The following is a 69,030-nucleotide window of genomic DNA, read 5'->3' as shown; positions in this document are numbered from 1 at the left end:
TTTCAAAATAAAAGATGTGCCCTTGAAATGTAAACGAACTTTATGATACTCTTGCTTTTTTCCTTCATTGCTAAGAATCCACAAAAATATCTTGTCATAGATAAGCACCATCTGCAGACTGGCTGCATCAGAATCACCTGGGGAGCTTTAAAAAACACAGAATCCCAGACAGAGAGATCACCAGGACAGGATAGGGAGTCCAGAAATAGACCCGAATACCTGTGGGAATTTGGTGTATGCTAAAGGTGGCATTTCAAATCAGTTGGGGGAACACAGATTTTTCAATATGGTGTTGGTCCAACTGGCTAGCCACTTGGAAAAAATTAAAGCTGTATCTCTACTTCACTCCAATCACCAAAGTAAATTTCATGTGGTTGAAAATATAATTAAGAAAAAATACTCTAAAAGGATGACAAAAGAATATGAGACGCTTTTCTTCTGTAATCTCTAGGTAGGAAGTGTTTGAAAGCAACACTTGCCGAAGGCGGTGGTCCCCCTAACTCTGGTGGGGGGACGAGTGGAGATCCCTGTCCTCCAGGAATTCACGTTCCAGGGAGCTGATCTAGAACAGCGGCTCCGGGGTCCAAAGATTTCGTTGACCATTCACAACACTTTTTAAATTCTTTGCTTCTTAATAATCTTAAAGCAGGGAAAGCACTCCTATATACAATATAAAATCGCAGTCACAAGAGCAAGATCAATGAATTTCACTACTAAAAACAAATGACCAGGGCTGGGGCTCAGCGGTAGAGCGTTTGCCTTGCAAGTGTGAGGCGCTGGGTTCGATCCTCAGCACCACGTAAAACTAAACAAATAGTGTCCATCACGACTAAGAAAAGACAAAATAGAAACAAAAAAGCCCAAATGGTCAGCCTGGCATGGTGGTGCACACCTGTAATCCCAGAGGCTCAGGAGGCTGAGGCAGAGAATCACAGGTTCAAAGCCAGCTTCAGCAACTTAGTGAGGCTGTAAGTAACCTAGTGAGACCCTGTCTCAGAATAAAACATAAAAAGGGCTGGGGATGTGGCTCATGCGTAAGCGCCCTTGGGTTCAATCCCTGGTACAACAATGACACAAAAATGGCCCAAACAAAAACAGGAGCTGGTTCCAGCGGTGCACACCTGCAGTTCCAACAACTTGGGGGACAGAGGGAGGAGGATTAGAAAGTTTTTTGGAGGGGCACTGGGGATTGAACCTGGGGTGTGTCACCGCTGAACTACATCCTCAGCCCTTTTTTATTGTTTGAAATTTTTTTTTAGATTTTGAAATGAGATCTTGTTAAGTTGCTTAGGGTCTCACTAAATTGCTGAGGCTGGCCTTGAACTTGCAATCTACCTCTGCCTCCCAAGTTGCTGAGATCACAGGTGTGCTCTACCACACCCAATGAGGCTTTCTTCTGAGGTGATAAAAATGTTTTAGAACGAAGCAGAGGTGATGGTTTTACAAACAACCTTATGCATGTACTAAATACAACTGAATTGCAAATTCTAAAATTAATTTTATGTCATGTGAATTTCAATTAAGAAATGAATAAGAATACGATTTTTAAAGTTAATTTTTTAAAAAATGCCCCACCGGGAAAAAAAATCTGTAGTAAAAAGGAGAAACAATTTCCCTAATGTACAAAGAGTTCTTACAAATCAGTTAAGACACAGATGAACAGCCTAGTATTGGTGAGGGCATGGACCAGCGGACAACCTCATAGGTAACTGGAAAGAATGTAAATCAGTATAAAATTTTCATATTATAATTCGGAAATAATTTAAATGGATATAGCTTTTGACCCAGCAATTTCACTTACAAATACAGTTACACAAGTACTCACTGTATTATTATTGTAACTCAAGCAAACATGTCGGTTCAAATATATTTATTATAGCACTGTTTCTAATAGCAAACAACCTAAGTGCCCTTCAGGTTGAATATGGTACATCCACAAAGTGCGATTCTATCTGGTCATTAAAGAGAATGAGATGTAGCTACATGTACTTGTAGACAACCATCCAAGACAAGAACAATTAAATTGTGGTAGTGAAGAAATGTCAAGTCATATGATCCAGTGTGTGCAGATCCTTAAAACAGTTCCAGAAGGTACATAAGGAACCAATAACCATGTTTACCTTTAGGAGGATGTGGCATAAAGACTGGAGGACAGGAAGAATTTGATGCCTTTTTCTACTTCTTTGAATTTTTTAAAAAGCATGAACATATAATTTTGTGTGTGTGTGTGTGGTACTGAGGATTGAACCCAGGGGCATTTATCACTGAGTACTGAGCTCCATCCCCAGCCTTTTTTTTTTTTTTAATTTTGAGACAGGGTGTCAATAAGTTGACTAGGCTGGTCTTGAACTTGTGAGCCTCCTTTCTCAATCTCTGGAGTTGCTGGGATTACAGAAGTCCACCACCACACCAGCCTCATCTATTACTTTTTAAGATTAATCTGAAAATTATAAAAATAGTTTAGGCCTAGGAAAAGTATCAATAATAATGAAGCAAACCTGGTCCCAGCACACAGATTAAATCATTTAACATGGCAGACACAATTTACAGACCTCTGTGTACTTTTTTTGTAACCCTACTCCATTCAGTCACACCATTCTGAATTTGGTGTTCTCAGACATGCCTGTTTTTATTCCCATGTATTTTTTAAAAGTATTACTTACACATGTAGTACCAAAAAACATAACGTTTTGCATGTTTTATCCCTTATCCAAGTAGCTTTGATCTCTCACACCTGGGCACGGCAGGCCTTGGACCCAAGCTTTAGAGGGTGTCCTTCTGGCCTCCCACCATCTGTGCCCTTCTCCATGGGGCAAGGAGTCCAGGACTCCAAGGATGGGTAGAGCTGGAGTCTGTGGGACTCCTTGATACCAGGGTACCTAGGACCCCAGAACTCTGGATCCAAGTGGCCTCAAGTCTGCCTTCAGAGCCCATGCAGGACTCTCTGCAGGGTCCACCCTCTTGAGGGTGGAAGACTGTCCAAGGGGCTATTTGTGGAGTAGCCAACAGACCTGAAACTGGTCTACAGCATCCCCACACAGGATGAGGGTGAGAAGGGTCTCCACTTGTTAATCCCCTCCCTCGTTCTGGGATGGAATCCAAGTATTCAAGCATGCTAGCAATTGCTCTACTGTGTTGAGGATAAGCTACACCCTCAGCCCTATATTTTGTATTTTATTTTATCCCATTTTATACTGTGAGACAAGATCTCCCTAAATGCCCAGCCTGGTCTTGAACCTGTGATCCTCCCGCTTCAGCCTCCAGTCTCTTGGATTACAGGCATGTGCAGGTTAGTGGCCTTCATTTGCATTCTTGCCTTCCTCCCGCTCCATGTTAAATTCAGTGCATTTGACAACCTGCTTTTCCACTTAACATTACCTTTTTGTTCAACATTCCACTGTTACTTGCTATATATGTTTACAGCTTTAGCTCCAGCTTATTTATTTTCACTCCCATACGATATTTCATTAAAGTTTTCAAAGTTTCAGATTCCTGGCCCATACCCAAAAGATTCTGATGACCCGAGGGTTCAGATGGGCCAGCACCTGCTCTTTTGGAAGGTCTGTGCAAAACGACTGGCAGCCCAGTTTGGGGAATAGGGGAAATAAGCTCCTGGCTTTGCACAGGCTACCACTGCCTCTCCTTTCTGCCCCTCCATGTGGCCCCGGGGTCTGGATGCCCCCTGCACAGGTCTCCAATGGCCTCCCAATTCAAGACTTGAAGGCCTGGAGGTGGCAGTGGCTGCCCCCTGGTGGACGCCAACAGGAGCTGAGCAGACCCAATCAGCAACCCTTGACCATTAGCACCACTGGGGCTCATTTCCTAAGTCCTACTCCGAGTAGAAACGAATAATTGCCATCTCCTCTAGTTTCAAAAAAACCATCCCCACAACACAGACATTTCTAACAACTCTCATTTATGGAGGCTTGGTTAGGGACAGAGCAGCTGGGAGTCTGTAGGACTCAAATCCAGGTCTGTTCACCAATCACTGTGACCTCCAGCAAGGCAGTGGACCTGAGTGACTCAGAGCCTCCGGGAGAGCAGAGCGTCTCACCTGCCTCAGGACTGCTCTGCAGGTTGGTCAGAGTGTGAAGTGTTTCCGGCAGCTCCCAGCACGCCCAGGGCTGGTGAATTCAGGACGGGAGGGCGTACCTGTGCCAGGTGCTGGGCTACACTCTTTCTGTTGATCCCATCAGTTAACATCACAACTCCATGAGGCGTCCACCCCTACCACACAGGGGAGGAAACTGAGGCACAGACAGACCAAGCTACTCAAGGTGGTGGGTGTAATTTGAACCCAGGAAAATGTACTCCAGGGCCCACTCTAACCACTCTGTCCCCATGAACTGCTGAGACAGGCTCTATCCCGAGTGCGTAGACGGGGAAACTCAGGGGCACAGAAGTGAAGTGACTTGCCTTGGGTCATTTAGCAAATTAGTACTTGAGCTCTGGCCTGGACTTGACCCAGTTCTGTCTCCCGGCATTGTCTCATGTAATACCTTGACAACCCGGCAGGGGGGGATGACACCGTGTGACAAATGAGGACACTGAACTGAGATTGTTGAGTGACTTGCTCAAGGTCACAGAGCAAGTAAGTAGGGAGCTTTTTGTTGGGGGCACAGCCCAAGGACATTCTGTTCTGGGCCCAGCACCTCACTGGCACCCTGCTGCGGCTCCTGGTCATCTCGTCTTTGTGGTCGTGGCTCGACCTCCCAGGCATCCCAGGTTAGCACCACTTGCTTCTGGGCCAGCCTCAGCACCACCACCTAAGCCTAGTCTCAAGCTGTCACGCTGCCTGCGCCTGACCTCCGCACGGGCTGTGGGGGCTCAGCTTCCATCCCCCGCTTCTGGGAGGCAGCAGGTGCCATGGAAAGAAAGCACAGGGCTGGAGCTCAACAGTCCAGAGCTGGACTCCAGCTGTGCCCCTTCATTTCTGTGCAGCCTTGGGTGAGCTTCCGCCTCCTGGCACTCACACTTCACCTCTAGAGCGGGGGCAGTGACTTGTGCCACACAGGCTATGAGGATGAAATGCAAGTGTGTTACACTCTGGGACATGTGGGTGCCCCAGACCCTCCTCTCCTGCTGTGCACATTTTCCCCTGCCCTAGGCCCAGAAGTCCTCGCCTTCCCTTCCAAGATGATCCAAAATGTCTCAGTGCCAGAGCTGGCTGCTGTAGGACATATGTCCTCTGATGTCAGGGACAAAGAAGGTCACAGAGCACTGGGCAAAATAAGGTTATGTGAAACTCAATCATAGTTCAATGGCCCAACAAAGATGGATTGAGCACCTACTGTATGCCCATGACTATGCCTGATAATGTGGCTACAGTGGCGCACGAGAGACAAGATCGCTGTTTGAAACATGCCACAAGAGCTCCTCTGTCCCATGTGCGGCTGCTAAGCTAGGCACCGATGCCACTGAGCAGATTCACCAAGTACGTGCACTGTTTGCCACAGAGTTCCATTTAATCCTCAAGGGTGCCATATGAAGCATTAATATCATCCCTAATGTACAGGTTAGGAAACAAAGGAGTAGACGGGAAGGCCTCGGGATGCAGGTGGGGGAGATGCAGACACGGACTCCAGAGCCCATGAGCCCGGTGGAGCTCTGCACATCCTTTCACCCCTCAGCATTCCCTGTAAGGGCTATCGTTTTCCCATTTCTCAGATGAGGACACTGAGACTGGCAGGGAATGAAGCCTGTCCAAGGTCAGACAGGAGACAAATGTAGGGATATTTGGACCCTCAGTTTGGTCTGACTCTGGAGTACTTTGTCCCATGTCATTGTACCAAGAGAAAACTAACTAACAAGGAGTTTCTGTCCAGCAGAGAAATAAATCAGGCGTGGGTCTGGCTTTGGTAGACTCAATCCATTGAGGAACTGGGCACTGTGGCATATGCCAATGCAGAGGCATGCAAAACTTACCAAAGGAACTGACCATAGGGAGATAGCAACAGTACTGGGAAGGAATCTCAGAGGCTTCCTGGAAGAGGTGATTCTTAAACAGGACAGAAAAATGAAGAGCCTAAAAAGATCACGTGGATACGGTTTTGTCTCACAATGCATATAGGATGTGGTCCTTTCCTACAGCATGGAATCATCTGGGTCGTTAATTTTTCTGTTTATCTCCTTCTGTTTATCTACCCTTCTCCTGCTCTGCTCCACTTGGCAAAGGCTGACCTCTGCAAACCACGTTTCCCAGTCTCCCCTGCCAACTGGCTTCTGGCTGGGGTCAGCCAATGGGAAGCCCTGGTGAGAGACTGGAAGGGAAAGGTCGGGAAGAAAGAAATCAGGGTATCGCTCCCCATCTCTGTCCTGGGAAAGAGGTGGCAGTGTTTGGGCAGCTTCAGTGCCGCCTCTAAGGAGTCAGCTCCTGCCAGATGGGCCCTTAAGAGTCCCAATTCCTGGTCTCTAGTAGTACATCTCCTCCCCAGAGAAATGGGTTTCCTGAAGTTGCCATTCTCAGGTTTGCCTCAACCTCCCCTGTTGCCATTTTTGCCATCAGACAACTCTGATGATTAACTGATCAGATTAACTGATTGCTGGTTCCCCATGTTAAACTCCTTTTTCTTTTCTTTTTGGTGGTACTGGGATTGACCCCAGGGACTTTTATCACTGAGCTAAATCCCAGCCCTTTTTTTTTTTTTTTGAGGCAGTCTTGCTAAATTGCTGAGGCTGGGCCTAAACTTGCAACCTCCTGCCTCAGACTCCCGAGTCTCTGGAATTATAGGTGTGCACCACTAGGCCTGGCTAAATTCCTTTTTTTTTTTTTGCTGGTACCAGGGATTGAACCCAGGGCTGCTTAACCACTGAGTCACATCCCCAGCCCTTTCTTATATTTTATTTAGACACAGGGTCTCACTGAGTTGCTTAGGCCTTGCTAAGCTGATGAGGCTCGCTATGAACTCCCAGTCCTCCTGTCCCAGCCTCCTGCGTCACTGGGGTTACAGGTGTGTGCCCCCATGCCTGGTTTAAATTCCCTCTTTGAACCATCTGGTATGGTTCTCATTTTCCTGATTGTACCCCTCATCTTCTGTTTATCTGTCAGTAAAATGAAGGATCATTCGTTCATTCACACAACAAAACTGGGCTAAATGTTGAGATACCATAGGAAACAGGCAGGGTAAAGGAGACAAAAATCCAGGCCCTGCCTATTCCTCACATCTCTGTATAATCAGATGAGATGCTTTGCATACATGTTACCTGCTACCTGGATATCAAGAATTACCATCACATACACACAGGCAAACGTTATTTGACTTCAGCCTGTTTTCTGAATTCAAGCATGAGATGTTAGGGACTTTCCCCACCACCCAACCCACTTCTAATCCTGAAGATTTAGGACAAATGAAAGAAAACCTTAATTTACACCCCAGGGAGTCAACTTAAGGGATTCATTATCCCAAGTGGTAGTACAGTTTCAAGCTATAAATAGGTTTTTAAAAACAGGTTTAGTTGAAACCCTAGATGGCAGTGACAAGGAGAGAGAAGGTAGAGATGAGCCACAAAGCACCCACCTGCTAGTTGCCTACTCTCAGCTCCGTTGCCCTCTTGGGGCATCTGGGCATGGAAGGAGACTGGGCTGGGTCAGAAACCAGGCCTGAAATTCAAACAGTGCATGCTTGGATGAGTCATGATCCTGCTCTTGAGCCTGTCTCCTCACTGGCAAGGTGGGAACACAAAAGAATGTCTGGTTGTCATGATCACTGCTTAAAGCCCCCCATGTAGCTCTGAACTTGGTAAGTGCTTAGTAAACATTGGCTTGTATGATGATCTGCTACAGGAGATTTGGCCCGGACTCATGCCCTTTCCAATGACCAGGAAACTCTCCGTATGATCTTGAGCAAGTCGATTCCTTTCTCAGGGCTTCAGTTTCCTCATCTGTAAAAATACCTGAGGAAAAGACAAAGTAGCCATCCAAGAGCCAGCTATTATTAGTAGTACACGAGAAACGGTACAGCCATACAAAGGTGCGGAGTCAGAAGCCAAGCTGTCTGGCTTTCCACTCAGTTTCATTTCTCCCTTAGATAGATTATTGTTCTGCGCTTGCTTCTTCATATGCAAAATGGAGATAATAGCCACAACTTCTTATAAGGTGGTTCTAAGGAGTAAACTAATTCATATAAAGCACCTGGAAGTGACTGGCAAAGGGTATTTTAAATGTCAGGATTACTAAGCATACTTCACAAGGCACCTAAACTCCACATGCTTTGAAATCAGACACACCAGGTCTACATGCCAGCTCCATGCCCTTGACCTTGCAGAAGTCACTTTCCTTCTCAGAGCCTCAGCTTTCTCTTCTCTACATGGAAAAATAAGCCGGGCTTTCTTAAGATACCGTGGCTATGACAAAGCACACCTCCTCCTTTTCCCCCTCTCAGCTCCTCTCCTGTTTTCCTCAGTGGTCTACTTTAACACCCTGCCAACCCAGAGCCCCTTCCTTCACAGCTTCTAGAATTCTTTCCAACAGCGTGCCCTGGTGGGAAGAACGCTGGATTGGCAGTCAAAAAAACCAGGATTTGCATGCTTGACTTCGGAATGGAATGATTCTGATAAGTTGTTTCCAAGGAGCCCCAAGATCTTGGGCCAATGAGTTTTCCCTCTCTGGCCTTGGTCTCCTCTTCTGTTCCATGATACCATGATACCCTGCAATCTTGTGATGCGGTGGCTAAGGCCAAGGTCTCCTGCTCTATTCCCTCTACCAAAGGAGGAAGCCTAGGAAAGGACCAGGGAACCTCCTCATACTCAGGTACATAAAAACAACTGCTCCAAGCACCTTTTGTCCCTTTCAATAGGTTTCCTCTACAGAAGTATTCTGAGATTCTTTTCCCAAAAATGTATTTTCCAAATGAGAAAAAAACAAAACAAAACTTGTGCAACACAAACTTAAGAGCAAAACCAGGGTGACTCATTCCCTCTCTAGTGCTCTTCCATTGCAAATGCTAATAAAACCTCAACGGAAGGTGGCATTTGGGGCATCCAGGGAGGGGCATACATTTTCTGAAAGGTTGTAGATAGGCTTTTAAATACACGTACGTTATTTATAATAAGCACAGGACGGCTGTGGGAGGACGTCTTGAACTTCAGCCCTATTAATGCAACAAATACATGTATACGAAGCTCATTAAAGGCCATACATTAACTGCTCTCCAATCCACTGACTCCCGCCATCGGGGCTTGCCTACTAAGTTCCCTTACTTGATAGGAAATGGAACCAGTCTTTCTCGTCTTCAAACCTCAGTTTCCCCACCTGTACAAGGACCACGTGCTCCCCTCCGACAGGACACATCAAATCTAACCGGGCAAGATTCTACAGGCTCGAGGACAGCGTTAGGTAATCGGTAAAAGCCTGGAAAAACGACTGACAGCATTTACTCTTCTCCCGCCAAGACCAAACTTCCCGCCACCGCCCGCTTTCCAGAGCAGCCCCGAAGGGGCGTGACCCCGACAGCAGGAGCCACGCCCCAGGAGAGCCGAGGCGGGCCGGCCTTGGCCGCGCCCCACCCTGCGGCCCGGGGCAGGGACCTGCAGTGACGTCATACGACTTCCTCCGTAGCCATCCGCCACGAGAGAAAGTAGTCCCAAGCGCCCCCTTCAACCCGTCACCCATACTAGGCGACAGGTAAAATTATAGAGTCCCTCCTGACCCAATTATGGTCTGAGGCCTCGGAGCGACCTTGCGGAACCCTGGGAATCTGTTTTTCTCCGGGGCAGCGGTGGAAGTAGTTCCGGCACACAGTAGGAGGATGGGTTCCTCCGCAGCGGGGGAAAGAGGATGGCGACCTCGTCGATGCCGGAGCCGGAGAGGAAGGCGGCAACGAAAGCCTCAGGTGAGCGTCGGGTAATGTCAGGCCGCCCGCCCTGCACCCTGCTGTGGAGTAGGGCCCCACTGCGGAGATACCCGGCGGCGAGGTCCCGGGCCGGCGGGGCTGTCCGAACAGGGCCCCGGGGTCCCAGGCCCTTTAGTCGCTCTCGCACTTGCCTGAGCGGAAAACCCGGCGCCGCCGCAAGATGGCGTCGGGCCTGGAGCGCAGGCAGCGCCGGGGACAGCCCCGAGTCACCAGGCCCCGAGACCGTCGCTGTCAGCCCCCTCCGCAGGGGAACCAGGGGCGGGGGGAGCGAACCACTGACCCAGGGGGCCTGCGGGTTGTACCACCGACCCCGCACTCGGGGGGGGGCCTGGGGGCCAAAGGGCCGAACCACTGCGCCCGGACGGGGCCCGTAAAGCGAGCCATTGTGCGGGGCCTGGGAAAGGGCCAAGATTACCGGCCAGTGACCACCCAGCCAGGGAACGGCCCTAGCCTAGGAAGCGAGACTTCCTAATCCTCTTCCGGGAGCTCCCCTCGCAATACACGTGAAGCCCCGCCCTGTCAGAGACTCAGTCTTTGCATCTGCGAAATGGGCCCAAGAATGCGGATGAGGGGGTCGCGGTCGCCGGGGCCAGGGAGGCGGCCCACTTGTTCCAGTTCTGGTCACCTCTTCTCGCAGAGTGAAAACCCTAGACACTGCGCCCCCCTATCAGGCGGCCCTCTGAACCGATGGAGGAGAACGAGGTGGAGAGCAGTAGCGACGCCGCCCCTCTTCCTGGCCGGCCCGAGGAACCCTCTGAGAGTGGCCTGTGCGTGTGCACTTCAGAAGCCGTGTCTGCAGATAGCAGCGACGCCGCGTCTGCCCCAGGGTCGGGGGAGACCGACGACTCTGGCGTGGGGCAAAGCTCAGACCGCGGCGGCCGCTCTCTGGTATGGTCCGTGCTGGACGGCGTGGGTGGAGGCAGGGACCAGGGCAGCAGCACCTGGCAGCCGAGGAGCAGCAGCCAGCAAGGCTTGCTTGGTGCTTATATTTGTTGTTTCTGAGCCAGGCACCACGCCAAACACCTGGCGTGGATTTTCTTGGCCAAGCTCATACCTTGTAAGAACATGCCACTTTTTTTTTTAAAGAAAGGGAAATCAAGGCACAGGCTGCTGACAGTCAGGACACAGGTCTAGACTTGGGCTTATCCACTGCCCTGCCCAGCGTCCCCACACCTGGAGAGGTAGCGTCCTGGGTCACATCTTGGCCCCTGCCGGGAAACCTTTCTGAGCCTCAGTCTTCCTGTCTGAGACGTGAAGCAGGAGTGCCTGCTTCCATGAGTGTGGGTTGCCACCATTCCCTGGAGAACGCCTTGTAAGCCATGTCTTCCTGGCCCTGCCACTTTGTAGCTCTGAGATTCTGAGCAATCCACCCAACTTCTAGCCCTTGACTTCCTCATCTCAAAAGTGAGAATAACAACCATACTTGCCTTGTAGGGTTTTGTGAGGGTTACCCGAATCCCCGTGTGCAAAGCAGTAAAACTGCTCTCAGCACATGGTAAGCACATGGCGTTTAGTCCTCCTTATCTGCAAGGTGGTGCTCACGTGCAGGCATCTCTTGACAGCTACAAAACAATGGCCCTCTCATTGGGGTTTCATTAGGTCAGCAGAGATGGGCCTGCCGTGTCTAGACCTTGGAGCTACAGTTGGGGACAAGACAGGTGTGGTCCAGGCCCTTATGGAGAGTGCAGCCTGGCATGGGGGTCATCATGGTGCAAGATGCATCCTACAGGCCCTGGGGTTTGAGTGGGGGGTGCCTCTGTAGGACCGAGGAATTCAGTCCACGTTGGGCTTATCCACTGCGTGGCCAGTGGCAAGAGGCAGTGTCCTGGTTCAAGTTTTGACCCTGCCTGGAACTCACTGGGAGACCTCTCTGAAAAAGCCTCAGAAGTGCAAAAGCAACCTGCCATTTGTGTCACAGTGATGGGGAACATGGAGGGCAGGAGCACAGAGGTCCTCACTTGGGCCCCAGAGTCAGGGTGGACTTTCTGAAAGAGACTAACTAAAGGGTGGTGCAGGAGGCTGAGTATGAATTAGCCGGGGGCCAGTGTGGGAAGTTGTAGGCTTGGAGGGAGGATTTATGCAACAACCCAAGGAAACATCTCCAGCTGGGAGATCTCCAGGGGAGGAGTGTGGAGAGCCCCTTCCCTTACGGTCTTCTTTTCAGTAGACTCTTGACTAGAGAGCTTCTCCCACCAGGCCTCAGTGGGGCTAAGGGTGTGGATGGCCCCACTCACCATGTCCTCGAGCTAGAGAGCTCTGGATAGCAAGTGGGAGCTGGCAGGGCCCCTGCCTGCCCCATCCCTGGCTCCTGAGCTGTGCCACTGTTCTCGTCCCCCAGGAGGAAGTATCTGAGGGCAGCTCAAGCACTGACCCTCTGCCTCATGGCTACCTCCCTGATTCATCTTCTGTGTCCCATGGGCCTGTGGCAGGGGTGCCAGGTGGCCCCCCAGCACTGGTGCATTCCAGTGCTCTCCCGGACCCCAACATGCTAGTGTCTGACTGCACAGCTTCCTCCTCGGACCTGGGCTCCGCCATTGACAAGATCATCGAGTCCACCATCGGGCCCGACCTCATCCAGAGTGAGTCAGAGGGTGACAGGGTCGCCTCACAGGGGTTTCCCTGCGAGTCCAGCAGCCAGCTGCGCACAGCCAGCTGCGTGAACAAGACAAGTGTGTAAGAGGGAAAGGATAACCGTTGCCTGGTGGTGAATGACACAGGATTAAATAACTCAGTGCATTAAAGCCCTTAGCCTGGTGCCCCTGTGTGTCAGCGTTCAGTCGAAAACAGAAGTAGTTCTAGCTGTCTTTGTGCTGGGGACACTTTCAACACTTCACATGCAGGAGCTCATTAATCCTCCCAGTAACCCCAAAGGTAGATGCTGTCATTATCCTTACCATCCAGATGATGAAACCGAGGCATGGAGTACGTCACCACCGTCACTAGCATGGGGCAGAGGATGGTCCTGGGCCATAAGCCCAGACGGTGACCCCAGAGCACATGCTATTAGGTAGTATGCTGTGCTTTCTGTCATTAGTGATGTTCACAGAGGCCCTAGCAATTTACAGAGCTTTGGGACAGTCTGGGAAGCCAACTCAGAAAGTGGCGCAGGGGATTCTTGACCCTGAAGAAGTTCAGAGAGGGAGGAGGAGGACTTTCCTAGTAGTCAGAGGCCAGGGAGGTGGGTAGCCCCAGCATCCTGGTGACTTGGCCTGTGGCTCACTCACATCACCTCCCACCTGCCCTGCAGAGGCGCACCTGAGGGTCAATGGACCATGCAGCTGGTTTCCAGTTGCAAGAGGTAGGGGGACCTGTGAGTGGGCCTGTCCTGTGACCCCCTTCCAGGAGGGTGACCCTCCTCCTGTCTGCCTAGGCTGCATCACCGTGACCAGTGCTGAAGATGGTGGGGCTGAGGCCACACGCTACCTGATCCTGCAGGGCCCAGATGATGGTAAGACCAATATCAGCCCCAGGGAGGCCTGCAGGGAGCAGGAAAGGACAGGTCCTGCCTCAGATCTGTGTGAGCCCTGTGTGGTCTCAGCAGACTGTCCAGGGCAATTGCCATTGCTCTGGGCCTCACATTTCCCTATTGGCAAGGTGCCTCTGGGGGGAATTTGGTTCTGGGATCCCTGGGCCTGCCTGGGACAGGGCAGCTGGAGCTCATAGCCAGTCCTGCCCCATGCTGGACTTCCCTCAATCCTCTGATCTGTTCCCCAGGTGCCCCCATGACATCACCAATGTCCAGCTCCACCCTGGCCCACAGCCTGGCTGCCATCGAAGCCCTGTCTGATGGTCCCACGTCCACATCCACATGCCTGGAGCCACCTGAGGAGGTGCAGGGTGGGGCCAGCTCCCTGGCACAGCTGCCTCCGGCCTCTGGCACTGAGGAGCTGGACCTGCAGAGCCTGGAGGCCATGATGGAGGTGGTCGTGGTGCAGCAGTTCAAGTGCAAGATGTGCCAGTACCGCAGCAGTACCAAGGCCACGCTGCTGCGGCACATGCGGGAGCGGCACTTCCGCCCAGGTACGTCTGCAGCAGCCTGGCTTGAATGGCATGGAGGGTGGCGTCCTGGGGACCAGACACGACAGGCTCGTCTACCCTCGCAGCAGCCACAACAGCAGCAGCTGGTAAGAAGGGACGTCTCCGGAAATGCGGCAGCTCCACCAAGACCCAGGAGGAGGAAGGGCCCGAGGAGGAGGAGGAGGATGACATTGTAGATGCTGGTGCCATTGACGACCTGGAGGGTGAGCACCAGGGTTCTGAGGGCGGCCGTCCCACCCCCATCGGCAGCGACTCACTGAGCGCCCCGCTCTCGTGGGGCAGACACCCACTGGGCGCTTCCAGCGTTCGAGAGGAGGCTGGCGTGGGACCGGGACTGTGCAGTTGTGCAGGCTGCACACTTGCATACAGCCAGGGGCCTTTCTCACATTTATTCAATAGCAGTGTAGGCAAAAACGCATCTGTGGGGGCTTTCTTTGTAGTAATGCTGAAAGTAAAAAGAAAAAGCCATATATTTTGTTTGCCTTACGTCTGAAATACTATTTCAACACACATTTATTTTTTAAAAATTAGTTATTTCACTTCACTTATGCTAATTTTTGAAATCATCTTTCAGTTTGGACAAGGCTCTTGAAGTACTCGGTCGCCATCTGTGGCTGGCGGCTGCTGGGTGGGATGGTGCAGTTTGTGAACTCGGGTTGACTACAGCTGTTTTCTGGTGATGATCAGAATGTGTTGAGGAGGGGCTGCTTCCTCGGCTTCACATAAAGATACTGCTTGAGCTCATGGCAGGTGCCAGGAAGGATGCAGAGAAAGGACAGCAGGGGCTTGGAGGAGGGATGCTGACAGTCTCTTGGGGGCCACCTCGAGGAGCTGACCAAGGGGTCAGGGCTGGAAGGGTGGGCCCAGCCACTGTCCTTCTTTCACTGCCCCCACAGAGGACAGCGACTACAATCCAGCTGAGGATGAGCCCCGAGGCCGGCAGCTTCGGCTCCAGCGCCCCACACCCAGTTCCCCAAGACCACGAAGGCGACCTGGCCGGCCCCGGAAGCTGCCTCGTCTGGACACCTCAGACCTGTCTGCTGGTGAGACTTGGTCATGGGCAGGGCCATGTGTGGGGTGGCCTTACTCCCCGCGTGCTTCTGTGGAGCACCTGAGACTGAGTCTGCCACGGTGCGGCAGCCTTGCCCCACTGTCCCACAGGCCTCCAGTAGAGGGGAGGTCCCAGCCAGAAGCCCTAGCACAGCTTGGGAAGCTGACTCCCAGTGGCAAATTGTCACAGCAGGAGAGGAGTCAGGGTGTCTGTGACTGAACCGTTAAGAAGTTTCCAACATCACTGAAATGAGAACACCAGTCGGCGGCCCCAGCTGTGGGTGTGTGCGCGCTGCTGCCTCTCGCATGCTGCGTGGCCAGGAGAGCGTCGCTTGCCCCTTATCTGTGAAACTTCTGATGTTTAAAGTGGTAGACTCAGTGCTGCGTGAGGAGGCGACACATTCAGATCACCTGCGCTGCCGAGGGTGCGAGTGACAGCAGCCCCTCCCTCCCTGCCTCCCACTGACCCCTGGTCACAGCCTCACAGGGGAAGCCAGTAGAGAGCATTGCGGTCACTTCCCAAGCCCACAGTGTGACCGTTTGACAGATAGGACAAACTAGGCTCAGAGGGGGACAGTGTTGCCTGAGGACGCACTGACGGTGGAGCCCAGCGTCCTGCCTGAGAGGTCCCCAGATCTCTTGCTATAGCTTAAGACTGTCCCATTTAAGCTTGTCCCTCTGACCTTGGGCTGCCTGCAAGTGACCCAATGTGTGCATCAGTGGTCTGTGACTGGGTTTGGGGGCATCTTGACTGGCCTACGGCCCACCTGTCCCCGTGGGTCCTATGTGTGTGGCCGACCTGTGACCTGCCCGTCTGTGGCAGGTGGGGGAGATCCTCTAGTGAGCTCACAAAGCGGCAAGAGCCCTCCAGGGCCGCCAGATCCCGAGGCTCCCAGCTCCTCTGGCCCAGGACACCTGGAGGCCCTGGGCAAGGCTGGCAAGGCCACCGTGGAGCCTGGTGTGAGCCAGTCAGACACGGAGATCGCAGCCCCGTCCTGCCCGGAGGAGCCCGATGCCCCGCCACGCGCCGCCGTGGTCGACCTTCGCGGAGATTTCTGGGCAAGAAATACCGCAAGTACGTGGAGTAGAGCTGAGGGCGGAGGAGGCGGATGGAGGGGCCCCTTGGGTCCCTTGGAGCTCCCACCACCAGACCTCCCACACCCTCTTGCAGGTACTACTACAAGTCACCCAAACCTCTTCTGAGGCCCTATCTGTGCCGCATTTGTGGCTCGCGCTTCCTGTCCCACGAGGACCTGCGCTTCCACGTCAACTCCCACGAGGCTGGTGACCCCCAGCTCTTCAAGTGCCTGCAGTGCAGCTACCGCTCCCGCCGCTGGTCCTCGCTCAAGGTGCAGCAGCGGCGGGTACAGGGGACACGGAAGGCAGGCAGAGGCCGCCATGGTGCCGAGGGAGGGGACTGACCCGTGCGTGCTGGTCACCTTTCCCTTCCTCTCGGGACTTGTGGAGAGAGCCTAGCCTTCCAGCCTCGCTGGGACACTGCGAGGGGCCTGTGGAGGGCTGCCATGGTGTGCGGGGTCGCACGGTGGCACCCCACTTTCAGGGCGCAGTTGCCACGTGGTTGTCATAGGTTTGCTTGCTCACCGCCACACCCTGGCCGGAGTGGCCTCTTCAGATGGTGTTGGGGAGCCTTGCAGCAGAGGGCAGTGATGTGTGTCAAGAAAGAGGCTCCGTCCCCCTTAGCCCGCAGGTTCCGCGTGGGCCTGGGCAGCCCCAGGCCTTCTTTATTCTGGCTCATTTTATCCTCGCGTGGCCCACTGGGGGTGCAGGGTTTCACTAGCCCCATTTTCTGTCCTGGGAACCTGCGAGTTGGTCTGGCCAGTGTACTGTGGCAGCTTGGCAGCTGTTGGGGGTACATCAGGCACTGGTGGTCAGTCACATGCTTTCTTTATGTACTGCTTCCTGCAGACAGGAACCCATGACCCGGAAGTTGTTCTCTGGGTGCCATAGGGGGCTCTCGCATAGCATAGTGGGAAGGGCGGAGGCCATGGAGCCATGCCAACTAGCTCTGCATCACAAGGTCCTTTCACCCCGAGCCTGTTTCCTCTTTTGTCAGATGGCAAGCTGGCACAGGGCTTGGCACAGAGTAGGTGCTGTTACTGGGGAGGGTCCCCAGACTCTGCAGGCCTCGGCCCCTGTAATGCACCTGCTGCCCTTACACCCTTAGTCTGTGAGCTCCCGTGGCAACCCAGCGGCCCTGGGTGCAGACAGAGGGGAGGCGGGCCCAGCCATTGCTCCTCTCCTGCAGAGCACATGTTCAACCATGTGGGCAGCAAGCCCTACAAGTGCGACGAGTGCAGCTATACCAGCGTCTACCGCAAGGACGTCATTCGGCACGCGGCGGTTCACAGTCGGGACAGGTCAGGGCATGGGGGCGCCACTGGGCAGGGGAGGGGAGGCCAGGCTCACCCGATCTGGTCCCACCCTCTTCAGGAAGCCAAGGTGATCATTCCCGATCAGGTAGGCTAGGACAGGGCAGGAGCAGGGCCTCGGGGCCCAGGTCTGGTTTTTGTTCACACCTGGAAAATAGGGACAGTCAGGGACTTGAAGGAGATTTTGTGCCTGCAGGGTTTCTATAAATGATTAGCGATCCCATGCCCTCCAGACCCACACTTCTCAGTGCCAAGAACAGACTTAGGACCAGAAGAAACAGGTGCACCTAGAGACCGGTGGTGGCTCACTGAGTTACAGTTACAGCTTCAGCCAAGGGCTGGCTTCCCTGGGAGCAGTGTGGGAGCAGAGGTGGATGAAGACACACTGGCACCCTGACTCACAGGGGTCTGTGGAAAAGTCGGCTTTCCAGGTGTCTGTGGATTTTCTTAAAAACCTGTTATGGTGGCGCACACCTGTAATCCCAGCTACATAGGAGGCTGAGGCAGGAGGGATCACAAGTTCAAGGCCAGCCTGGCCACCTTAGCCCCTGTCTCAAAATGAAAAGGGCTGGGCTGTAGCTCAGTGGAAGCATGCCCCTGGGTTCAGTCCCCAGCGGTGGGATGGGGGCAGGTAGAGGGAAAGAGGAAAGGAAGGAAGTAAAGGGAGGGAGCTGGGGAGGGAGCAGAAGGGAATTCTGTGGCCAGGTAAGACTGGGGTCACCAGACTGAGCACCTGCCCTTCCGTGGCCCTTTCCTGTGGGGCTTCTCAGCATTTTGTGGTTGAGAGGAGATCATTTCCCAAGGTACCCAAGTGCAGAGCGTGTCACGGCATGTCTCAGCATTGTCCCTAGTGAACCCCCATCCCAGAAACCTGGTCCAAGAGGAAGGATCTTAGTGGGGAGCAGAGGAACTTAGGACTCAGACAGACTCTGGGGGATACGAGGCTGTGTGGGCTGAGGAGGTGTGCTTAACTCCGGGTCTTCCTTTCCTAGGAAGAAGAGGCCAGATCCGGTGAGTGCGGGGCCCTGGCCTGGGAGTGCCTGCCTGGGGGTCGGGGCCAGGGCTGGGCAGGAGGTGGTCTGACCAGCCTTCCTTCTCCTCTTCCCTCTTCATCCGGCCTCCTCTCACGTCTTCCCAGACTCCAAAACTGAGCTCCTTCCCCTGCCCTGTGTGTGGCCGCGTGTACCCCATGCAGAAGAGGCTGACACAGCACATGAAGACGCACAGCACTGAGAACCCCACAGTGCGACAAGGTGGGTGGGCCAAGGGCTGGGCGGGTTGGGGACCTGCCCTGGGCTGTCCCCCTGACTCCACTCCATCCCCACAGTGTGGCAAGTCCTTCAAGAAGCGCTACACCTTCAAAATGCACCTGCTCACACACATCCAGGCTGTCGCCAACCGCAGGTACTTCCCGGCGGAGGCCCCTGCTGATGGGAGCACCCCGCCCGGCGCTGAGCGCCCCTCCCTCTTACCGCCCCCAGGTTCAAGTGTGAGTTCTGTGAGTTCGTCTGTGAGGACAAGAAGGCACTGCTGAACCACCAGCTCTCCCACGTCAGCGACAAGCCCTTCAGATGCAGCTTTTGTCCCTACCGCACCTTCCGGGAAGACTTCCTGCTGTCCCACGTGGCTGTCAAGCACACAGGTCAGGCTGGCACCCCCTCGTGCCCCCCAGCTTTCTGTTCCCCGTGGCCCAGGTCCGAGGCTCCTTCTCCCAGCAGCCCAGCCCTGGGAGCATCACGTCCTCAGGGTGTAAATGGGCTTCCCTGCGTGGCCAGGCCTCACCTGGGCTTGCTGCAGCCGCAGCAGGTAGGCCTGGCGAACAGAAGACCATGTTCTGTCCCCTTGGCGCCCAGCCCAGCCTCTGGTAGGCACCTGGGGGAGTGGAGACAAGGGGCTCGGTTCCCTTAGTGGATTTGTGTCTACCTGGGGGGTGTGGCCGGTGACCTTGAAGACAGCCCCTCTCGGGAAGACTGAGTGCAGCAGGCGCCCTGATCCGTGGCAGTCCTGCCACCACACTGGAAGCCTGGGAATGGATTTCTGGGAGTGGCAGCAGGAGAGGTCACAGGGTTGGGATGGCCTCCCGGAGGGCAGCGAGGGCAGGCATTCGCCACCTGTGCCCACAGGAGCCAAGCCCTTTGCCTGTGAGTACTGCCACTTCAGCACGCGCCACAAGAAGAACCTGCGCCTGCACGTGCGGTGCCGCCACGCAGGCAGCTTCGAGGAGTGGGGGCGGCGCCACCCTGAGGAGCCCCCTTCCCGCCGCCGCCCCTTCTTCTCTCTGCAGCAGATTGAGGAGCTGAAGCAGCAGCACGGCGCCGCCCCTGGACCGCCTCCCAGCTCCCCGGGGCCTCCCCAGGTGAGCAGGTGGCAGGCAAGGGCTTGGGGGCGTGGGCCAGGTGTGGTGCCGCCTCTCCCGGCCCCAGTGTCTTCCTTTGCACGCTGAGGTCCACCAAAACGATCCCGCCCTTTAGATCGTGGCAAGGCCAGCCTGAGCACAGAGTAGGACGGCTCTCCAGAGCACATAGAGAGAATGGAAATACTAGTAGGGTTTTTAATTATTCTCACGCGGAATTCCAAAAGTCAGTAGTCCAGGACTGGCACGGCAGTTTCCTGGTCACCAGGGACCACGCTCTCAACAGTCCCACTCAGCCATTCCAGATACACAACTTCCATTTTTGTGGTTGCCTCATGGTCCAGTAAGGTCGCAGGAACACCAGCCTTCTCAGCCACATCCTAGACAGGAAGCGAGAGGAAGGGATGGGGAAGGTAAAAAGCAGACCTGCCATCTGCCCTTGTATCTTTCCCATGAACTTTAAGTCTCTTTTTCAGCTTCGAGGCCAAACATTACCTAGCTGTAAGGGAGGCTGAGAAATGTAGTCTTCAGGCTGAGTGTGTGTCCTCCCACGGTGAAAACCAGGGTGCTGTTAAGAAAGGAGGGAAGGATGGATTCGGGGTCCGTGGCTCTCCTCTGCCATGTGAGTGCATGCAATGGCCCCAGAAAAAATGGACCCCAGGGTGTGCTGATAGAGCCTAGGCTGAGAAGTCTGAACTCTAGCCTGCCAGCCAAGGTCCTCCAGACCCTGGCTTCAGTCCACTTTCGCATCATTAATGTCATTAAGGCCAGGAGAAATGACAAAGTTGTGTAGCGCCTTGCTGCTCCAAGTGTAGTTCATGGACCTGCAGCAGCGGCATCACCTGGGAGCTTACTAGAAATGCAGAATCCTGGGCCAGACCTGCTGCACTGGAATCTTCATCTCCAGCACAAGGTCTCCAGGTGATGGGTACTCACATGGAAGTTTGATTCGGTGGCGGGGGGTGTACTACCAATTGAAGCCAGGGGCACTTTACCCGTAAGCTACAACCCCAGCCTCTTAAAAAAAATTCTTACTTTGAGACAGGGTCTCACTAAGTTGCACAGGCTGGCCTCGAACTTGCCATCCTCCTGCCTCAGCCTCCTGAGCTGCCATACCACACCAGGCCCTCCCTACGTGGAAGTTTGAGTGTTTACAGACCTCAGTGGTATCCAGAGAGGGACTCCAAGGAGAGGACTCAACTTGCTGGGTCAGAAACTTGACTTTGCCCTGAAGGAACCACTAATTCCCAGGTGTCTGGTGTGCAGCAAATAATGGGTGCTGACTTCCCACGGCGATTAAGAATTGTGACTCCCAGGTATGAAAAGTCTGCTGGAGACGGCTCCCTGATGGGCGAGGCAAGCTTCCCACGTCTCACTTCCTTTTGGCAACGTTTGTTGAGCCCCTGCTGAGTGGGAGGCAGTGCCGAGTGCACAGAATCAAAGGATGCAGGTGCCGTGACACACGCCTGTGATTCCAGTGACTCCGGAGGCTGACGCGGGAGGATCACAAGTTTGAGACCAGCCTCAACAACTTAAGGTAGGCCCCAAGCAACTTAGTGAGACCTTGTCTAGAAATAAAAGGGCTGGGAATGTGGCTCAGTGGTTAAAACGCCTCGGGGTGGGAGCTTCCAAACCAGGAAGGCAGACCCTGAAGCCAGGCATCGAACAACTGGGGACCCACACTCCGCGCTCCCTCCATGGCGCGCACCATGACCTCAAGCCAAGGAACGCTGGAATTCTCTGTCCCACTGCCTCAAGCCCGCCCCACACCTCCCCTCCCGGCCTGTCCCCTTTGCCTGGCTAAATCTTATTTATCTTTTGGATTTTAGCTGAGATCATTTCTTCCAAGGAAATGGTGCTAGCCACTCCCACCTGGGAAGGGGCCACGTCTGTGCTCCGTGGCTCCCTCGGCCCACCTTTCCCTGATTGTGGCACTTCTCATAGTTCAAGTGAATTTCTTACATATTTGTCCATTGCCCCGCCAGGAAGAGAACATCACCAGGGCAGGAACTGTGTCCACTGTGTTCACGGTATTCTCAGGTATTTTTTAAATACAGAAACATAATAGTAATAGTAGTCCGCTGTTTTGAGCTTTTACCAAGTGCCAGGCACCGTCCTAAGCAATTTTTTTTTTTCATATTACTGGGGATTGAGCTAACCTACACTTCCATTTATCTTGAGACAGGGTCTCACTAAGTTGTCCTGGCTGGCAATCCTGCCTCAGCCTCCTGAATCTCTGGGATCACAGGCGTGTCCCCCTGCATCAGGCGTATCTTAAGCACGTATATGTAAGAATTCATTTCATCCTCACAACTCTCTCCCAGTGAGGTGGGTCTTGTTATTTTGTCCCATTTTCCAGACGTAAAAATAGAGGCACAGAGAAGTTAAGTAACTTCTAGGGTTGCACAGCTAGGGATTCAAACTCAGGCAGTCTGGCTTCAATGCACACTGGAAGAGGAGGTGATTCACTCGTGGGGAGAGGTTAGAGGTGGGGAAGGCAGGAACAACACACCGAGCCAGGCTTAGAAGAGTGAATAGTGGTGCGCCCCTGGGAAAGGAGGAGCGGATTTGCAAATTTAACAACCTTCAAATCCAGCCCCACCGGCAGTGCCACTGCTTTTTCCTGAAGGGAAAATGGAAGGCAGCTGACACACCCAGACATTGGCAGAGGAAGCGTGGACCAGGCGAACCTCAGGAGAAGGCCTCCCAGCTTCAGCCTGAGTCACCCTGGGCCGGGTAGGCCAGGTCCTTCCCTCTGGCTCCAAGGCTCAGGCTCACTCCTGGGCTGCCACTCCTTCCTGCCAGGGATGGTCACTCAGGCAGGTGTGGTTCACAGCTGACCTGGTGCCTGTGAGGAGTCAGGAATCTCCTCTTCCCTACCAAGCCCAGCTTCACCCGCCTGTCCTCAGCCTGACCTCAGAGGACTCTGGGCGCCCCTCCGACTTCTCCATGACCCCTTCACAAACGGGATCTCAAGGAACCAGATGCAGAGGAGGTGCTGTCCACTGCCTGTCCCTGGGCGGGCCCTGGGGCCCTGATCCAGGCCCGCCACCATTTTCCTACCGGGGATCCGTAGTACAGACTCAGGAGGAAAAGCACCTGAGAACAGGGGGCGCCTCGCTCTGGGACGGGACTGGCACTGTCTGCACTAACCAGCCCCCACCCCACCCCGTCCTGGCCGCTCCCTCGCGCTCCATTCGCTCAGCAAACCTTTACTAGGCTCCCTCTAACTACCAGGCCCCCTGGCTCCTGTCCCACACATCCGCAGACCGCGGTCCGCTCTGGCAGAGGCCACGCCTGCCTCCCTCGTCACCACAGCCCCGGGGCCTAGTACAGAGGAGATGCCGGTAAATTCCCAGGAGCACCAAGGAAGGGGGACACATGGCGGGCAGACAGGCGGAAGGGCCTTGGGAACTTCAGGGCTGTCCCTGTTCTCGGCACTGGCTCTCCTCCAGGAGCTAAGGACGCAGTCCAGGCCCTGCCAGAGCCCCAGCTTGTGCCCTGACTTGGACCTAGGCTGTCAGATTCAGTGGCCATGAGACCCAAGTGGCCACGTAAGTTTAAAGTTAAGTAAAATTAAAAATTCAATTCCCCAGTCTCACTAGCCATGTTAAATTATTTTATTATTCTGTTTTAAGCAGCCTCAGAGATAGGAGCTGGGGAAGTGGGAGGAGGGGTCTCCCCACCCATGCCGTGCCCCTGGGGATGGGGTGGGGGCAAGGGGAACTCAGCGAGGTGGGGACAATTCAGGCTCCTTGTCCCCTGGGGACCTAGGTCCTTCTCAAGAAGGTGGCCCTGTCTGCTCCCAAGGCTTCGGCATCCAACAGGGAGGCCCACTGGCAGAGGCCAGTGCATCACTAGCCACATTTCAAGTGCTCAAAAGCCATGTGTGGCTAGTGATGGCCCCACTGGGCTGCACAGGTGATAGAAAATTTGCATCTGAACAGTGCTGCTGGGCTAGAGCAGCAATTCCAGGTTTTGAAATTCCAGGACTATTGCATTTTCAAAAGTATTTGGAAACCAATGTAAGTTTTGTCAATCGTTCATTTTGCCAGGAAATTTAAGGAGTAATAATGACCATGGGACCTGATGGTGCATGTCTATAATCCGAGATTCGGGAGGCCAGCCTCAGCAACTTAGTGAGACCCTGTCTTGAAATAAAAAAACAAAATGGCTAGGGATGTGGCTCTGTGGTGAAGTGCTCCTGGGTTCTATCCCCAGTACCCAAACCAAACAAATCAATAAATAAATGGAGTGATAATGACAAAGAAAGAAAGAAAGAAAAAGAACATGATCACTAACGTAGTATACAATTCTGGGGTGTGTGTGTATGTGTGCGTGTGTGCGTGTGTGTGTTGCTGGGAAATGAACCCAGGGCCTTGCACGTGCTGGGCATGTGCTGTACCCCTGAGCTATATCCCAGCTCAACATGAAATTCTTCACTGGGTCTTGGGTTGTTTGGTTTGGTTTTGGTATTGGAGACTGAACTAGGAGCACTTTATCACTGACCTATGTCCCCAGCCCTTTTTGTTGACACAGGGTCTCATTACTCGTCCAGGCTGGCCTTGAACTTGCACTCCTCCTGGCTCAACTCTCTGAGTTGCAGGGTTTACAGGCCTGTGCCACAGCCTTCAGCTTGGGCCTTGAGTTTAAAATATATGTGTAGCACACATTAAGGGATATTGGTGGGACAACTGGAGAAATTTTGTATGGATCATGTATCGGGTCATTGCGCTGTGGTGTGTAGGGACTGCTCTAGTTCTTTGGAAGCTTAGGGTGGAGGACTTATGAGTGAAAGGTGAAGGTATCTACCAACTCCTGTATTTAGGAAAAAAGTTATAGTTTGGATCTAGGATGTCCCCCCCAAATCTCTTGTGGAAGGTTTGCAGCAGTGTTCAGGGGTGGGAGGTGTTTGGACCATTGTGGATTCATAGCTTAACAGGCCACTGGGAGGTGGTGGAAAGTAGGAGATGGGGCCGAGCTGGAGAAGGCAGGTCTCTGAGGGGTGTGCCTGGTCCCTTTCCCTTTTCTCTCTTGCACTTTCTCTGCTTTGGCAGCCATGAGGGGAACAGCTTCCCTCTGCCGTGCCCTTCCACCCTGATGTTCTGCGTCACTACAGGCCCAGAAACAACCAAGTCAAGTGACTATGGACTGAAACCTTTGAATGCATGAGCTAAGATAAATCCTTCTTTCTTTGAGTTGATTTTCTCAGGTATTTTTGTCACAGCAACAGAAAACTGACTAATGATATGAGTAATGATACTCTACTAACACAAGTATCCTATGTATAATATAAATAAGTACATATTGAGAGAAGAGGGAGCAGATCTGGCCATATGTTAACTGGTGAATGAAGCTAATGGTTATAAGAGTGCTTTACTGTATTATTTCTGCAACTTCTCTGAAGGTTTGAGAATTTTTCAAAATAAAAAGTTTGAAGAAAAATAAGAAATCAAGGCAGTGGTTATGTGGGTAGTGGGCAGAGCGTGAAGGAGTCTTCTGGGGGCCTGTGATGTCCTAGTTCTTGATGTGGGATGTTGGTTACATGGGTGATGTCATGGACTGAATTGTGCCCCCATCCCGTCCTTACCCTACCCCCATTCACAGCCCTATGCCCATGCACAATAAGATACCCATCTGGTGACACTTAATGGGGGGTGGGAGTGGGACAAGAATGGAGGAAGGAGGGACTGTATAGAGGGAAAAGAGAGGTGGGAGGGGTGGGGGGGAAGGGAAAAATAACGGAATGAATCAAACATCATTACCCTATGTGAATGTAAGACTATGCAAATGGTATGCTGTTAGTCCATGTACAAACAGAAACAACATGTATCCCATTTGTTTATAATAAAAATAAATTTAAAAAAAAAAAAAGATACCCATCTGGAACCTGTGAATGTGACCTTTCTGGATACAGGCTCTTTGCAGATGCAATTAAGTTAAGGATCTTGAGTGAGCTCATCCTGGATTAGGGTAGACCCTAAATCCAATGACTTACTATCCTTATAAATCAAAGGCAGAGGGAGATTTGAGACACAGAGATGAAGAAAAGAAGGTCATGTGAAGATGGTGGCAGAGAGGGTGCCATGAGCTTCCATAGGCCAAGGAACTCCTGGAGCCCCCAGATCTGGAATCCCCAGATCTGGAGTACAGGACAGATTCTCCTCTACGGCCTTCAAAGGAGTGTGGCCCTGTTGACACATTGACTTTGGCTTCTGACCTCCAACTATGAGAGAATACATTTCTGCTGCTTTAAGCCACCACGTTTGTGGTGATTTGTTATAGCAGCAGGAAATTAATACAGATGTGTTCGATTATTGAAAATTTATCAAGCTGTACACTTAGATGATTTATGAACATTGCTCTGATACATACATCTTTTAAAATGTACTCAAAACAAACAGTAATAAATGTACTCAAAATGGCCATCAACTATCAACATTTTAATTTTTTAAAATAAATGTATAGTAAGTACATTTTTTCAAAATAAAAGATGTGCCCTTGAAATGTAAACGAACTTTATGATACTCTTGCTTTTTTCCTTCATTGCTAAGAATCCACAAAAATATCTTGTCATAGATAAGCACCATCTGCAGACTGGCTGCATCAGAATCACCTGGGGAGCTTTAAAAAACACAGAATCCCAGACAGAGAGATCACCAGGACAGGATAGGGAGTCCAGAAATAGACCCGAATACCTGTGGGAATTTGGTGTATGCTAAAGGTGGCATTTCAAATCAGTTGGGGGAACACAGATTTTTCAATATGGTGTTGGTCCAACTGGCTAGCCACTTGGAAAAAATTAAAGCTGTATCTCTACTTCACTCCAATCACCAAAGTAAATTTCATGTGGTTGAAAATATAATTAAGAAAAAATACTCTAAAAGGATGACAAAAGAATATGAGACGCTTTTCTTCTGTAATCTCTAGGTAGGAAGTGTTTGAAAGCAACACTTGCCGAAGGCGGTGGTCCCCCTAACTCTGGTGGGGGGACGAGTGGAGATCCCTGTCCTCCAGGAATTCACGTTCCAGGGAGCTGATCTAGAACAGCGGCTCCGGGGTCCAAAGATTTCGTTGACCATTCACAACACTTTTTAAATTCTTTGCTTCTTAATAATCTTAAAGCAGGGAAAGCACTCCTATATACAATATAAAATCGCAGTCACAAGAGCAAGATCAATGAATTTCACTACTAAAAACAAATGACCAGGGCTGGGGCTCAGCGGTAGAGCGTTTGCCTTGCAAGTGTGAGGCGCTGGGTTCGATCCTCAGCACCACGTAAAACTAAACAAATAGTGTCCATCACGACTAAGAAAAGACAAAATAGAAACAAAAAAGCCCAAATGGTCAGCCTGGCATGGTGGTGCACACCTGTAATCCCAGAGGCTCAGGAGGCTGAGGCAGAGAATCACAGGTTCAAAGCCAGCTTCAGCAACTTAGTGAGGCTGTAAGTAACCTAGTGAGACCCTGTCTCAGATAAAACATAAAAAGGGCTGGGGATGTGGCTCATGCGTAAGCGCCCTTGGGTTCAATCCCTGGTACAACAATGACACAAAAATGGCCCAAACAAAAACAGGAGCTGGTTCCAGCGGTGCACACCTGCAGTTCCAACAACTTGGGGGACAGAGGTGAGGAGGATTAGAAAGTTTTTTGGAGGGCACTGGGGATTGAACCTGGGGTGTGTCACCGCTGAACTACATCCTCAGCCCTTTTTATTGTTTGAAATTTTTTTTTAGATTTTGAAATGAGATCTTGTTAAGTTGCTTAGGGTCTCACTAAATTGCTGAGGCTGGCCTTGAACTTGCAATCTACCTCTGCCTCCCAAGTTGCTGAGATCACAGGTGTGCTCTACCACACCCAATGAGGCTTTCTTCTGAGTGATAAAAATGTTTTAGAACGAAGCAGAGGTGATGGTTTTACAAACAACCTTATGCATGTACTAAATACAACTGAATTGCAAATTCTAAAATTAATTTTATGTCATGTGAATTTCAATTAAGAAATGAATAAGAATACGATTTTTAAAGTTAATTTTTTAAAAAATGCCCCACCGGGAAAAAAAATCTGTAGTAAAAGGAGAAACAATTTCCCTAATGTACAAAGAGTTCTTACAAATCAGTTAAGACACAGATGAACAGCCTAGTATTGGTGAGGGCATGGACCAGCGGACAACCTCATAGGTAACTGGAAAGAATGTAAATCAGTATAAAATTTCATATTATAATTCGGAAATAATTTTAAATGGATATAGCTTTTGACCCAGCAATTTCACTTACAAATACAGTTACACAAGTACTCACTGTATTATTATTGTAACTCAAGCAAACATGTCGGTTCAAATATATTTATTATAGCACTGTTTCTAATAGCAAACAACCTAAGTGCCCTTCAGGTTGAATATGGTACATCCACAAAGTGCGATTCTATCTGGTCATTAAAGAGAATGAGATGTAGCTACATGTACTTGTAGACAACCATCCAAGACAAGAACAATTAAATTGTGGTAGTGAAGAAATGTCAAGTCATATGATCCAGTGTGTGCAGATCCTTAAAACAGTTCCAGAAGGTACATAAGGAACCAATAACCATGTTTACCTTTAGGAGGAATGTGGCATAAAGACTGGAGGACAGGAAGAATTTGATGCCTTTTTCTACTTCTTTGAATTTTTTAAAAAGCATGAACATATAATTTTGTGTGTGTGTGTGTGGTACTGAGGATTGAACCCAGGGGCATTTATCACTGAGTACTGAGCTCCATCCCCAGCCTTTTTTTTTTTTTTAATTTTGAGACAGGGTGTCAATAAGTTGACTAGGCTGGTCTTGAACTTGTGAGCCTCCTTTCTCAATCTCTGGAGTTGCTGGGATTACAGAAGTCCACCACCACACCAGCCTCATCTATTACTTTTTAAGATTAAATCTGAAAATTATAAAAATAGTTTAGGCCTAGGAAAAGTATCAATAATAATGAAGCAAACCTGGTCCCAGCACACAGATTAAATCATTTAACATGGCAGACACAATTTACAGACCTCTGTGTACTTTTTTTGTAACCCTACTCCATTCAGTCACACCATTCTGAATTTGGTGTTCTCAGACATGCCTGTTTTTATTCCCATGTATTTTTTAAAAGTATTACTTACACATGTAGTACCAAAAAACATAACGTTTTGCATGTTTTATCCCTTATCCAAGTAGCTTTGATCTCTCACACCTGGGCACGGCAGGCCTTGGACCCAAGCTTTAGAGGGTGTCCTTCTGGCCTCCCACCATCTGTGCCCTTCTCCATGGGGCAAGGAGTCCAGGACTCCAAGGATGGGTAGAGCTGGAGTCTGTGGGACTCCTTGATACCAGGGTACCTAGGACCCCCAGAACTCTGGATCCAAGTGGCCTCAAGTCTGCCTTCAGAGCCCATGCAGGACTCTCTGCAGGGTCCACCCTCTTGAGGGTGGAAGACTGTCCAAGGGGCTATTTGTGGAGTAGCCAACAGACCTGAAACTGGTCTACAGCATCCCCACACAGGATGAGGGTGAGAAGGGTCTCACTTGTTAATCCCCTCCCTCGTTCTGGGATGGAATCCAAGTATTCAAGCATGCTAGCAATTGCTCTACTGTGTTGAGGATAAGCTACACCCTCAGCCCTATATTTTGTATTTTATTTTATCCCATTTTATACTGTGAGACAAGATCTCCCTAAATGCCCAGCCTGGTCTTGAACCTGTGATCCTCCCGCTTCAGCCTCCAGTCCTCTTGGATTACAGGCATGTGCAGGTTAGTGGCCTTCATTTGCATTCTTGCCTTCCCTCCCGCTCCATGTTAAATTCAGTGCATTTGACAACCTGCTTTTCCACTTAACATTACCTTTTGTTCAACATTCCACTGTTACTTGCTATATATGTTACAGCTTTAGCTCCAGCTTATTTATTTTCACTCCCATACGATATTCATTAAAGTTTTCAAAGTTTCAGATTCCTGGCCCATACCCAAAAGATTCTGATGACCCGAGGGTTCAGATGGCCAGCACCTGCTCTTTTGGAAGGTCTGTGCAAAACGACTGGCAGCCCAGTTTGGGGAATAGGGGAAATAAGCTCCTGGCTTTGCACAGGCTACCACTGCCTCTCCTTTCTGCCCCTCCATGTGGCCCCGGGGTCTGGATGCCCCCTGCACAGGTCTCCAATGGCCTCCCAATTCAAGACTTGAAGGCCTGGAGGTGGCAGTGGCTGCCCCCTGGTGGACGCCAACAGGAGCTGAGCAGACCCAATCAGCAACCCTTGACCATTAGCACCACTGGGGCTCATTTCCTAAGTCCTACTCCGAGTAGAAACGAATAATTGCCATCTCCTCTAGTTTCAAAAAAACCATCCCCACAACACAGACATTTCTAACAACTCTCATTTATGGAGGCTTGGTTAGGGACAGAGCAGCTGGGAGTCTGTAGGACTCAAATCCAGGTCTGTTCACCAATCACTGTGACCTCCAGCAAGGCAGTGGACCTGAGTGACTCAGAGCCTCCGGGAGAGCAGAGCGTCTCACCTGCCTCAGGACTGCTCTGCAGGTTGGTCAGAGTGTGAAGTGTTTCCCGGCAGCTCCCAGCACGCCCAGGGCTGGTGAATTCAGGACGGGAGGGCGTACCTGTGCCAGGTGCTGGGCTACACTCTTTCTGTTGATCCCATCAGTTAACATCACAACTCCATGAGGCGTCCACCCCTACCACACAGGGGAGGAAACTGAGGCACAGACAGACCAAGCTACTCAAGGTGGTGGGTGTAATTTGAACCCAGGAAAATGTACTCCAGGGCCCACTCTAACCACTCTGTCCCCATGAACTGCTGAGACAGGCTCTATCCCGAGTGCGTAGACGGGGAAACTCAGGGGCACAGAAGTGAAGTGACTTGCCTTGGGTCATTTAGCAAATTAGTACTTGAGCTCTGGCCTGGACTTGACCCAGTTCTGTCCTCCCGGCATTGTCTCATGTATACCTTGACAACCCGGCAGGGGGGGATGACACCGTGTGACAAATGAGGACACTGAACTGAGATTGTTGAGTGACTTGCTCAAGGTCACAGAGCAAGTAAGTAGGGAGCTTTTTGTTGGGGGCACAGCCCAAGGACATTCTGTTCTGGGCCCAGCACCTCACTGGCACCCTGCTGCGGCTCCTGGTCATCTCGTCTTTGTGGTCGTGGCTCGACCTCCCAGGCATCCCAGGTTAGCACCACTTGCTTCTGGGCCAGCCTCAGCACCACCACCTAAGCCTAGTCTCAAGCTGTCACGCTGCCTGCGCCTGACCTCCGCACGGGCTGTGGGGGCTCAGCTTCCATCCCCCGCTTCTGGGAGGCAGCAGGTGCCATGGAAAGAAAGCACAGGGCTGGAGCTCAACAGTCCAGAGCTGGACTCCAGCTGTGCCCCTTCATTTCTGTGCAGCCTTGGGTGAGCTTCCGCCTCCTGGCACTCACACTTCACCTCTAGAGCGGGGGCAGTGACTTGTGCCACACAGGCTATGAGGATGAAATGCAAGTGTGTTACACTCTGGGACATGTGGGTGCCCCAGACCCTCCTCTCCTGCTGTGCACATTTTCCCCTGCCCTAGGCCCAGAAGTCCTCGCCTTCCCTTCCAAGATGATCCAAAATGTCTCAGTGCCAGAGCTGGCTGCTGTAGGACATATGTCCTCTGATGTCAGGGACAAAGAAGGTCACAGAGCACTGGGCAAAATAAGGTTATGTGAAACTCAATCATAGTTCAATGGCCCAACAAAGATGGATTGAGCACCTACTGTATGCCCATGACTATGCCTGATAATGTGGCTACAGTGGCGCACGAGAGACAAGATCGCTGTTTGAAACATGCCACAAGAGCTCCTCTGTCCCATGTGCGGCTGCTAAGCTAGGCACCGATGCCACTGAGCAGATTCACCAAGTACGTGCACTGTTTGCCACAGAGTTCCATTTAATCCTCAAGGGTGCCATATGAAGCATTAATATCATCCCTAATGTACAGGTTAGGAAACAAAGGAGTAGACGGGAAGGCCTCGGGATGCAGGTGGGGGAGATGCAGACACGGACTCCAGAGCCCATGAGCCCGGTGGAGCTCTGCACATCCTTTCACCCCTCAGCATTCCCTGTAAGGGCTATCGTTTTCCCATTTCTCAGATGAGGACACTGAGACTGGCAGGGAATGAAGCCTGTCCAAGGTCAGACAGGAGACAAATGTAGGGATATTTGGACCCTCAGTTTGGTCTGACTCTGGAGTACTTTGTCCCATGTCATTGTACCAAGAGAAAACTAACTAACAAGGAGTTTCTGTCCAGCAGAGAAATAAATCAGGCGTGGGTCTGGCTTTGGTAGACTCAATCCATTGAGGAACTGGGCACTGTGGCATATGCCAATGCAGAGGCATGCAAAACTTACCAAAGGAACTGACCATAGGGAGATAGCAACAGTACTGGGAAGGAATCTCAGAGGCTTCCTGGAAGAGGTGATTCTTAAACAGGACAGAAAAATGAAGAGCCTAAAAAGATCACGTGGATACGGTTTTGTCTCACAATGCATATAGGATGTGGTCCTTTCCTACAGCATGGAATCATCTGGGTCGTTAATTTTTCTGTTTATCTCCTTCTGTTTATCTACCCTTCTCCTGCTCTGCTCCACTTGGCAAAGGCTGACCTCTGCAAACCACGTTTCCCAGTCTCCCCCTGCCAACTGGCTTCTGGCTGGGGTCAGCCAATGGGAAGCCCTGGTGAGAGACTGGAAGGGAAAGGTCGGGAAGAAAGAAATCAGGGTATCGCTCCCCATCTCTGTCCTGGGAAAGAGGTGGCAGTGTTTGGGCAGCTTCAGTGCCGCCTCTAAGGAGTCAGCTCCTGCCAGATGGGCCCTTAAGAGTCCCAATTCCTGGTCTCTAGTAGTACATCTCCTCCCAGAGAAATGGGTTTCCTGAAGTTGCCATTCTCAGGTTTGCCTCAACCTCCCCTGTTGCCATTTTTGCCATCAGACAACTCTGATGATTAACTGATCAGATTAACTGATTGCTGGTTCCCCATGTTAAACTCCTTTTTCTTTTCTTTTTGGTGGTACTGGGATTGACCCCAGGGACTTTATCACTGAGCTAAATCCCAGCCCTTTTTTTTTTTTTTGAGGCAGTCTTGCTAAATTGCTGAGGCTGGGCCTAAACTTGCAACCTCCTGCCTCAGACTCCCGAGTCTCTGGAATTATAGGTGTGCACCACTAGGCCTGGCTAAATTCCTTTTTTTTTTTTTGCTGGTACCAGGGATTGAACCCAGGGCTGCTTAACCACTGAGTCACATCCCCAGCCCTTTCTTATATTTTATTTAGACACAGGGTCTCACTGAGTTGCTTAGGCCTTGCTAAGCTGATGAGGCTCGCTATGAACTCCCAGTCCTCCTGTCCCAGCCTCCTGCGTCACTGGGGTTACAGGTGTGTGCCCCCATGCCTGGTTTAAATTCCCTCTTTGAACCATCTGGTATGGTTCTCATTTTCCTGATTGTACCCCTCATCTTCTGTTTATCTGTCAGTAAAATGAAGGATCATTCGTTCATTCACACAACAAAACTGGGCTAAATGTTGAGATACCATAGGAAACAGGCAGGGTAAAGGAGACAAAAATCCAGGCCCTGCCTATTCCTCACATCTCTGTATAATCAGATGAGATGCTTTGCATACATGTTACCTGCTACCTGGATATCAAGAATTACCATCACATACACACAGGCAAACGTTATTTGACTTCAGCCTGTTTTCTGAATTCAAGCATGAGATGTTAGGGACTTTCCCCACCACCCAACCCACTTCTAATCCTGAAGATTTAGGACAAATGAAAGAAAACCTTAATTTACACCCCAGGGAGTCAACTTAAGGGATTCATTATCCCAAGTGGTAGTACAGTTTCAAGCTATAAATAGGTTTTTAAAAACAGGTTTAGTTGAAACCCTAGATGGCAGTGACAAGGAGAGAGAAGGTAGAGATGAGCCACAAAGCACCCACCTGCTAGTTGCCTACTCTCAGCTCCGTTGCCCTCTTGGGGCATCTGGGCATGGAAGGAGACTGGGCTGGGTCAGAAACCAGGCCTGAAATTCAAACAGTGCATGCTTGGATGAGTCATGATCCTGCTCTTGAGCCTGTCTCCTCACTGGCAAGGTGGGAACACAAAAGAATGTCTGGTTGTCATGATCACTGCTTAAAGCCCCCCATGTAGCTCTGAACTTGGTAAGTGCTTAGTAAACATTGGCTTGTATGATGATCTGCTACAGGAGATTTGGCCCGGACTCATGCCCTTTCCAATGACCAGGAAACTCTCCGTATGATCTTGAGCAAGTCGATTCCTTTCTCAGGGCTTCAGTTTCCTCATCTGTAAAAATACCTGAGGAAAAGACAAAGTAGCCATCCAAGAGCCAGCTATTATTAGTAGTACACGAGAAACGGTACAGCCATACAAAGGTGCGGAGTCAGAAGCCAAGCTGTCTGGCTTTCCACTCAGTTTCATTTCTCCCTTAGATAGATTATTGTTCTGCGCTTGCTTCTTCATATGCAAAATGGAGATAATAGCCACAACTTCTTATAAGGTGGTTCTAAGGAGTAAACTAATTCATATAAAGCACCTGGAAGTGACTGGCAAAGGGTATTTTAAATGTCAGGATTACTAAGCATACTTCACAAGGCACCTAAACTCCACATGCTTTGAAATCAGACACACCAGGTCTACATGCCAGCTCCATGCCCTTGACCTTGCAGAAGTCACTTTCCTTCTCAGAGCCTCAGCTTTCTCTTCTCTACATGGAAAAATAAGCCGGGCTTTCTTAAGATACCGTGGCTATGACAAAGCACACCTCCTCCTTTTCCCCCTCTCAGCTCCTCTCCTGTTTTCCTCAGTGGTCTACTTTAACACCCTGCCAACCCAGAGCCCCTTCCTTCACAGCTTCTAGAATTCTTTCCAACAGCGTGCCCTGGTGGGAAGAACGCTGGATTGGCAGTCAAAAAAACCAGGATTTGCATGCTTGACTTCGGAATGGAATGATTCTGATAAGTTGTTTCCAAGGAGCCCCAAGATCTTGGGCCAATGAGTTTTCCCTCTCTGGCCTTGGTCTCCTCTTCTGTTCCATGATACCATGATACCCTGCAATCTTGTGATGCGGTGGCTAAGGCCAAGGTCTCCTGCTCTATTCCCTCTACCAAAGGAGGAAGCCTAGGAAAGGACCAGGGAACCTCCTCATACTCAGGTACATAAAAACAACTGCTCCAAGCACCTTTTGTCCCTTTCAATAGGTTTCCTCTACAGAAGTATTCTGAGATTCTTTTCCCAAAAATGTATTTCCAAATGAGAAAAAAACAAAACAAAACTTGTGCAACACAAACTTAAGAGCAAAACCAGGGTGACTCATTCCCTCTCTAGTGCTCTTCCATTGCAAATGCTAATAAAACCTCAACGGAAGGTGGCATTTGGGGCATCCAGGGAGGGGCATACATTTTCTGAAAGGTTGTAGATAGGCTTTTAAATACACGTACGTTATTTATAATAAGCACAGGACGGCTGTGGGAGGACGTCTTGAACTTCAGCCCTATTAATGCAACAAATACATGTATACGAAGCTCATTAAAGGCCATACATTAACTGCTCTCCAATCCACTGACTCCCGCCATCGGGGCTTGCCTACTAAGTTCCCTTACTTGATAGGAAATGGAACCAGTCTTTCTCGTCTTCAAACCTCAGTTTCCCCACCTGTACAAGGACCACGTGCTCCCCTCCGACAGGACACATCAAATCTAACCGGGCAAGATTCTACAGGCTCGAGGACAGCGTTAGGTAATCGGTAAAAGCCTGGAAAAACGACTGACAGCATTTACTCTTCTCCCGCCAAGACCAAACTTCCCGCCACCGCCCGCTTTCCAGAGCAGCCCCGAAGGGGCGTGACCCCGACAGCAGGAGCCACGCCCCAGGAGAGCCGAGGCGGGCCGGCCTTGGCCGCGCCCCACCCTGCGGCCCGGGGCAGGGACCTGCAGTGACGTCATACGACTTCCTCCGTAGCCATCCGCCACGAGAGAAAGTAGTCCCAAGCGCCCCCTTCAACCCGTCACCCATACTAGGCGACAGGTAAAATTATAGAGTCCCTCCTGACCCAATTATGGTCTGAGGCCTCGGAGCGACCTTGCGGAACCCTGGGAATCTGTTTTTCTCCGGGGCAGCGGTGGAAGTAGTTCCGGCACACAGTAGGAGGATGGGTTCCTCCGCAGCGGGGGAAAGAGGATGGCGACCTCGTCGATGCCGGAGCCGGAGAGGAAGGCGGCAACGAAAGCCTCAGGTGAGCGTCGGGTAATGTCAGGCCGCCGCCCTGCACCCTGCTGTGGAGTAGGGCCCCACTGCGGAGATACCCGGCGGCGAGGTCCCGGGCCGGCGGGGCTGTCCGAACAGGGCCCCGGGGTCCCAGGCCCTTTAGTCGCTCTCGCACTTGCCTGAGCGGAAACCCGGCGCCGCCGCAAGATGGCGTCGGGCCTGGAGCGCAGGCAGCGCCGGGGACAGCCCCGAGTCACCAGGCCCCGAGACCGTCGCTGTCAGCCCCCTCCGCAGGGGAACCAGGGGCGGGGGGAGCGAACCACTGACCCAGGGGGCCTGCGGGTTGTACCACCGACCCCGCACTCGGGGGGGGGCCTGGGGGCCAAAGGGCCGAACCACTGCGCCCGGACGGGGCCCGTAAAGCGAGCCATTGTGCGGGGCCTGGGAAAGGGCCAAGATTACCGGCCAGTGACCACCCAGCCAGGGAACGGCCCTAGCCTAGGAAGCGAGACTTCCTAATCCTCTTCCGGGAGCTCCCCTCGCAATACACGTGAAGCCCCGCCCTGTCAGAGACTCAGTCTTTGCATCTGCGAAATGGGCCCAAGAATGCGGATGAGGGGGTCGCGGTCGCCGGGGCCAGGGAGGCGGCCCACTTGTTCCAGTTCTGGTCACCTCTTCTCGCAGAGTGAAAACCCTAGACACTGCGCCCCCCTATCAGGCGGCCCTCTGAACCGATGGAGGAGAACGAGGTGGAGAGCAGTAGCGACGCCGCCCCTCTTCCTGGCCGGCCCGAGGAACCCTCTGAGAGTGGCCTGTGCGTGTGCACTTCAGAAGCCGTGTCTGCAGATAGCAGCGACGCCGCGTCTGCCCCAGGGTCGGGGGAGACCGACGACTCTGGCGTGGGGCAAAGCTCAGACCGCGGCGGCCGCTCTCTGGTATGGTCCGTGCTGGACGGCGTGGGTGGAGGCAGGGACCAGGGCAGCAGCACCTGGCAGCCGAGGAGCAGCAGCCAGCAAGGCTTGCTTGGTGCTTATATTGTTGTTTCTGAGCCAGGCACCACGCCAAACACCTGGCGTGGATTTTCTTGGCCAAGCTCATACCTTGTAAGAACATGCCACTTTTTTTTTTAAAGAAAGGGAAATCAAGGCACAGGCTGCTGACAGTCAGGACACAGGTCTAGACTTGGGCTTATCCACTGCCCTGCCCAGCGTCCCCACACCTGGAGAGGTAGCGTCCTGGGTCACATCTTGGCCCCTGCCGGGAAACCTTTCTGAGCCTCAGTCTTCCTGTCTGAGACGTGAAGCAGGAGTGCCTGCTTCCATGAGTGTGGGGTTGCCACCATTCCCTGGAGAACGCCTTGTAAGCCATGTCTTCCTGGCCCTGCCACTTTGTAGCTCTGAGATTCTGAGCAATCCACCCAACTTCTAGCCCTTGACTTCCTCATCTCAAAAGTGAGAATAACAACCATACTTGCCTTGTAGGGTTTTGTGAGGGTTACCCGAATCCCCGTGTGCAAAGCAGTAAAACTGCTCTCAGCACATGGTAAGCACATGGCGTTAGTCCTCCTTATCTGCAAGGTGGTGCTCACGTGCAGGCATCTCTTGACAGCTACAAAACAATGGCCCTCTCATTGGGGTTTCATTAGGTCAGCAGAGATGGGCCTGCCGTGTCTAGACCTTGGAGCTACAGTTGGGGACAAGACAGGTGTGGTCCAGGCCCTTATGGAGAGTGCAGCCTGGCATGGGGGTCATCATGGTGCAAGATGCATCCTACAGGCCTGGGGTTTGAGTGGGGGGTGCCTCTGTAGGACCGAGGAATTCAGTCCACGTTGGGCTTATCCACTGCGTGGCCAGTGGCAAGAGGCAGTGTCCTGGTTCAAGTTTTGACCCTGCCTGGAACTCACTGGGAGACCTCTCTGAAAAAGCCTCAGAAGTGCAAAAGCAACCTGCCATTTTGTGTCACAGTGATGGGGAACATGGAGGGCAGGAGCACAGAGGTCCTCACTTGGCCCCAGAGTCAGGGTGGACTTTCTGAAAGAGACTAACTAAAGGGTGGTGCAGAGGCTGAGTATGAATTAGCCGGGGGCAGTGTGGGAAGTTGTAGGCTGGAGGGAGGATTTATGCAACAACCCAAGGAAAACATCTCCAGCTGGGAGATCTCCAGGGAGGAGTGTGGAGAGCCCCTTCCCTTACTGGTCTTCTTTTCAGTAGACTCTGTGACTAGAGAGCTTCTCCCACCAGGCCTCAGTGGGGCTAAGGGTGTGGATGGCCCCACTCACCATGTCCTCGAGCTAGAGAGCTCTGGATAGCAAGTGGGAGCTGGCAGGGCCCCTGCCTGCCCCATCCCTGGCTCCTGAGCTGTGCCACTGTTCTCGTCCCCCAGGAGGAAGTATCTGAGGGCAGCTCAAGCACTGACCCTCTGCCTCATGGCTACCTCCCTGATTCATCTTCTGTGTCCCATGGGCCTGTGGCAGGGGTGCCAGGTGGCCCCCCAGCACTGGTGCATTCCAGTGCTCTCCCGGACCCCAACATGCTAGTGTCTGACTGCACAGCTTCCTCCTCGGACCTGGGCTCCGCCATTGACAAGATCATCGAGTCCACCATCGGGCCCGACCTCATCCAGAGTGAGTCAGAGGGTGACAGGGTCGCCTCACAGGGGTTTCCCTGCGAGTCCAGCAGCCAGCTGCGCACAGCCAGCTGCGTGAACAAGACAAGTGTGTAAGAGGGAAAGGATAACCCGTTGCCTGGTGGTGAATGACACAGGATTAAATAACTCAGTGCATTAAAGCCCTTAGCCTGGTGCCCCTGTGTGTCAGCGTTCAGTCGAAAACAGAAGTAGTTCTAGCTGTCTTTGTGCTGGGGACACTTCTCAACACTTCACATGCAGGAGCTCATTAATCCTCCCAGTAACCCCAAAGGTAGATGCTGTCATTATCCTTACCATCCAGATGAGAACCGAGGCATGGAGTACGTCACCACCGTCACTAGCATGGGGCAGAGGATGGTCCTGGGCCATAAGCCCAGACGGTGACCCCAGAGCACATGCTATTAGGTAGTATGCTGTGCTTTCTGTCATTAGTGATGTTCACAGAGGCCCTAGCAATTTACAGAGCTTTGGGACAGTCTGGGAAGCCAACTCAGAAAGTGGCGCAGGGGATTCTTGACCCTGAAGAAGTTCAGAGAGGGAGGAGGAGGACTTTCCTAGTAGTCAGAGGCCAGGGAGGTGGGTAGCCCCAGCATCCTGGTGACTTGGCCTGTGGCTCACTCACATCACCTCCCACCTGCCCTGCAGAGGCGCACCTGAGGGTCAATGGACCATGCAGCTGGTTTCCAGTTGCAAGAGGTAGGGGGACCTGTGAGTGGGCCTGTCCTGTGACCCCCTTCCAGGAGGGTGACCCTCCTCCTGTCTGCCTAGGCTGCATCACCGTGACCAGTGCTGAAGATGGTGGGGCTGAGGCCACACGCTACCTGATCCTGCAGGGCCCAGATGATGGTAAGACCAATATCAGCCCCAGGGAGGCCTGCAGGGAGCAGGAAAGGACAGGTCCTGCCTCAGATCTGTGTGAGCCCTGTGTGGTCTCAGCAGACTGTCCAGGGCAATTGCCATTGCTCTGGGCCTCACATTTCCCTATTGGCAAGGTGCCTCTGGTGGGGAATTTGGTTCTGGGATCCCTGGGCCTGCCTGGGACAGGGCAGCTGGAGCTCATAGCCAGTCCTGCCCCATGCTGGACTTCCCTCAATCCTCTGATCTGTTCCCCAGGTGCCCCCATGACATCACCAATGTCCAGCTCCACCCTGGCCCACAGCCTGGCTGCCATCGAAGCCCTGTCTGATGGTCCCACGTCCACATCCACATGCCTGGAGCCACCTGAGGAGGTGCAGGGTGGGGCCAGCTCCCTGGCACAGCTGCCTCCGGCCTCTGGCACTGAGGAGCTGGACCTGCAGAGCCTGGAGGCCATGATGGAGGTGGTCGTGGTGCAGCAGTTCAAGTGCAAGATGTGCCAGTACCGCAGCAGTACCAAGGCCACGCTGCTGCGGCACATGCGGGAGCGGCACTTCCGCCCAGGTACGTCTGCAGCAGCCTGGCTTGAATGGCATGGAGGGTGGCGTCCTGGGGACCAGACACGACAGGCTCGTCTACCCTCGCAGCAGCCACAACAGCAGCAGCTGGTAAGAAGGGACGTCTCCGGAAATGCGGCAGCTCCACCAAGACCCAGGAGGAGGAAGGGCCCGAGGAGGAGGAGGAGGATGACATTGTAGATGCTGGTGCCATTGACGACCTGGAGGGTGAGCACCAGGGTTCTGAGGGCGGCCGTCCCACCCCCATCGGCAGCGACTCACTGAGCGCCCCGCTCTCGTGGGGCAGACACACCACTGGGCGCTTCCAGCGTTCGAGAGGAGGCTGGCGTGGGACCGGGACTGTGCAGTTGTGCAGGCTGCACACTTGCATACAGCCAGGGGCCTTTCTCACATTTATTCAATAGCAGTGTAGGCAAAAACGCATCTGTGGGGGCTTTCTTTGTAGTAATGCTGAAAGTAAAAAGAAAAAGCCATATATTTTGTTTGCCTTACGTCTGAAATACTATTTCAACACACATTTATTTTTTAAAAATTAGTTATTTCACTTCACTTATGCTAATTTTTGAAATCATCTTTCAGTTTGGACAAGGCTCTTGAAGTACTCGGTCGCCATCTGTGGCTGGCGGCTGCTGGGTGGGATGGTGCAGTTTGTGAACTCGGGTTGACTACAGCTGTTTTCTGGTGATGATCAGAATGTGTTGAGGAGGGGCTGCTTCCTCGGCTTCACATAAAGATACTGCTTGAGCTCATGGCAGGTGCCAGGAAGGATGCAGAGAAAGGACAGCAGGGGCTTGGAGGAGGGATGCTGACAGTCTCTTGGGGGCCACCTCGAGGAGCTGACCAAGGGGTCAGGGCTGGAAGGGTGGGCCCAGCCACTGTCCTTCTTTCACTGCCCCCACAGAGGACAGCGACTACAATCCAGCTGAGGATGAGCCCCGAGGCCGGCAGCTTCGGCTCCAGCGCCCCACACCCAGTTCCCCAAGACCACGAAGGCGACCTGGCCGGCCCCGGAAGCTGCCTCGTCTGGACACCTCAGACCTGTCTGCTGGTGAGACTTGGTCATGGGCAGGGCCATGTGTGGGGTGGCCTTACTCCCCGCGTGCTTCTGTGGAGCACCTGAGACTGAGTCTGCCACGGTGCGGCAGCCTTGCCCCACTGTCCCACAGGCCTCCAGTAGAGGGGAGGTCCCAGCCAGAAGCCCTAGCACAGCTTGGGAAGCTGACTCCCAGTGGCAAATTGTCACAGCAGGAGAGGAGTCAGGGTGTCTGTGACTGAACCGTTAAGAAGTTTCCAACATCACTGAAATGAGAACACCAGTCGGCGGCCCCAGCTGTGGGTGTGTGCGCGCTGCTGCCTCTCGCATGCTGCGTGGCCAGGAGAGCGTCGCTTGCCCCTTATCTGTGAAACTTCTGATGTTTAAAGTGGTAGACTCAGTGCTGCGTGAGGAGGCGACACATTCAGATCACCTGCGCTGCCGAGGGTGCGAGTGACAGCAGCCCCTCCCTCCCTGCCTCCCACTGACCCCTGGTCACAGCCTCACAGGGGAAGCCAGTAGAGAGCATTGCGGTCACTTCCCAAGCCCACAGTGTGACCGTTTGACAGATAGGACAAACTAGGCTCAGAGGGGGACAGTGTTGCCTGAGGACGCACTGACGGTGGAGCCCAGCGTCCTGCCTGAGAGGTCCCCAGATCTCTTGCTATAGCTTAAGACTGTCCCATTTAAGCTTGTCCCTCTGACCTTGGGCTGCCTGCAAGTGACCCAATGTGTGCATCAGTGGTCTGTGACTGGGTTTGGGGGCATCTTGACTGGCCTACGGCCCACCTGTCCCCGTGGGTCCTATGTGTGTGGCCGACCTGTGACCTGCCCGTCTGTGGCAGGTGGGGGAGATCCTCTAGTGAGCTCACAAAGCGGCAAGAGCCCTCCAGGGCCGCCAGATCCCGAGGCTCCCAGCTCCTCTGGCCCAGGACACCTGGAGGCCCTGGGCAAGGCTGGCAAGGCCACCGTGGAGCCTGGTGTGAGCCAGTCAGACACGGAGATCGCAGCCCCGTCCTGCCCGGAGGAGCCCGATGCCCCGCCACGCCGCCGTGGTCGACCTTCGCGGAGATTTCTGGGCAAGAAATACCGCAAGTACGTGGAGTAGAGCTGAGGGCGGAGGAGGCGGATGGAGGGGCCCCTTGGGTCCCTTGGAGCTCCCACCACCAGACCTCCCACACCCTCTTGCAGGTACTACTACAAGTCACCCAAACCTCTTCTGAGGCCCTATCTGTGCCGCATTTGTGGCTCGCGCTTCCTGTCCCACGAGGACCTGCGCTTCCACGTCAACTCCCACGAGGCTGGTGACCCCCAGCTCTTCAAGTGCCTGCAGTGCAGCTACCGCTCCCGCCGCTGGTCCTCGCTCAAGGTGCAGCAGCGGCGGGTACAGGGGACACGGAAGGCAGGCAGAGGCCGCCATGGTGCCGAGGGAGGGGACTGACCCGTGCGTGCTGGTCACCTTTCCCTTCCTCTCGGGACTTGTGGAGAGAGCCTAGCCTTCCAGCCTCGCTGGGACACTGCGAGGGGCCTGTGGAGGGCTGCCATGGTGTGCGGGGTCGCACGGTGGCACCCCACTTTCAGGGCGCAGTTGCCACGTGGTTGTCATAGGTTTGCTTGCTCACCGCCACACCCTGGCCGGAGTGGCCTCTTCAGATGGTGTTGGGGAGCCTTGCAGCAGAGGGCAGTGATGTGTGTCAAGAAAGAGGCTCCGTCCCCCTTAGCCCGCAGGTTCCGCGTGGGCCTGGGCAGCCCCAGGCCTTCTTTATTCTGGCTCATTTTATCCTCGCGTGGCCCACTGGGGGTGCAGGGTTTCACTAGCCCCATTTTCTGTCCTGGGAACCTGCGAGTTGGTCTGGCCAGTGTACTGTGGCAGCTTGGCAGCTGTTGGGGGTACATCAGGCACTGGTGGTCAGTCACATGCTTTCTTTATGTACTGCTTCCTGCAGACAGGAACCCATGACCCGGAAGTTGTTCTCTGGGTGCCATAGGGGGCTCTCGCATAGCATAGTGGGAAGGGCGGAGGCCATGGAGCCATGCCAACTAGCTCTGCATCACAAGGTCCTTTCACCCCGAGCCTGTTTCCTCTTTTGTCAGATGGCAAGCTGGCACAGGGCTTGGCACAGAGTAGGTGCTGTTACTGGGGAGGGTCCCCAGACTCTGCAGGCCTCGGCCCCTGTAATGCACCTGCTGCCCTTACACCCTTAGTCTGTGAGCTCCCGTGGCAACCCAGCGGCCCTGGGTGCAGACAGAGGGGAGGCGGGCCCAGCCATTGCTCCTCTCCTGCAGGAGCACATGTTCAACCATGTGGGCAGCAAGCCCTACAAGTGCGACGAGTGCAGCTATACCAGCGTCTACCGCAAGGACGTCATTCGGCACGCGGCGGTTCACAGTCGGGACAGGTCAGGGCATGGGGGCGCCACTGGGCAGGGGGAGGGGGAGGCCAGGCTCACCCGATCTGGTCCCACCCTCTTCAGGAAGCCAAGGTGATCATTCCCGATCAGGTAGGCTAGGACAGGGCAGGAGCAGGGCCTCGGGGCCCAGGTCTGGTTTTTGTTCACACCTGGAAAATAGGGACAGTCAGGGACTTGAAGGAGATTTTGTGCCTGCAGGGTTTCTATAAATGATTAGCGATCCCATGCCCTCCAGACCCACACTTCTCAGTGCCAAGAACAGACTTAGGACCAGAAGAAACAGGTGCACCTAGAGACCGGTGGTGGCTCACTGAGTTACAGTTACAGCTTCAGCCAAGGGCTGGCTTCCCTGGGAGCAGTGTGGGAGCAGAGGTGGATGAAGACACACTGGCACCCTGACTCACAGGGGTCTGTGGAAAAGTCGGCTTTCCAGGGTGTCTGTGGATTTTCTTAAAAACCTGTTATGGTGGCGCACACCTGTAATCCCAGCTACATAGGAGGCTGAGGCAGGAGGGATCACAAGTTCAAGGCCAGCCTGGCCACCTTAGCCCCTGTCTCAAAATGAAAAGGGCTGGGCTGTAGCTCAGTGGAAGCATGCCCCTGGGTTCAGTCCCCAGCGGTGGGATGGGGGCAGGTAGAGGGAAAGAGGAAAGGAAGGAAGTAAAGGGAGGGAGCTGGGGAGGGAGCAGAAGGGAATTCTGTGGCCAGGTAAGACTGGGGTCACCAGACTGAGCACCTGCCCTTCCGTGGCCCTTTCCTGTGGGGCTTCTCAGCATTTTGTGGTTGAGAGAGGAGATCATTTCCCAAGGTACCCAAGTGCAGAGCGTGTCACGGCATGTCTCAGCATTGTCCCTAGTGAACCCCCATCCCAGAAACCTGGTCCAAGAGGAAGGATCTTAGTGGGGAGCAGAGGAACTTAGGACTCAGACAGACTCTGGGGGATACGAGGCTGTGTGGGCTGAGGAGGTGTGCTTAACTCCGGGTCTTCCTTTCCTAGGAAGAAGAGGCCAGATCCGGTGAGTGCGGGGCCCTGGCCTGGGAGTGCCTGCCTGGGGGTCGGGGCCAGGGCTGGGCAGGAGGTGGTCTGACCAGCCTTCCTTCTCCTCTTCCCTCTTCATCCGGCCTCCTCTCACGTCTTCCCAGACTCCAAAACTGAGCTCCTTCCCCTGCCCTGTGTGTGGCCGCGTGTACCCCATGCAGAAGAGGCTGACACAGCACATGAAGACGCACAGCACTGAGAAGCCCCACATGTGCGACAAGGTGGGTGGGCCAAGGGCTGGGCGGGTTGGGGACCTGCCCTGGGCTGTCCCCCTGACTCCACTCCATCCCCACAGTGTGGCAAGTCCTTCAAGAAGCGCTACACCTTCAAAATGCACCTGCTCACACACATCCAGGCTGTCGCCAACCGCAGGTACTTCCCGGCGGAGGCCCCTGCTGATGGGAGCACCCCGCCCGGCGCTGAGCGCCCCTCCCTCTTACCGCCCCCAGGTTCAAGTGTGAGTTCTGTGAGTTCGTCTGTGAGGACAAGAAGGCACTGCTGAACCACCAGCTCTCCCACGTCAGCGACAAGCCCTTCAGATGCAGCTTTTGTCCCTACCGCACCTTCCGGGAAGACTTCCTGCTGTCCCACGTGGCTGTCAAGCACACAGGTCAGGCTGGCACCCCCTCGTGCCCCCCAGCTTTCTGTTCCCCGTGGCCCAGGTCCGAGGCTCCTTCTCCCAGCAGCCCAGCCCTGGGAGCATCACGTCCTCAGGGTGTAAATGGGCTTCCCTGCGTGGCCAGGCCTCACCTGGGCTTGCTGCAGCCGCAGCAGGTAGGCCTGGCGAACAGAAGACCATGTTCTGTCCCCTTGGCGCCCAGCCCAGCCTCTGGTAGGCACCTGGGGGAGTGGAGACAAGGGGCTCGGTTCCCTTAGTGGATTTGTGTCTACCTGGGGGGTGTGGCCGGTGACCTTGAAGACAGCCCCTCTCGGGAAGACTGAGTGCAGCAGGCGCCCTGATCCGTGGCAGTCCTGCCACCACACTGGAAGCCTGGGAATGGATTTCTGGGAGTGGCAGCAGGAGAGGTCACAGGGTTGGGATGGCCTCCCGGAGGGCAGCGAGGGCAGGCATTCGCCACCTGTGCCCACAGGAGCCAAGCCCTTTGCCTGTGAGTACTGCCACTTCAGCACGCGCCACAAGAAGAACCTGCGCCTGCACGTGCGGTGCCGCCACGCAGGCAGCTTCGAGGAGTGGGGGCGGCGCCACCCTGAGGAGCCCCCTTCCCGCCGCCGCCCCTTCTTCTCTCTGCAGCAGATTGAGGAGCTGAAGCAGCAGCACGGCGCCGCCCCTGGACCGCCTCCCAGCTCCCCGGGGCCTCCCCAGGTGAGCAGGTGGCAGGCAAGGGCTTGGGGGCGTGGGCCAGGTGTGGTGCCGCCTCTCCCGGCCCCAGTGTCTTCCTTTGCACGCTGAGGTCCACCAAAACGATCCCGCCCTTTAGATCGTGGCAAGGCCAGCCTGAGCACAGAGTAGGACGGCTCTCCAGAGCACATAGAGAGAATGGAAATACTAGTAGGGTTTTTAATTATTCTCACGCGGAATTCCAAAAGTCAGTAGTCCAGGACTGGCACGGCAGTTTCCTGGTCACCAGGGACCACGCTCTCAACAGTCCCACTCAGCCATTCCAGATACACAACTTCCATTTTTGTGGTTGCCTCATGGTCCAGTAAGGTCGCAGGAACACCAGCCTTCTCAGCCACATCCTAGACAGGAAGCGAGAGGAAGGGATGGGGAAGGTAAAAAGCAGACCTGCCATCTGCCCTTGTATCTTTCCCATGAACTTTAAGTCTCTTTTTCAGCTTCGAGGCCAAACATTACCTAGCTGTAAGGGAGGCTGAGAAATGTAGTCTTCAGGCTGAGTGTGTGTCCTCCCACGGTGAAAACCAGGGTGCTGTTAAGAAAGGAGGGAAGGATGGATTCGGGGTCCGTGGCTCTCCTCTGCCATGTGAGTGCATGCAATGGCCCCAGAAAAAATGGACCCCAGGGTGTGCTGATAGAGCCTAGGCTGGGAGCCAGACAGTCTGGGTTCGAGTCTCGCCCTCCTCAGGCAGTCGCTCCTCTGAGCCTCGCTCGGCCATTTCATTTTGGTATTGAACTGAAAAGCATCTTGAAAAGTGGCTGTGAAGACAGACAAGCCAAGAGATGTGAAATGGCGACACCCTGGGCGCTGGGGAGTGCTGCTGGACTCTGGCCCCCCTCAGGCTTGGTCATGTCCTCCCCCACAGATCCCCCCAGAGGCAGCTCCTTTCCAGTCACCTGAAACCCCCCCGCTGCTCTGTTCTGACACCCTGGGTGGTGCTACCATCATCTACCAGCAGGGTGAGCTCTGGGAGGTGGGGGCTCCAGGCCGGGCAGGACAGGGTCGGTAGTGCCTGTGGACGGAGCATGCGGAGGGTGGTGCTAGGTACCAGCCCTTTCTCAAGCTCGGGTCTCACCCCACCAGGAGCTGAGGAGTCCACGGCGATGGCCACACAGACAGCGCTGGATCTGCTGCTGAACATGAGTGCCCAGCGGGAGCTGGGGGGCACAGCCCTGCAGGTGAGCTGCCTGGGATCCCCACCCAGCACACAGCTCCATGCTGAACCCTGGGAGTGGAGAGCAGTGCAGGCCTGCCCTACCCGCAGAAGCTCCTAGCTAGAGGGGCACAGGTCCACTGAAATCTTGTGGGCAGACTTGAGGGGAACTGGCTGTGCAGCCAGGGAGGCCCTAGGAGGCCAAGGAGCACGGGGCTCTCTGCTCTCCAGCCGCCACGACCCTGCCGGGCTGGGCAGAGCGTGCCGTGGCCTGTGGCTTCTGGGCCCTATTCTCGCTTGGTCTTCCTCTTCACCCTGTGGCTGCCCTGCTCCCGTGGGTGTTCCTCAGGGACTGTCAGCGTCCCACCTCACCAAGTCCCTGGTCCTGAGACACCTCCTGTAGCCTCCAGACTCTTAAGGCTGCCTAGCTCAGGGCTCTCTTGCACTCCAGCCCAGCGGTTTCCACTCCACCTGCAGTTCATCACCTTCACCCCTTCCTTCCTCCACCCCACTACCAGGGATCCCTGCACCCCTCCCTTCTCTGCCCCGCACACCCAGCCCACTTCCAAGGCAGAAGGCGTCTGCCAGTGCCTCCCTCGTCCCAGCCCCTGGGAAAGATGGAGCGCGTGTGTTGTAGATGGTCAACTCCAGGAACGCGGAGCAATAATGTGCCGCTGAGCCAGGCAGAGAACGGAGGGGCTCCACGAGGGAGGGCTGGCATGGACCCAGAAAGCTATCGTCCTTGTGTTTGGGGCCACGTAGAAGTTTTGCATTCTTAGATAGTTTACAGTTTTTGCCTTTGATATGAGCCCTAGAAAGAACTCCCCCAACCTTCACGACAAGATTAAACATACATTTGTATTTTTTCTTAGGGTTTTATTTTTCACATTTAAATCTTCACTCCACCAGGAATTTGGTTTTGGTGTATACAGAAAGGTAGGGGTCTAACTTAATCTTTTTCCAAAAGTCATCCAGTGATGTTAAATAATCTGATCCCCATGGTTTGAGGGACCTGTTATCATCTACTGGATCCCACGTGTGTGGTGCATCTGGACTTCCCAGGTGTCCTGTTGATTGCTGCGTGCGTGCCTGTCACGTGTATTTTTTTTCTTTCTTTCTTTCTTTCTTTCTTTCTTTCTTTCTTTCTTTCTTTCTTTCTTTCTTTCTTTCTTTTTTCTTTTTCTTTTCCTTTCTTTCTTTCTTTCTTTCTTTCTTTCTTTTTTTCTTTCTTTCTTTCTTTCTTTCTTTCTTTCTTTTTTATTTATTTATTTTTTTTGGTACTAGGGATTGAACCCAGGGGCACTCAACCACTGAGCCACATCCCCAGCCCTTTTTTGTATTTTATTTAGAGACAGGGTTTCCTGGAGCTGCTTAGGACCTCACTAAGCTTCTTAGGCTGGCTTTGAACTCTGCCTCAACCTCCCGAGCTGCTGGAATTACAGGTGTGCACCACTGCACCTGGCATGTATTTTGTTTGCTGATTACAAAAGCACAGGCTTGGGGGAAAACAGTACTAGGAAATGTTCAGTCCACAAGGTGAAAGTCTATAACATCCTCTTCTCCTTCAGATAACCGGTTAACAAAGAACTTCTATAGGATTTTGCCCATGCACACTTAAACTAGCCTTTGTTCCTTAAAAAAATGGGACCACACTAGTTATACTTCTCAGCAGTGTGCACTGTGCCGCCTCACCAGCACACCTCTGCTCTTCATTCATCGTGTAGATGTTTTGGCATTTAGCCAGATCTTTATTGGTTGGATTGTTTCTAGTTTTTCACTGACTTAAGCAGTGCAATCTGATGGAAGCGTATCATGGTTTTAATTTGTAAGCGTGATTATAATCGAGGTTGGACTTCTTTGTTTGTCCAAGACTGCTCTGTTCCTCCCCTGGACCACCTGTTTGTATCCTCCAGCAATTTTCTGTTATCTTTGCTTTATAAGAACTATTTTTCATTCTTCCTTTTAGTGTGGGGATTAAACTCAGAGGTGCTCTACCACTCAGCTATGTACCCAGCCTTTTTTATTTTTCATTTTTTTCATTTTGAAACTGGGTCTTTCTGAGTTGCTTAGGGCCTTACTGAGTTGCTGAGTCTGGCTTTGAACTCCCTCCAAGCTGCTGGGATTACAGGCGTGTGCCACTGCACCCACCACTATTAACATTGATTTTTTAAAAATAGTTGTAGGTGGACACAATATCTTTATTTTATTTATTTATATGTGGTACTGAGGATTGAGCCAGTGCCTCACACATGCCAGGCAAGCCCTCTGCCACTGAGCCACAACCTCAGCCCACTATTGACATTTTGAGCCAGATAATCCTGTATTGTGGGTACTGTCCTGGGAAGTGTGAGATGTTTAGCAGCATCGCTGGCCTCTACCCCCTATATGCCAGTGACATCCCACTTTAGTTATGACAAACAGAAACGTCTGTGGACATGATCAAATGTCCCCTAGAAGGTGCAATCCCTGTGTCATTCTTATTAGCTCTTTCCAGTTGACAGATGTGATTTGGAACGCCTGAGTGTGTTTTAGAAAGAACTCAGGCTGTGCACACACGAGTGGTGGCAGCACCGAGTCTGGCCCGAGTGTGGATGAGCCTTGAGGCACTGAGATGGAGAAGGGTCTTACCCGTCCTTTGCCAGGCTCTGCTCATGATGCCCAGTCATGCTATTGCAGGTGGCCGTGGTGAAATCAGAGGACGTGGATGCGGGGTTAGCCTCTCCTGGTGGGCAGCCCTCCCCCGAAGACACCACTCCACAGGTGGTGACCCTCCATGTGGCAGAGCCAGGGGGCAGTGTGGCAGCCGAGAGCCAGCTAGGTACCCCTGACCTACAGCAGATCACCTTGGCACCTGGTCCATTTGGTGGAGCTGGCTACAGTGTCATCACAGCACCCCCTATGGAGGAGGGGACATCAGCTCCTGGCACACCTTACAGGTGAGACGTGCCTTCCGCACGGCCCATGCCTGCCTTCTAACGTGTGCTGTGGACAGTCAGATCTGGCCCTGTCCCACTCATGCCTGGTAGCAAGAGTAGCTAGCTGGTGGAAGATTCTGTCCTCCTCAGGTCAGGAGCTTCCATTCTTGGCCACTTAGCTTTTCCAGGAACTGATCCTCCTGATCTCACCTGACCCATTCCAGTGAGATCCGTGTTTCCCTCTTACAAATAAGGAAGTAGGCCAGGGAGGTTAAGTGACTGGACTGAGGCCAGACATGCAGGAGGTAAGGCTTTGACCCTGGTCCCTCTAGTCTCTAATGCCCTCACCTTAGATGACCAAGTGCTTTCTAGTTCTGACAGCTGGAGCCAGCTCAGGCTCTTGTGCCCACATTTGAGGGCTAACACCTTGGCTTCCCTGCAATGACCAAGAGTTTGGGGCAGAAGTGTTAATGTGCTCAGTGGAACTCAGGGCCATCTGAGGGAGTCCAGGTACCGTGGCAGGTGTCAGCAGCCATGGGCAGGCTGACCTCTGCATCTTCCCTCTGCTCTTGGCTGCAGGTCCTAGCTGGCCTTGCCTCCACAGGGACCGGGCTTGTGCTGGCAGATCCACACCATTTGTCCTGCCCAGCCCTCTCCTCCTACCCCCTGACCAGATTGGGCTAGGCCCCTGGGGCTCTTTGCCTGGCTGTCTTCTGCCCATCAAAGGGACAGAGCCTACCACTTTTTGAGCAGGACAGTTTATTGAACACTTGGTAACTGTTTACAGAAGAGACAGCAGAGGCTCAGCTGGCACAGGGCAGAGCCCCAGGGTTCATCTGGTGTCTGGCTCATCTGTCAGTGATGGCAGTTACCCTCAGTTGATGCTGGCTGCCTGGGGGAAGGGGGTTCCTGTGACCCTCCATCCTCACCACCCGCTTCTCTGCTCTCAGTGAAGAGCCTCCAGGGGAGGCAGCCCAGGCTGTGGTTGTGAGTGACACCCTCAAAGAAGCTGGCACCCACTACATCATGGCTGCTGATGGGACCCAGTTGCACCACATCGAGGTGAGGCTTGAGGTAGCTGACCCCAGCCTCCATCTTCTCCTAACCCACTCCTCAGCGCCTCACGCTGTGCTGTGGTCTCTCCACAGCTGACCGCAGATGGCTCCATCTCCTTCCCAAGCTCAGATGCCCTGGCCTCTGGAGCCAAGTGGCCCCTGCTGCAGTGTGGGGGGCTGCCCAGAGATGGCTCCGAACCTCCATCTCCAGCCAAGACCCTCCGGGCGGGAGACTCCCAGCACTCTGCCTCCCCGCCTCCTGCAGCCAGCAAAACTCTGGGCCTGGCAGTGCCCCCCTCCCCACCGTCCGCAGCCACTGCAGCATCAAAGAAATTTTCCTGCAAGATCTGTGCTGAGGCCTTCCCTGGCCGAGCTGAGATGGAGAGTCACAAACGGGCCCATGCTGGGCCTGGTGCCTTCAAGTGCCCTGACTGCCCCTTCAGTGCCCGCCAGTGGCCCGAGGTCCGGGTAAGTGCTACCCCCACGATGCCTCTGCTATCATTCATTTGGCCACAGGTTTCTGTAACTGTCATTTATTGAGCAAGCCCTCAAACCAGGTCCTCTGTTCCCCTCTGGAGTCAGAGGTGATTCAGCAAGGTCCCAGCTCTTAGGGAGCTCAGTATGGTGGGAGGCCAAGAAGACCTGAGGAAGGCCAGATATCGTCCCCAGTGAGAAGCAAGTGAGGCGAGAGAGCACAGCACAGTGCAGTCAGTGAACTGGGTGCTAGGGACAGAAGGTAGGGGAGCCGGGTCTACGTGAGCGAAGGCACAGAGGGTGACAGTGTGCAGTGTGGGTAGGGAACTTGAGCTGTGCACCCCATGGGCAGCTTCCAGGTCCAGCTCTTAGTGAAGCCGAACGACTTCTTTTTTCCCTCAGTACTAGAGACTGAGCCCAGGGCACTTTACCACTGAGTTCACTCCCCAGCCCCTTTTATTTTTTGAGACAATGTCTCAGTGATTTGCTTAGGGTCTAAGTTGCTGAGACAGGCCTCCATCCACCTGCCTCAGCCTCCCAAGTTGCTGGGATGACGGGTGTGCCCTTGCCCAGCCCACACCAACATTGGCCTGAGGATTCCAAGCTTCCAGATCCGATCATGCACTGCTTAGTGAGTGAGCTCACTTGAGGGGCCAGGACCCACAGCCCCCCATCAAAATGGGAAAACCAAGGCCCAACTAGGCAGGCCTAAGCCCTGGACTCTCAGAGGTTCCCCCCTGCAGCACCTGTTAAGTCCCACTTGCAAAGAGCTGGGACAGGGTTTTCCAAGTGACCTATTGGTGGCACCTGGCTTCTCTTGGGCCACAGCCACCCCATCTTGCTTTGGTGTGTATTTTCTACACAGCTCCTCACAGTGCACGGGGTTTTGGTTTCCCCCAATCCAGTTCACTCGGCTCCCTACCAGTTCCTGCTGAGGACCTGGGGGCTTGTTGCCACCTATCCTGACCCAGTGGTGCCCAACTGTCCCTTCTGCAGGCCCACATGGCACAGCACTCAAGTCTGCGGCCCCACCAGTGCAGCCAGTGCAGCTTTGCCTCCAAGAACAAGAAGGACCTGCGGCGGCACATGCTGACCCACACCAACGAGAAGCCTTTCTCGTGCCACCTCTGCGGGCAGCGGTGAGGCCAGGTGCAGCTGGGCAAGGGCTGCTGGGCACGCCCAGTGGAGCCAGCCTGAGCCTCCTTGCTTCCTCTTCAGTTTCAACCGTAACGGGCACCTCAAGTTCCACATCCAGCGACTGCACAGTCCTGACGGGAGGAAGTCAGGCACCCCTGCAGTCCGGACCCCAGCCCAGACCCCCACCCAGACCATCATCCTGAATAGTGACGATGAGACACTGGCTACGCTGCACAGTGAGTGGCTCCTGGGACCACAGGGTGGGCACCAGGGTGGGTCCAGAGACTTGAGCCACTGTCCCAGGAGGCATCTCGGGGGCAGGATGTTCTAGGTATCCCTAGAACCCCTTGGTGAGCACCTTTCTCTCTCTGCCTAGCTGCCCTCCAGTCCAGTCATGGGGTCCTGGGCCCAGAGAGGCTACAGCAGGCCCTGGGCCAGGAACACATTATTGTGGCCCAGGAACAGACAGTGGCCAATCAGGTAAGAGCCAGGGCCAACAGCCATGCTGGCAGGTCACGGACAGGATGGGGGAAGACAAGAGCTGAGGCTAGAGCTGGCTTGGTCTTGGCAGGAGGAAGCCACCTATATCCAAGAGATCACCACAGCAGATGGTCAGACGGTACAGCACCTGGTGACCTCTGACAACCAGGTGAGCTACTACTCACCCCGTCTTGACCTCTCCCCCACCTAAGGGAGCGGCAGTACTTTCCACACCATCACTCCCGTGGTCCACGCGTGCAGCTGCCATGGATGTCCCTGGTCCTCCGCTGCCTTCCCAGCTGAGCTTCTGGTGAGGGGGCCCTCTTATCCGCCACCTCCCACCCTTCTTTAGGTGCAGTATATCATCTCTCAGGATGGTGTCCAGCACCTGCTGCCCCAGGAATATGTTGTGGTCCCTGATGGCCACCACATCCAGGTAGGCCAGGCCTGGCGTGAAGTGGGGTGCAGGAGGAAGGCTGTATGACCTCCTTCTGGGGATCATGGTCCACTTCCTCTCTCCAGGTACAGGAGGGCCAGATCACACACATCCAGTACGAACAAGGAGCCCCATTCCTCCAGGAGTCCCAGGTAGAGCCCCAAGGGACTAGACGGAGCTGAAGCATGGAGCGCTTCCCCAGGGCCCCATCTCATCAACTTCTCCCCCTCCAGATCCAGTACGTGCCTGTATCCCCGGGCCAGCAGCTGGTCACACAAGCGCAGCTTGAGGCTGCAGCACACTCTGCTGTCACAGGTATGGGGCTGGATCACGGGGGCTGGGGCCATGCATATAGTTCTGGGGCCTTGGGCTCACCATGCTTTCCCCTCCCCTGGCAGCGGTGGCTGATGCTGCCATGGCCCAAGCCCAGGGCCTGTTTGGCACAGAGGAAGCAGTGCCTGAACACGTGCAACAGCTGCAGCACCAGGGCATCGAGTACGACGTCATCACCCTGGCCGATGACTGAGCCCAAGGGCCCAACGCAGATCATGGATATCGGGGCCAGCTCTCCTGGGGTGGGGGGACACACCTCCCTATCCCACTTAGGGCCTCTAGATACTGGGCACCCCAAGAGAGCCAGACCTGTGTTGTCAGGGTTGGGAGGCAGCCGTGGACCCCAGCCAGGACATGCTGGGTGCCCCAGCCTGCAGGCAGGCTTTGGGAGAGAAATTTTATTTTTGTTTGGATGGACCCACTGATCCCTCAGTCTCAATAAAGGGACCAGAGTCCAGCCCTGGCCATCTTATTTTGTCCACCGCTAACAGTCTGAACCAAGCAAGGACAAGGAAGCAGAAGGCAGGCGCCGGTGAAGAGCCCACCACAGGTGGGAGAGTGAGGTGGAGGCTGCCTGGCCCTGAAGTGCAGCTGGCCCTGCCTCTGTAAGTATGGTGGTCCCACCGCAGGGCAGACCCTCGCTGCAGATGCCTGATCGCAGGAGAGGGCGAGCTGGGGGGAGCCCTGCTGAGCACCTCAGTCCGTGCCTTCCTCCCCTGGGCTCTGCCCAGAGGCCCTCAGAGAGCAGGCACCACATCCTGAGGGCTGTGGTAGATCTGAAGCTGCACTTGGTTCTAAGCTTTGACTGTAGTAAAACATATAGCTGCCCCCTCACAGGGTGGCCCCAGGACCAGCAAGTGGCTTTTGGCCTGGGCATAAAGCATAGCTGCCCAGAGGCATCTGGGCAGGCCCAGCCATGGGTTTGAGCTAGACAGTGCAGGCTCTGGGCTCTTCCAACCTGCTAAGCAAGGTGGAGACCACCAGGGACCAGTTGTGTCCCTGGATGGGGTGTGAAGGCCCAGGGGTCACAAGAAGGTGAGCCTGGGTGGGAAAGGGAATTGGTCCCAGAAGTAGCTCCAGGTTCTCAGCCTTCTCTGTCCTCAAGACCCTCACAAGTTCTTGGGGAAGGGGGGTTCTGTATTTTCTTTTACAAATGAAACAAGGCGCCCACGGGGGCAGCGTGGGGGTGGGAAGGCATTGGGCCTATTTACAAGGGACTTGGAGTGAGTCTGAGGTGGGCAGTGGGGATGGGGCAGGGAGGGGGAGCCCTGGCAAAGCCACAATATTCCTATGTCACTGGCAGCCCAAGTCCTGCTGCCACCCCAGGGGGAGTCCCTGGGGTCTGCTCAGCCTCCAGAGGCCCGAGTCCCAGCAGTCCATACCAGCACCCCTGGGGCTCCTCCTCCCCGCAGGGTATGTTAAGTGGGGTGAGGCTCGCGACTAGGGCCCTGTTCGCGGCTTGAGTCCCGGTCCTTGGCCTCCAAGGAGGAGGAGGAGGAGGAGGAGGAGGAGGAGGAGGAAGAGCTGGAGCCGTGGCTTCGCCCTGACTGCCGATAGGCTGCGCTCAGCTCCTGCAGCCGCTCAGGCGTGGGCCCCCACTTGGCAAAGCCAGGGTCGTTCTGCAGGAACAGCACGGCTGTGTTGTGCAGGGCCTTGTAGTGCATCTCCTCCCTGCGGACAAGGCGGGTGCTCAGAGTGGGGCTCGCCCAGCCCAGGCAGACCAGCCCTCCTTCCTCTGCCCTCCCTGGGCACCCACTTCTTGCAGATGTGCTGGGAGCCACTGCGGTACTCATGCTCAAAGGCAGGCAGGACCAGCTGGTGGCGTTTGAAGTGGCTCTGCTCCATTCGGGTGAGCGCTGGTGTCGGGGGTTCCCGCCACTCAGGGATAAACACGATGAAGGACAGGGGCTCTGGTGAGCTCTCCAGCAGTTTCTGGGGGAGAAAGAACAGGGTGGGTATCGGAGGCTGTCCTCCAGATGGCTGGCAATTCTGCCTCTCCCCAGCAGTGGTGACACCCACCTCAAAGTGAGAGACCATGGCATCCATGAGCTCCTCGCAGAATGGAGGGTTGGCCTCAAAGGAACCACTCAGTGGGGCAAAGTCCAGGCAGGGCCTAGGGCAGAGGTGAACACTCAGTCCCATCAGGACCTAGTCCCTCTACCAGACACATGTCACCCCCACCCATAGACAGCCACACTGAAGAAATGCCCATAGGCAGGCCAGAGGCCAACCCTTGCCCTTCATTTGCCTTGGGCACTGAATGGGTAAGGACAGAGGCTCAGGCGTGGGTGCCCACGTTCACCAAGCTGAGAAGCAGCCGTGCTGAGCTGTTCCCGTCACAGCAGGGCATACCCGGGACTCCCTGGCTGCTGAGCTGTGGCCTCCTGCTGTTGTGGCCATTCTTCCTCCTGGTCACAGCTTGTGTTCTTTCATCAGTGCTCACCCCACCTGGTGGGTCTACTCTGGGGGCTCTGAGGCGAGACCCTGCTGGGTGCTGCCCTCCATGTGGCTGATTCACTGGGAAGCTCGCAGGCCGGATCAGGGCATTCGCACGCCTGCCCACAGGGCAGGAAGGCTGAGGCTGTCAGAGGTCAAGCCACCTGTCCAGGGTCCCACCGCCGGCAAGTGAGGAAGGCGAGGACTGCCTCCAAGCCAAGGCTGCCTAAGGCTGCCTGACTCCAAACCCCTAAGGCACTGGGAAGCAGCTGGCCAAGGTGGGCCCTGTGCTCTGGAGGTCTGCTTCCTAGGCATGGGCAGAAGGGGCCCAGCAGCCCCAAGCTCTCACCCGCGGGAGCCAAAGTAGCCATCTGTGTCAGGAAAGGCAGAACAGTACTGGCGGAAGTAGCAATTGAGGGGTGAGGCAAAGCACTCGAAGCTGACGCCGAAGAGTCGGTGGAGGGCCTCAAAGACGTGCACGGGCAGTGATCCCTGCAGGCCAGTCCCCTCGTAGAGGCCCACGCCAAACATCATCTGCAGAGTGGCCTCAGTCAGTGTTGGGCTCAACCTCCCTCCTCCCTCCAGGGGAGCCCTCCCTCTGTGGCCCCAAGACTATACCTGGTACCGTCGGAGAAGACACCAGACCCTGGGCAGGAACCTCTCAAAGGCAGAGTCATCAATGCAGCTATAGCGGTAAAGGAGCCACTGCAGGACCAAAAGTGTGGACTTTAGTAGTGGCCCACATCCATATCACTGGCCACCTACTGAGGACTTGGTTAAGAAAGATCCCAGGCCCCAACTCACACCATCAGCTAGGGTCCTCCTCCCCTCAGCTCTTACCAGCTTGCTGAAGTAGTTGCGGCTGACCTTGACCATCTCTCCCTTATACCGGATGCAGACCACGTTGTTCTCCATGTGCATCTCCACACTGGGCATGGGGGGTGCGGACACGGCCAGCCTCACTGGGTAACAGTACACCAGGCGGGGCTCCACCTCAGAGGCCTCTACCTCCTCTGTGGGCAGGGAGAGCAGTAAGGGACTGTCCTGTCCCCATGGCCTCTGCTTCTACTATGTGGCCAAGTGTTTATACCAAGGGGAAGAAGTTTCAGTCCATGGATCAGTTAACTGTGGCTCAGACAATTTCAGTAGCAGAGAACAAAAAAAGCATCTTTTAAAAGCCACCAGGCAGTTGGCAGGGGCATAAACTGGTGGCCTGTGTCTACATGCTGTCAATGTGGCACTGAAGCAACCCCATCTGTCACACCTTGGGGCCTGGTGTGCAGGAAGGTCTTGCTGCTGGACACAAGTATGAGAACTCTGTCTTCATCATAATAGTCAAACCACCGGGACCCCAAGGATCCTCAAGACAGTGTACCTGTTACAATGGTTTATTTGGCCCACACGTGAGTACTCAAGATCCTACGGTCAGGTATTATACCTCTGTCTGGGCAGACTGAGGCGTCCAGGTCCACCTCACTGCTTACTGGCCTTTCTCCCCCAACTCCTGGCTCTTCCTTTCTCATTACTTATCCCCATTTCCCAGAGGAGTGCTGAGACCTCCTAGCCAAAGGGTGCAGTAGGGTCTCCCCAAACACTGCTGGAGAAAAGGACCCCCCAAGCTCGGCTTTATTGTTCCTTCAGTCAGGGCCTGGAGCAGAGTTGGTGGCATCACAGGAGGATCCCCATCATCTTGCTCCTACCTGGGATATTGTTCTCCTTGAGGATGGCAAGATGCTTCTCTCGGATCCGCTTGACATACTCCAGGGAGATGTGATAGATCTTACTGCAGATGCCTTCCACAGAGTCCTTGGCTGCTGCTGAGACGTGGGGGCCACACTGCCTCCGCAGGTGTTCCAGGCGGTCCTGGAGAAAACTCCCGATCAGGATACTTGTGGAGGCCAAAGGGTCTCAGTGGGGCTAGCAAATAACTGCAAGGCTGTTGAATCCAGCAGTCTTTGCTTTGAAACTGGTTTCACTACTTGCTAGCTGTGTCCCTTAGACAAATCCCTTAGCCTCTCTGAATAGTATTCCTCAGTGGTCAAGGGAACATAAAATACCTAACAAGGCAGTTTGAACATTAAATGTAACCAAGCCCCTGGGATACAACAAGCGTCCAACAAATGCCAGCAGTTTTTGTTGGGGTTACGCTGTGCTAGACTCCATGATGACTACGCGGGAAACAGAAGCCAGGCAATGGTCCCAGCTTACAGCATCTGTACTCCATCAGGGCATGGTGATTACAAAACAAGGAGCTTGGCTGGTGTGGATTTAAAAGCTGAGCTTTTAGCTACTTGCAAGGATGACTGTAGGCATTTGTAATTTTGCTGAATCACGCCTGTGAAACTGCAGAGTGAAAATGAGTCACTCTGGCTAGTGAGTACACCTACCTTTGTCACTCTCTACGTGTCAAGTACACAGATACTATCGTGAAGTGCGAAACCTTGTCTCTTGTGAAAAATGGTCCTGAAAAGAAAGCCCATTGCTAGTGCTGGTGGAGAGGCTTAAGAAGTGATAGGTTTTGGCCAGAAAACAGAATTGTTCTGGACACATTAAGAGCAGGGACTTGAATCTGATGGTAGCTTTTAACTGTAATATAAACACAAGGAAAAGCAGTTTGTCAATCTGCTTCCAAAAATCTACTTGGGAGATGTTGAACATTCATTAAGTTGAAAAGGCAGCCGTGTGTGTGTGTGTGGCCAAGCCTAAGATTCTGTTAAGAACCTTAAGGGAGATGGACGCAGTGGCACTTGCCTGTAATCCCAGCAACTCAGGAGGCTGAGGCAGGAGGACTGCAGATTCAAAGCCAGCCTTGACAACTTAGGAAGCCCTAAGCAATGTCTCAAAAATTTAAAAAAGGGCAGGGGTGTGGCTCAGTAGTTAAGGTCCCTGGGTTTGATCCCCAATACCCCCCCCCCAAAAAAAGTTAGGGGAAATGTCCTTTGGGGAGAAAGCCAGGAGCCTAGACAGACGTCTCCACAGTCATGAGTCTGGGGACTGATAATGTCAAGGTCTGCTGTACTGCACAAGACAGGCTGCCATGGAGCCCTGCCAGCCTGGACAAGCAAAGTAAGTTTCCTGAAGGGAAGTGGCCAGAGAGCCTTTCCACTCGCCTCACCCTGGGGTCCACTCACCATGTAGTCCTCCTTGGAGGCCGAGTGGTCTTTCCGAAGCCAGCTAAAAGTATCTTCCACGTTCCACTTGACCACCTTCCTGCTGTCAGGGGATGCACTCCTGCCGGTCAAGGATGAGAAGGAAGGCTCAGCTGTGTGTACGGCCCAGCTGTTCAGGTGCCTGCTCCACCCTCCCCTCCCAATTCCCCTTCACTGGCGTCCAAGGCATCAGCCCCTAGGCTTACATCCCAGCCCTTGTCCTGCCTTTGTGTGAGCCCTGTGTGAGCATAGGCCAGATGGCCTAAGACCTCCCACTCTGATCACAGACCCGTCTTGTGTGGGGCAATGACAGCTGACCTGGACTCAATGAGCCGCCTGGCAGCCTCTGCGTATTTAAAGAGCAGGCGCTTGGCTTCCTCCCGGAACTTGATTCGGGATAACCTGGGTTAGAGAGTGGCAGAATTAGAGCCCTCCTACACATGACTGGGCAGCACTGAGTGGTCCAGCCGCGGGAATGTACCTGATGGGAATGTCATTCATGATTTCACGAAACATGGAAGGTGATACAACTGGTTCACAGTTGCTTGGCAACAGGGGGTCAGATCCTTTGTCCACCACCTTGCGCTCCAGCATCCAGCGGTTGAAAGATTCCCGTGGAGGCTCAATACCTGAGGGACAGAGAACTGCTGAGGCTCTGGATTTAGCCACCAGGTTCCACTTTGGGGCCTGGCACACAGGAGGCACCACACTGGGCAGTAAACAAGACCTGATCCCTGCTACTTCAGAAGCTTACTTTCTAGATTGCATTTCCCAAACTATATTCTGAGAATCGCTAATTTATTATAGTGTCAATAATGTCACGTAGGGCTAAAAAGAAAAGGGAAGAGAAGTATCTATGTTTCAGCAAAGTAAAGCAGATTTATTTACTGATTGTAAAAATTAAAAACTGCAATTTTAAATAGAGCAGCCATTTCACTCACTAGTGTTGATACTTGTGAGGCACAAGTATTCTTTTTATGTTCTTTTACAGATATGTGAAGTGTTGACTGTGCCTGGCAAACAGTAAGCTCCAGCCACCCGTTAGGTAAGCACTGTCCTACCCCCACCTTACAGTAAGGAAACCACAGTGTGGAGGTGCTGAGTGATGAACTCAGAATCAGACAGTGGTTAACAGAACCAGGACTCCACCAGGCCTGTCCCACTCCACTGCCCATGCTCTGAACCACCAAGCTCCCCTGCACCATCCCTAAGCCCAGATGGCAAAGCCTGGCTCTTGCTAAAGGTGGCTGGAGACCCCGGAGGCTGAGGCCCAGGAGTTACCCTCTCGCTGCTGGCACAGCTCCCTGTAGTGCTGCCGCAATTTCAGGATGAGCTGGGAGCGGAACAGCTCCACTTCAGGATGCGGTGGCAACACCTCGGAAGGTCCTCGGTGCTTGATGACAGCGTTGGTCTGGATGTCCAGGTCCCAGTACACCCTTGGGGCACACAGAAGCAATGAGGATGCCCTGCCTGCTGCCACCATACCCCACAGTCCCAAGCAAGCTGACCATTAGCAATGGGCACCTCCAAGTCAATTAGCAGGGACTCACTCAGGGGTCGAAGGAGAGCTGCTTGCTGTTTATCTTCAGGGATGCACCCCAAATCTTCAGCGTTGGAGTTCCTGGGACGCTGGGGAGCTGGGCACTGACTGGCCTGTGGGTGTCACAGGAATTTCAATCTAGGGCAAAAGAGGGACACAGGCACTGGATCAGGAAATTTAGCAACCAGGCTCCAACACTGTGTACCTGGTGAGCTGTGTCCTGGGCCCCCCTCCTGACCAGCCTGCCTAAGCCCAACTCTTGCAGGGAGTCTGTTGGCTGCCTGCCTGAGTTGGTCACTTACCAGACAGGTCCTGAGAGCCCCGGACACTCACCTTGGGCTTCTTCACACCATTGCCGCTTGGCTGCTCTTCCGAGAGCTGCCGCTTTCTGGGCTTGTTCTCAGGCGGGGGGGTTTCCACCAAGCTTGAATCTTGGGGCAGTGGGGTCGCATTCAGCCCCAAAGGGTCCGACTGGTGGAGGGAGACCAGCAGAGTTGCAACCAGGGCCAGTGGCTTAGGAGCCCCAGTACTTCGGAGTCTCGTGCCCTCCCACCCCTGCTCTACTCCACGGAGAACTCAGAGGCCTGGGATGCTGGTGGAGATGCCGGGCTTTGCTCCTGCCTGATGCTCGGAAATGTGTCGTTGCATGAGCTACTCCCCTCCTGATTTCCTCACCTTCAAGATGGCCACACAGCCCTACCTCACCACTGGAGATTACACGAGTCAGTGAGTGCGACTTGCTTAGCAGCACATACACCATGAGATCGGCGCTTGGTACGTTATTTTATTTTTCTTAAGAATGAAAGCCAGGAATAAAGGAGAGACTCAAGAAATGCTTATTTTCAAAAGATCGAGACCCTGTGAATGGATCTTTGATGACACCAAGAGTATGTGTGGTCCTGAGCATGTGGTCCTGAAATCACAGCAGAGTGCAGTCATGCTTGCCTACTGCTGGCTGTGAGACATCAGGCCCTTTTGGTGGCCTGAACCTCAGTGTTTTCATCTGTAAAATGGGGGTGCCACGTGGCTTGCTTGTATCTAGTAAAGGCTGCCCAAGCTGAGGAGCCCTAAGCCCACATTCCGACAGCCTCCTCCCTGCACTTCCCATCATACTGATGTTCAAATGCTTAGAACTGTCTTCTCGTACCACTCTCACTTAGCTAACTTCACCTTAGATGCTGATTCTCAGAGAAGTGCTTTCTGTGCCTTTCTCCTCCCCAGACCAAGTCAGGATCCCTGCTGTACTTTTTTTTGGTGGTGCTGGGGATCAAACCCAGGGCCTTGCACATGCTAGGCAAGCACCACAGCCCCGCCACTGTACTCCTTCATCATACTACTCACACAGCTGCAACTGCCCCACTCTACTGAGCTGGGAGCACATTGCAAGGGGAGGGGCGTGTCTATCTTGCTCACACCAGCTCCCTGGCACAGTGCCCAACAGGTACTGGCACTTCACTGTGCTACTCTATGCTAATCTATACTGTCTACTTGTCAGTCTCCCCTATTTGAATGCAGGCTCCAGGAGGGCAGGGACTGCATCTGTCTTGTTTGACACTCTGTATGCTGGTGTTAGCACAGGGCTGGGCACCAACAGCTGTTCAGAGCACATTTGGGGAAGATGACCCACGTGCCAGAGGCTGTTGAGGCCCCTGGACTAGGCGGCACTCACAATCACATCGTGCTGCCCAGCACGGGCATCTCCCACAGGGGACTGGTTGGTGAATCGGTTGAAAGTAGTAGGGACGGTTTCTCCCTCGGCTCCAGCACTTCTCCCAGCCCGCATGCACCAGCTCCTCTGCAAACAAGCGCCCAGAACCCAGCCAAGGTCATGGCTGCCCTCGGAGGACCCTTTCTACCCACTGCCCACCACTGCCCCTGCCAGTACCTGGAGGTCCTGTACCAGGCGGACTGGCTTTGGAGAACAGGGCTGGCTCTGGGTGGAGGTGCCTGGGGAGTGACTCAGCAGGGATGCTTCCTCCCGGGGGCTGCCGTGATTCTCATTGGCCATCTCAGCACCCACACGGGACCTGCCACACAGAGGACCAGAGAGAGTCAGCTCCACCCCACCCTCCAATTATAACCAAGGGCCCTGGTGACCACCTGCAGATGTAGAGAAATCCAACCCAGTCCTGCCCTGGAAGGCCACCATGGAACTTCAGATAGGAACCCTGGATCCAGGCTGTGGTTTCCTCAGCTATAAACTGGGTGCCTTCCTGCTGCTCCTCTGCCCAAAACAACCTTCCCCTGGGCTCATATCCTCCAACAAACCTTCCTTGACTGCTCCCTCCCAGGCTTGAAGGTCAGGGCCCTCAGCTCCATGAACACTGGTACTGTAGTACTCAGACTGCTCGGTGTATCAAACTGATTTGCCTCATTATAAACTTTTAGCACTTCCAGGAACAGGAATTCAAGCCAATGCATTTCTCTCCAGAGCTCAACATAGTACCTGGACCCAAAGTAGCCTATTAATTCTGCAAACATTTACAAACCAAGAGTGGCAAAAAGACAGAACAGGGTCTGCTCTTGAGAAGTTATTCCTAAAAGAAAGAATGGGAACCCCTTCCTCTTGAGGAGAGAGGATTTTTTACTGCTCCCATCCAGTAAAAGATATATAAAAGAACGAAGCACAGCTGGGAAGGAGCATGGAATCTAATTGGTCACCTTGTATTACACTAGAGGGCAGGAAGCAATCTGTTGCTAACAAAACCAGTGCAACCAAAAAGGACTACCTAATTCAATTCTTCAGGATCCCCAAGTGAAAACTCACATTAAGTACCTACTAGCAAGGAGGGCCAGTTCCTTCAATTTGTATTCCCTACCAAAGCACACACAGCACACACTTAGATGACCAACGTGCTTTTCTGGCCAGGGCTGTTAGACCCCTAGGGGGCCAAATGAGATCAAATTTTTGATTGTTGGAGTTGTTTTCAACATGTCACAATACCCACAATAAATTAAACCTTTACCCGCAATAAGACCACAAAGGCACATTTAAACATTAATTATCTTTGCATGCTGAAATTTTACCAAAGCTTTGTGGCCACACTGATTAGCTCATGCTAATCAGGAGCTCTGGTTGGCTGTTGACGACATCATAGGAATCCCTGGGACACTGATTTTATTGCACTTAGTCATAGACATCTTTGTTAATTTGGAAAGGGAAAAGTGAATAATTACTTCATCAGTATGGTTTGGCAGATAAAATGCAGGGGCAACAGGACATATATTCAATGAGAGAGTGCCTTGATAACACCAAGGTGTGGGACTGTTCCTTGGGGGCCAAGCCCACAGGTTTCAAGGCTGAATGAGGTCCCCCTTTCTCTCACCCTCTGGGGTCTGCAACGCTAGCATGAGAGGGTTTTCTTCTGCAGCTGGACGGACCCCCACGTCACAGGGTCCCACAGAGGTTGGGGGAGACCTGCAGCACAGGAAGGCTCAGCACAGGTGGGTAGACTGGTCAGCAGTGGAGTGGACAGGGGCTCAAGGAACTCCTTGTATCAGCAACTGGAGAGCAAACAAAAGAGAGTCACTGACCTGTGAAATGTTGCAGGGAGAAGACAACAATAGGGACAAGGACATAGAGCAAGTTGGGAGACCAAGACAGGGCAGGCAATAGACAAACCCAATCTGGGATTTTTTTTAATTGTTTAGGATCTTTTATGTATTTATTTATATGCCATGCTGAGGATTGAACCCAGGGTCTCACACACGCCAGGCAAGCGCTCTACTGCTAAGCCACAACTCCAGTCCCGCACCTGGAATTTTTAACACAGACTTTTCTTTTTTTTTCTTTTTTTGCCATGCTGGGTATTGAATTCAGGGCCTTGTGCTTGCAAGGCAAGCACTCTACCAACTGAGTTATATCCCCAGCCCCACATACATATTTTTGAGATGGGGTCTCTATGTTGCCCAAGCTGGTCCCAGAGGATCTGGAAACTAAGGAGATGAAAATGGTATTTCTCAAGTCTTCCAACCAACAGGTTCACTGACCTGCATGGTTGCATCAGTACCATGTTCAGGAGGGCCCAAACTTTGTTTTTCAAATCTATATAGCCAGGTGTGGTGGTGCACACCTGTCATCCCAGCAACTCAGAAGCCTGAAGCAGGAGGATCACAAATTCCAGGTCAGCCTGGGCAACTTAGCCAGACCCTGTCTCAAAGTAAAAAGGGCAGTGATTTACCTCATGGTAAAGTGTCCCAATCCCTAGTACCGGTTAAAAAGGGGGGAGGAGCAAGAGGAGGAAGACCAATAACTATTATGTCTCTGTCTCTCTCTCTATATATAATGTGTGTGTGTGTGTGTGTGTATATATATATATATATTTTTTTTTTTTCTTTTCCTTTGAGACAGCAAACAGCACATCACTGTTGCCCAGGCTGGTCTTGAACGCCTTGCCTCAACCTCCCCAGTGGCTGGGACTACGGGCCACACCAGTGGGTCCAGTTTTTAATAATTTTTAAACAAAGGCCCATGATTTCATTTTGAACACTGGAACCCCCCCAAGGGAAGTATCCTTAGCCCAAAGAATAAAATGAACACACACACATATCACAGATCTGGGGACACCATCCCAAGCCACCCACACCGAAAGACACTTCCCTGATTGTCTTGAAAAAAAATAAAAACGTAAACTCATTATATAACACATCTCGTTCACCTTTATTGAAAAATATTTTTCCCAAGAAACGTCTTGTGATGCAGATGCACCAGGTAGATGCACTTTGTATATACGATAAGCAGCACAAATCTGCTAGAGGCCAAATGAGGGCACTGCAGTATTTTCAAAGCTGTACACCAGAATCATTTAGGGTCTTTAAAAGAAAATACCTCGGATTCCTGTATCAAACTCCATATCTTAGAAGAGCCAGAAACGGCAAGAGGAGATACAAAATAATTTGGAATTTTTACACGCACTCCAGTAGGACTGGGAGTCAGGATGACTTTATCATTGGAAAATTTTACTCATTTAAATTCACTACAGGGTCAGTGCAGAGAGTTTACTTAGCATACATGAGCCCTTGGGTTCGATCCCCAGGACCACAAAAGTAATAATTTTAAAGATTAATAAATTCGCTATGCTATGAAATTTGGGTGTCAACAGGTCTGTGGCCTCAGTAGGAGCTCGGGGTCGAGCAGACAAGTTCCAGGCCCTCCTGCCGCTTCCCGGCTTATACACCTGAACCATGAGTGAACCTCTATGCGTAGTCTAACACATCGTGCACTCTCGTTAAGGTCGCGTATTTATTTGGCCAGGGGCTTCCCGACCCCCACGCATACCCACTTCTAGCAGCGCAGCGGAGGCTAAGGACAAACAACTGTATCTGCGTAACCAGAGGAACCCACTAGAAGGAAGAATCCGATTCCGGGATTGGAGGAAGATGGGGCGGAGCATCTCAGTAGTGTACCAATCAGAACTCTCCGGCCCAGAGAGGAGGAGCCACAGGACTTGCAAAGTACGCAGGCGCGAGAGCGCGCGAGGCGGGGTGAGGCCCAGCGCGCGTGCACTTTCCCCTCCCCCAACCCCAGCGGGGGCGGGTTGTTTGGCGCGCGCGCGCCGGCCCATCTCCTGGGCTCCGCCCCCCGCCCCGCCGCGCGCTCCCGCCCCCGGGCTGAGGCGACTCAGAGTCGGAGCCCGACACAAAGGCGGTGGCGGCGGCAGCAGCGGAGGGGCCCTGGAGGCCGCTCCGCCCGCGCTCTCCAGGCCCACCTACCTCACTCCGGCCACCGGCCCGGCTGCCCACCCGCGGGTCTAAGATGGCGGCGGCGAAAGAGACCAGGCGAGCGGCAGCCCCGAGCGGAAAGCGCCGGAGAGGCCACCGCTGCCCGTCTTCGGATTCCCGGACCCTGCCGCGGCTCGCGGCGAGGCCATGGCTTCCTGGGGCTCTTACCTGCCCGGAGCGGACTGAAGGAGATGCGGCTACACGTTCTGCTCGACCTCCCGTTTTGCCGCCTCCGCCTCGCCCTCCCCAGCGCCGCTGCCGCCATCTTGTGTCCCGGGCCGGGACTCCGCGCTGCGCATGCGCTGGTACCGCCTCTGAGGGACCTCGCCACGGTCGTGCCGCCATCTTGAGTGTGGCAGGGTCGGCTGGCTTCTCAGACCTTCCTTGTTTCTGACCCCCTCCCCTTCCTTCCCTCCTTTGCTGCTGCCCTGTGCGTTTTTGAGGAGAGGGAAAACAGCTTTGCTGCCCCCCGGGTTGGGGACTAAGGGGAAGAATTCACAGACGCCCTCGCCTCAGTTTCCCCGGAGTACACCTGCAGGGTCCAAGGACTGGTTGGGCGCGCTGGGGAACACGGGGCTGATTTGGAATCTTCTGGGGGCTCCGGCTCAGCCGCCGACCCGGAGGCGGAGTCCTAGTGACGTAGGCTTAACGTAGTGGGGACCTGGGTCCTAGCCTCCGCGGGTCTCCGCGGCCTCAGGCCAGCCTCTTGCCCTCCCTGGACCTGTGTCGCCAGGGGTGTCCCCGCCTTGCCCCCGTGTCCAGGCTACGTGCGTGAACCCCGTTCCAAGCCGGCACGGGGCGTACGGGCTCTTGAATGGAAGAGAGCCGTGGGCGGGGGATGAAGGTGGCTTTGGGCAGTTAGGAAATTCCATCCTAAACGCATCGGAGGGGCTCTCCAGCACCAGGGTAGCCGTGGCCTTTATGAGAGCCCAGGGGCCTCGGTGTCGAGCGCCTGCCAAGCATGAGCGAGGCCGCGGTGCCACCCCCAGCGCCGCAGAAGCACTCGAGGCAGCCTCACTGAGGCCTCAGCTTGGCAGGAGCGCAAGAGCTGGCCAGTTGTTGGGTGCCCCTTGCCCAACGATTGGAATAGGTGCCCATCCCTCGGGCCTGCTAAGTGAGCCCAGTGCCAGGGGCAGCTGAGAGGACACGTTTGCCCTCTGCTGTTGGACTAGCGCTCGTGTAGAACCAGAGTCAGCCAGGGCGCAGGTGCCGCAGCTGGGCAGCCTCTGATGCCCGTGACGTCGTCTGCCTGCAGAGTGGGGCCCGGAGGTAAATAGTACCGAGAGTTACCAGGGATCTCAGCAGTCTGGTTTCAGATCCCTGCCCTTCCATACAAGCTATGTGACCCTGAAGAATTTAACCTCTTTAAACTTTCGTTTCCTCAGAGTAAGATAATAAACGAGCCCACTGAGGTGATGCCAGTGATGTACTCAGCACAGCACCCTACACTTAGTGCTTGGTAAATGTTAGCTGTGATCATCTCAGGTTTGCGAGGCTTGCTCCAAGTAGGTCTGATCAGCTCCTCCAGCACAGCAGTGCAACAGGTCCTGTTCTCTCACCTTTTGATGGAAGATGGTAGGAAGCCAGTATAGGAAGACCACGTGGCATTCCTTGCCTGGGACATGGGGTTGTAGTCACTCCAGATCTACAGAGTGCCGAGGCTTATAAGCCCAAGGGCTAGTTCTTACACAAAGGTGTAAGAACCATGTAATGATTGTTACCTGGTCGTTTATGTTTTCTCATTCATTGTTAATTGGTAACCAAGGCACCATACATCCCAAGTGCCTATTCCCATTTTACCAGAAGTTCTGTGAGAAACTACAGCTTCAGACTCTGCATGAGGAAACGGAGGCTAGGAGGGCAGGGGTGAAGTAATTGTTCAAGATCAAATAACCATGAAGTAACAGAACTGGAGTTTTAAACCCAGTGTTCTCAGTATCAGAATCATCAGCCTCACTGGCTTGCCTCCTGTGTGGAATGGAATCAACTCTGGAAAGCGACTTCTCTGACTTCGCACAGCAGCCATGGACCTTACCCCTTCAGTGTCACAGGTGTTCTCCAACCAGAGTGTTCAACACTACTCTTGATGTTTGTGTTTTGTGGTTCTGAAGACTGAACCCAGGCCCCTGGGCCCGCTGTTCATCTTAATCTGCTTCCCCTTAGGTATTCCTTATTTCTTCCTTCTACCCATTTTTCACATAAAGTCAAAAATCAACCACCTTCCTCCAGCTTCATTTCCACTACTGTAGACAGCACACGTGAGCTGGGCGCTAGTGGGGAGGCTGAGGCAAGAGGATAGTGAGCCCAGCAGATTCCAGACCAGC

At 53.5% G+C, this 69,030-nt stretch overlaps 3 protein-coding genes and 2 long non-coding RNA genes across 6 annotated transcripts; 3 read left to right on the top strand and 2 right to left on the bottom strand.

Annotated features, from left to right (window-relative positions):
• Positions 1-10,079: 10,079 nt before the first annotated feature.
• On the top strand, positions 10,080-19,772 carry LOC306655383 (zinc finger protein 335-like; the record flags this gene model as incomplete). Its single annotated transcript, XM_079129729.1, is given in 16 exon segments — positions 10,080-10,739; positions 12,190-12,430; positions 13,222-13,299; positions 13,566-13,871; positions 13,955-14,092; positions 14,786-14,932; positions 15,763-15,962; positions 15,965-16,014; positions 16,111-16,289; positions 17,206-17,317; positions 18,322-18,340; positions 18,468-18,568; positions 18,570-18,582; positions 18,657-18,733; positions 18,811-18,971; positions 19,453-19,772. Coding segments are annotated over 16 exon segments (2,343 nt in total). The 5' UTR covers positions 10,080-10,538.
• Positions 19,773-35,063: 15,291 nt separating this feature from the next.
• Positions 35,064-54,317, top strand: ZNF335 (zinc finger protein 335). 2 transcript variants are annotated; one of them, XM_079126963.1, is made up of 28 exons: positions 35,064-35,985; positions 36,642-36,892; positions 38,340-38,580; positions 39,372-39,449; positions 39,717-40,022; positions 40,109-40,243; positions 40,938-41,084; positions 41,915-42,164; positions 42,261-42,438; positions 43,356-43,468; positions 44,478-44,496; positions 44,624-44,740; positions 44,815-44,891; positions 44,969-45,129; positions 45,611-45,843; positions 46,743-46,836; positions 46,961-47,055; positions 49,707-49,966; positions 50,896-51,007; positions 51,094-51,468; positions 52,471-52,613; positions 52,693-52,847; positions 52,988-53,091; positions 53,183-53,260; positions 53,444-53,527; positions 53,614-53,679; positions 53,761-53,842; positions 53,926-54,317. In XM_079126963.1, exons 2-28 carry the CDS (start codon positions 36,692-36,694, stop codon positions 54,051-54,053), a joined length of 4,032 nt encoding a protein of 1,343 aa, XP_078983089.1. In that variant the 5' UTR covers positions 35,064-35,985; positions 36,642-36,691; the 3' UTR covers positions 54,054-54,317. The 2 variants fall into 2 exon arrangements, with proteins under 2 accessions (XP_078983089.1, XP_078983088.1); XM_079126962.1 differs by having other exon boundaries at positions 35,066-35,985; positions 40,106-40,243.
• Positions 54,216-63,011, bottom strand: PCIF1 (phosphorylated CTD interacting factor 1). Its single transcript, XM_079126976.1, is given in 20 exon segments — positions 54,216-55,531; positions 55,617-55,792; positions 55,880-55,973; positions 56,646-56,830; positions 56,915-57,001; positions 57,137-57,309; positions 57,997-58,159; positions 59,428-59,527; positions 59,764-59,847; positions 59,927-60,074; positions 60,727-60,915; positions 60,996-61,034; positions 61,037-61,081; positions 61,084-61,123; positions 61,319-61,456; positions 62,655-62,674; positions 62,677-62,692; positions 62,694-62,717; positions 62,719-62,778; positions 62,871-63,011. Coding segments are annotated over 20 exon segments (2,157 nt in total). The 5' UTR covers positions 62,994-63,011; the 3' UTR covers positions 54,216-55,278.
• A 1,075-nt stretch (positions 63,012-64,086) lies between these two features.
• LOC306653886 lies at positions 64,087-67,014 on the bottom strand. Its single transcript, XR_013761810.1, has 2 exons — positions 66,875-67,014; positions 64,087-64,489 (listed from the first exon to the last, which is right to left on the bottom strand). It is a non-coding gene; the product is annotated as an uncharacterized lncRNA (long non-coding RNA).
• Positions 67,015-67,873: 859 nt separating this feature from the next.
• On the top strand, positions 67,874-68,525 carry LOC306653887. Its single transcript, XR_013761811.1, has 2 exons — positions 67,874-67,991; positions 68,119-68,525. It is a non-coding gene; the product is annotated as an uncharacterized lncRNA (long non-coding RNA).
• Positions 68,526-69,030: the final 505 nt, after the last annotated feature.

The sequence above is a fragment of the Sciurus vulgaris genome, assembly GCF_902686455.1.
Source record: "Sciurus vulgaris genome assembly, chromosome: 2".
Classification (NCBI taxonomy): domain Eukaryota; kingdom Metazoa; phylum Chordata; class Mammalia; order Rodentia; family Sciuridae; genus Sciurus; species Sciurus vulgaris.
This window is presented reverse-complemented; position numbering and strand designations above follow the sequence as displayed.

What these genes read in the sequence shown, in the direction of transcription:
- ZNF335 (XM_079126962.1), top strand. Translation starts at nt 36,692, where the DNA reads ATGGAGGAGAACGAGGTGGAGAGCAGTAGCGACGCCGCCCCTCTTCCT. An exon ending in GCCGCTGGTCCTCGCTCAAG is followed by an intron (nt 42,439 to 43,355) that starts GTGCAGCAGCGG and finishes CCTCTCCTGCAG; the next exon opens with GAGCACATGTTCAACCATGT. An exon ending in TGGGGGGCACAGCCCTGCAG is followed by an intron (nt 47,056 to 49,706) that starts GTGAGCTGCCTG and finishes ATGCTATTGCAG; the next exon opens with GTGGCCGTGGTGAAATCAGA.